Source organism: Lissotriton vulgaris, chromosome 12, assembly GCF_964263255.1.
Source record: "Lissotriton vulgaris chromosome 12, aLisVul1.2, whole genome shotgun sequence".
In the NCBI taxonomy this organism is placed as follows: Eukaryota; Metazoa; Chordata; class Amphibia; order Caudata; family Salamandridae; genus Lissotriton; species Lissotriton vulgaris.
The window spans coordinates 205515782-205587107 of record NC_141700.1 but is presented as its reverse complement, the minus strand read 5'-3'; the positions used below and the strand labels follow the sequence as shown (position 1 = coordinate 205587107).

Here is a 71326-nt window from a genome sequence, read left to right as displayed (position 1 = left end):
CACCTCGCTCAGCCAGAACCCTCCCACCAACACAACGGACCCCAACAAAGCAGCCCGCAACTTCACACGGTGGCTAACCAACTGTACTGATGACCTCGCACCACTGAAGTACCCTCCCAGCAGACCCGGCAGCAAGAAAACCTTGTGGTTCACCAACGAACTCAAAACCTCCAAGAAAAACTGCTGCACCCTCGAGAATGCCTGGCGCCACAACCAGACTACAGAAAACATGACAGCCCTCAAGAATGCCACCCGCATACACCACCAGCTAATACGCACCACCAAAAGGGCAACATTCAAAGAACGACTGAACAACAACACCCACAACTGCAAGGAACTCTTCAGCATTGTCAATGAGCTCTCCAACCCCAGCGCCTGCAACAACGACATCACACCCTCGCAAGACCTCTGCGACTCACTCGCCTCGTTCTTCCACCGCAAGATCGCCGACATACACAACAGCTTCGCCGCACAGACCACGCACCCAACCACCGTACTAGCGCCCGACCACCACCGTCTGGCAACTGGACCCCAGTCAGCACCAAAGACACCACCCGCACGATGAACACCATCCACTCCGGATCACCCTGTCTGCCTGGCTGACCCCACCGACCTCAAAAACTACCGCCCCATCTTGCTGCTCCCGTTTCCTGCAAAAGTCATCGAGAAGACCGTCAACAAGCAGCTGGCCGCCTTCCTCGAGACGAACGGATCCCTCGACCCCTCGCAGTCTGGCTTCCGGGCCAACCACAGCACTGAGACCGCCCTGATCGCAGTCACCGATGACATCCGAGTGCTGCTCGACAACGGAGAAACAGCGGCCCTCATCATCCTCGACCTCTCCGTGGCCTTCGACACTGTCTGCCATCGTACCCTAGTACAACGCCTCAGCAACGTCGGAGTCCAGGAGAAGGCACTGGAATGGATCATCTCCTTCCTCGCCGGAAGGACACAGAGAGTCCGCCTCCCTCCGTTCAGATCTGAAGCCACCGAAGTCATCTGCGGCGTCCCTCAAGGCTCCTCGCTCAGTCCAACCCTCTTCAACATCTACATGAGCCCCCTCGCAGACATCGCACGCCAGCACAACCTCAACATCATCTCCTACGCCGACGACACCCAGCTGATCCTCTCCCTTACCAACGACCCCGCCACCGCCAGAGCCAACCTTCACGAAGGGATGAAAGAGGTAGCCGAATGGATGAAGAACAGCCGCCTGAAACTGAACTCAGATAAGACGGAAGTCCTCATCCTGGGATCCTCACCCGCCGCTTGGGACGACTCCTGGTGGCCCCCCGCCCTAGGCAGCGCACCCAAACCAACAGACCACGCACGCAACCTGGGCTTCATCCTGGACTCCTCCCTCTCCATGACCAGACAAGTCAACGCCGTCTCCTCGTCGTGCTTCAACATCCTGCGCATGCTACGTAAGATCTTCCGGTGGATCCCCACCGAGACTAGGAAGACGGTCACCCAGGCCCTCGTCACCAGCCGTCTGGACTACGGCAACACCCTCTACGCCGGAACCACCGCCAAACTCCAGAAGAGACTCCAGCGGATCCAGAACGCCTCAGCACGACTCATCCTGGACATCCCCCGCCGCAGCCACATCTCCGGACACCTGAGAGACCTGCACTGGCTCCCGGTCAACAAGAGAATCACCTTCCGTCTCCTCACCCACGCACACAAAGCCATGCACAGCCAAGGCCCAGGATACCTCAACAGCCGCCTCAACTTCTACGCTCCCAAACGCCAGCTTCGATCGACCAGCCACGCCCTCGCCGCCGTCCCCCGCATCCGTAGAGCCACCACAGGGGGACGGTCCTTCTCCTACCTCGCCGCCAAGACATGGAACTGGCTCCCCACCCACCTCCGCCTGACCCAGGACCACCTTGCCTTCAGGAAGCAACTCAAGACCTGGTTGTTCAAGCAGTAGCAGATCCCCCTCCCCCAGCGCCTTGAGACCCACTGGGTAAGTAGTGCGATATATAAATGCGATGATTGATTGATTGATTGTCTGTGGTGGGTGAGTCAGTGCTTTGCGTATGGACAGGATACTAATATTGAAGTGTAGGTGTCAGCCTTTCTATTCCTCCCTGTCTATGAACACCCATCAGATTGCAGATTAATGTAGATGAGGGCTCAGAATGCACATGAGCTTCACTTTCTGGTGTTTGTGGTTGTTTAGCAGGAATGATCACTCACGTATTAGAGGGTATTTAGAATATTTAATGTAAAATAGTGTGGTACATAAATATTGTGTTTTTAACATTATTTTTTTTAAATATAGTGGTATGGAATATCAAGGTCAAGAATATCAGATATAGGTGTTGTATTAAATATCAATGTTAACCCCTTAAGTGCTGCTGACGGCCAACGGTCGTCAGCAGCGCTACCTCCCCAGTGCTGCGCACGACCATTGGACGTCCATTCAGCACTGGTTCCAATGGACAGCGCAGCACTGGGGAGGGATGTTTACACGCAGCTAAGGTGTTAATAATATCGATGTAGACAATGTTGTTGTTAAAAATATTGTTATTTTAGTGTAATATAGTTTAATTTGTTTTGTTTTATTTTTTTAGTGTAGTAATTTATCTTACTTTTTTTTACATATTTTAATAATTGAATTAATTATTTTATTTTTTAGGAGCAGATGTTGGGTTTATAGGGGATAAGGGTGGGGAGTGCTTTAACATGTTGTTAAAATGTTTTGGGGAACAAGAAATTAATATTAAATAAAATCTATTTTTACTTAGGGGCCGATTACGATGTCATTCGGACTCTGTTCCAAATGAATCGTTCTTGGAATCGTTTCCATATGAATCGGGTACTGCGAGTCCAAATGACCGATTAAGATGATTCCCTACATCGTTCGGTCAGACTCACATTGACTTCAATGGGAGCCTGTATTTCGAACAAGAACACAGGCTCCCATTGAAAAAATGGGTGGTTGGGGGAAACCTTGCACCCTGTGGTGGGCACCACACTGTGCCTGCCACATTGCGCATGGTTGGGAAGATGAGAAATAAACTTGTGTTACTTATGTTGATATTTATTTTGAAATGTATTTAAAAATTTAAAAAAATATGGGGGGGGTATTTTCTTTGTTTTTTTGTATAGACAAATGTTTATTATAATTTATTTTGTTGCTTTATTTATTGAATATTTTGCAATCTTTAACCGGATTTCAAAATTATGTATGTGTAATATTTATTATTTGTTTTGATTAGTTATATTTGTTGAAAGTATTATTTAACTTGTTTTAACATATTAGTTTGTTGGTGGTTAAGTTCAATGTATATTGGCGTGATGTTATAGATTTGGAATGGTGAAATGTGTAGGAAGGTTTGGATTTATATATAATTTTGAATGGGAATAGCTGATTATATATGTTTAGTGTCCAACATCATCCCTGAATTAATGTAATTTGAAGTGGGAATAGCAAATTATATATGTTTAGCATCCATCACCTTCCCTAATTTAGGGCATGATTACAATGTCGTTCGGAAACTATTTTGACCGAATCGGTTTTGGAATCATTTCCGGTCGAATCTGGTTCTGCGAGTCCGACCAATCGATTATGATGCTTCCGAACATGGTTCTGTTGAACTCGAATTGACTTCAATAGGAGCCTGTGTTCCAAACGAGAACACGGGCTCCCATTGAAAAAAGGGGTGGTTAGGGAAAACGATGCATCGTTGTACAGAGGGGTCCCATGGGAACGCCCACATGCCCTAACTGGAGGCCCACGGTTGAAGGCGGGCCTGCTACGGGCCCACAATGTCAGATTGCGACAGCCCTTTCGTGTCAGGCAGAACGATTCGGAACGACTGTCATAATCGGACATTGTAATTGCTCGGTCAGAAATAGTGTCCATTTTGCTGTACGATTAAGCTCCAAACGACTTGGAACCAAATTGGACAGCTCAAATGGTTTCTTTGCATCGTAATCGGTCAGTAGGGAATGTATTCGATTCGGTCAGAAACATAGGTTCCGAATCGGATTCTCCGAATCTGGATCCCATTCGGTGCCTTTCTGATCGACATCGTAATGGGCCCCTAAGTCTACACCTCTAAAACCACCCATAAACTCTTGCAGTGTGTTAGCTAAGTGCAGAATACCAGAGATGTTCACGAAACCCAGAGCACAGGGCTCTGTATCTTCAACGGAGGCACAGATTATTCGCTGCTCAGCTTCACCTGTTGCCTCTCCAACTGTGTTTCCCCTTGCTGATTCAGGAAATAGAGTGGAGGGTTTTCTTTGCAGTAACCGCTTTGCCCCATTAAGTGACCCATAGACTGTGGAAAGTCAGGCTGGGGGCGCCACAAATGCTGCAAACGATACTCCCCAACACTGCTGGGGTGTTCTTCTACCATTGAATTTGCCTTGATTGCTTTTGTTATATCTTTAAAAGAAGAGGTGGGTGAGCTAAAATCTCTGGTAGCATCTTTGTCCATCTCATTAAAACAGTTCTTAGTCAAGAATAAATCTTCTATATCACCTATACTCCCAACTTTTCAGCTGTCTTTTTTTCAGCCCAAACCTCTTCAGACATTCCAGTCTCCATCTCTGTTCTCCAAGTAGTGCCCCATTGATATCTCTGGATAAAAGAGCCAAGGCAACGTGGGAAAATGTGGTCTCTAATTTCCCAATCGATATCCCAGAGATCAAGCCCCCATACACCAAGGAGAGAGTTTTTCCCGTGGGTCATGCACACCTTTCGTGCTTTAGAGCAAAGATGTGGGTATATTGTCCCCCAGCAGGGCAGAAAGAATGATGCTATTTTTGGACATGTTACAATGACTAACGTCCCACAACTTCAGCCATAGAGACCAAAGAGTCACTATTGAATAAGTCTATTAATTGGATGTGCCATGTTTGGGGCTGTCGGTCAATAATTTGTGACAAAATTGCTGAAGCAGTAAGAGTAGCAAGTAGAAGTATAGGGCTCGACAAGATTGAGCTAACACTGACTTCGCCATTACTGTAAGATAACCTCGTTGCGCTAGATGCAAGACTAACCCCGGCAGGCCGCTTCAACATTCAATTTAAATATATAGAATTCTTAGGATCATAGAGGCATTACTTGTCCAACTTTCTCCCTTAATGGCATCAACTGACTTAAGAAAGCAACACCTATACCACCACAACAGTATAGTACTCAGCTTCTCAAGACAATGGGGGACCATTTGGGGGCAATCTTGTGCAGCTTCTATCAAGCAAGCACTCTAATTCGTATTGATTTACAGCAGAATAGCAATAGCACAGTAAGTGTACGTGAACCCCTGCTTAACAACTTTGATCCTTTGAATATCATCCCTCTTCCCCTTTTTTCACATGTCCTACCACAGCTAATTCCCACGAAGTGCTCTCTATTGACATTCCTTCTAGGCCCACTGTTTTGATGTTGGGTAGTTCCTACACCTAGATAGGATCTGCACATTTATACAACAGGAACTACGGAATTAGTGTCCAGATTGATTCTGGACACCCACAGAGGATATGTTATTCTATAGAAAAGCTAGCTCAAAGTGCAACTATGAGCCCCTCTTACCAAGTACAGTACTTTTTGCTCAGTCACTAGTGCTCAGTTTGTTTCACAATGGGGATGTTTCAATCAGCATTTTTTTAACCAATGCCATTGTAGTACAAAATATGTGTGCTGCAACAATCATTAGACAGAAAGAGATGTATTCAGTTATAAGCACCAGAAGAGTAAAGAAAAGGTAGAAGTCTACCATAGTGCTAAAACAATTAATATATGCAGGCAAATCTATACATGACAATAATACTGTGTACTCCTAAGATGCAAACCCTAACTAGATGTACTTAAATGTACCTAGAATGTATGGAGGTATATAGCCAAGAATCCCCTTAGAATGAATCCAACCCCATTACCTGATGGGGAGAGCGAAGGACCCTGTCTGGGTCTCAAGAAGGACACCCTGCAAGGGATGTCAGACCACTGGGTGCCAAAGTGTCTGTGTGCAAGGACCTTAGCGTCTTGCTTCAACGTGTCAGCTGGGAAGTCTTTATCCTCTGGTTTGCTCAGCAAAGATGTGGTGCATATATACCCAAAAAGGACCCTCAGGGGTTCTGCCTAGATGTGTCATGGTACTGTGGGCATTTCAGCCAAGGATGACAATAGTAATGACCTTTATACAGAGTCATTGTGCAGATGGTAATCCTGCTGTGATACTGAGAAGCCTCATGTATTATAAATGAGGCTACTATTTGGAGAAAACCAGACAACATTTATGCAGCACCTAACTAGGTAAAAGGTCAGCATCAAACCTGTTATGTAGAAGAATGATAGGACAAATGTAGGTAAAAGGTCATGCAACTACCTAGGTCTATATTGGGATACATTGGGGTTCATAACATTGGAAGCAATGGCCCTTGCAGGACCAAGCCAGCATAGTGTGCCCAAAACTACACCCCTTAATCAGTTAGACCCAGTCACACTCAAAAAACCACACTCTTTTATGCTGTGCAGGGCATTTTCCCAAACTCGTTTCATGGAAAATAGCAGAACTGAGGGCTTACTTGGACGACGTTGATTGGGGATTATATATAGCCAATTTTGACATTTGTTTACTGCTGGAGTTTTGGACCACTTCAGATATCCATAGACAAATCTACCTTTAGTAATTCGCCCTCGATACCACAGCTGGAAGGGAAATGGGAGGACTTGTTATATGATTAAGGTTAGCATTGGGTTACACTGCTAAAAGATTTTTTATTGACTTTCTGGATATATTAATTAACCTCTATAATAGAGCCACTTCTTTTTCAAAAGCATCTAACACTGTAAAAATCCTAAGTGTATTTCTTGCAGAGCAGCCCCCTGCCTATTGGATAATCATTGCAGGGATTTCAATGCATGTTTTGAGCCTTATGCACCATATTTAGAGAAAACTGAGAAGAATGACCGTTTGTGGGGCATAAGACCTCTAAACTGCTCCCACCAATAAATTAACCAAAATGGGTGGTACAGGATTTCAGATTGTTCACATTATGGTTACGCTTGGCCTGAGAGCAGGGAACTGGCGACTCGCCTCAGATCAAGCTGCAGTGCCTATTTTCAGTTGAGGAACCTGCTATAGTCATAATGATTATATCTTACTGGATCTAAGAATTTGGCGAGAGGTATCTGACCTTGTTGTTTGTGCACATCGGGAGAGCGACCATTACTCAATTCGATTAGATTGGGAGGAGATGGGTTACTAGAAAAGAGGTCCCTCAGATAAGTTGGCTGTCATCAATCCACTTGTGACCATGAGCAACAAACGAGCAGTTAAATGGGAGTTCTTGATAAACTCAGAGGATTTGTTAATCAAGCTTCACCAGTTTGTAATAAATTAACTTATGGCAACACGCTTAACGCCTAGTCAGATAGTGGAAGCTTGCTCATCCTTCTATTTTAGACTTAGTACAAATTTTGAGAAAACCATTGGGGGGAGAAAGGGACCCAAGATTGAAAGGTTCAATGAATGGTTAAACCACACTTGCGGATATGCTAGGCTCCCTGGCTGTCACGAGTCATGGTGGGCCTGTGCTCACGACTGCCGGGGGACATCCGAATCCCGCCCATTAATTAGAATGCCCACACAGCGCGAAAATTCACCACGCATGCAAGGGGTTAAACCAGAAACATTATCGCTTTGCCTTGAGTTCACATTTCTGATTCTTTTTAAACTGATCCTGTTTGAATGCTAATTGTGAGTTTTGCAAGTTACCTTCATTGGGATAATATTTTTCTTCTGAAAGAAGGCAGTGCATATCACAACAAATTCATGTCTTGGTTACAAAATATTTACTTAAAAATAACAGAAACCCATGTTTTTGTGTCACTTGCATTCCAATTAAAAATATCTTTAGTGTATTTTGTTGATTTCATCCTGAATATTCTAAACTCTTACAAAGAGTGTCCTAATCTGCTCAACCATCTTTAATTCATTTCAGGCTATCGGTGACATTATTTCTTATAAAGTAAAAAACACATCTATCCTTTTACATGTAAACAACATTTCTCTCTAATTTAGGAGACTAATCCAAGTATTTGTAATGAATACATCAATTAAATTCACATCAGATAATTATTGTTTTAATGAGTCAGAGCCTCTTTTTTAGTGTAAAGCAACATGCTACTCTTTGAACACTTTTGTTATAATTCATACTTCTCTGGGGCGATTATGATGTCGGATGGACCCCATTGTTCTGGAACTGGAACCAAATTACTTCCAGTCATTGGTTCCAGCCCAGGAATTAGGATGTGGCTGAACTTTGTTTGTCCATGCACCCCATGGCTGGCACCTGAAAGTGCCTGCCACTGGGTGCGGGGGTCAACGGGAGCACCATTGGTGCCCCCTAGGACACAATTTGGCAGCCTTGCACCCATGGGATCACTGCAGGGCGCCCCAAAGATATTTTCAAAGGCCTTTTTGTGGCAGAAAGGCCACCACAAAAAGGCAGTGGGAAACTGTCATCGTAATCCCTCGGCTGGAAAGAGACGGGAGGGGTATTACTGTGGGCCTTCCGAGTGGCGGATGGGTTCTCCGAGCCAGTCGGAAGCCATTTGGAAGACTCATTTGGATTCCCTTCTGATAGAGCCCATCAAAATGGCTCGGTCAGAAGGGAATACGAATCGATGATTACGATGCAGTCAGGAGGGCTCCGACTGACGGTTGGAGCTCTTCCTGCCCGCATCGTAATCGGGCCCTAAGTGTTTATGGGAGGACAAAAAAATACAAATGAGTGCCAGTATGAATGGTGAGTTAATCTGTTTCTTTTCTTTATATTTGTGCAGTAAATGCTTTTAAGTTGTGTATATCCTTTTACAACACAATGTTATATTATATGGATGTATTAAAGCACGTGTTAGTTGAACGTTTTAGATGCTCAGACAGAGGGTAAAAGTGTATTGAACAATAAACCAGGGACCAGATTTATCCAATAAACCAGGGGCCAGATTTATCAAGGTATTGCATTGCCATTGCACCATGCAGAGATTTGCAATCCCGAAGTCAGATTTATTAAGCAATGCAAGACCACCTTGCATGGCCCTGAGTTGCTTAGTAAATTTGGAGTAACGCAAGGCAGCCCAAATCACTGCCTTGCATTATTGTGCAATGGTAAGGCGTTCCATGGGTGGAGAGTGTGCGTTCCCACACTTCCACCCATGGATTTTGTCACATTCCCAGATTTACAATGACTGGTAAATCTGGGAATGGACCAAATGCTACGTCTTCCTAGGGGAGGCACAACAAAAAGAAATATGTTTATTTCTTCTCATTATTTCCTTTATCTGCAGCATACTTGGAAAGAGGTTAATGCTTCTGATTATTGCTTTTGTGCAGAAAGGTATCCCTGCCTGCAAAAAAACAGTTCTTCCTGCAATACAGGCGCTCTTGAAACCTGCGTTGGTGCTAGACAGCAGATCGTGCACCAGAGCTGGAATGAGCCATATATGAGTAACTATGCCAAATTCCTGTCCATCCCCACACAGTGCGGAGCCGAAAGTTGTATTGCTGCTTTGTATTGCATGACAGTTTAATAAATCTGGCACTAGGACTTTAATAAAATTCTAAAACTCTCAAAATTGAAACAAGGGGCAACATCCCTCTTACTTTTGCAGATTGTGAGTTAAGTTGTATGTGGTGCATTTTTTTATTCTAAAAGTAGAATTGATAATCTCTATGCACATGTTTTTTGGTGGGCTGCTGTGAGTATCCAGGACATATGATTTTGGATGGTAGCCTGCAATATGACTTTGTCAGCAGGTTTTCTAGTTGCTGACCATAACTTAGAAAAGGGTTGGACAGGTAAGTACAGCATGAAATAGCAAAATTGTCATAATCTTAAAGCAATCAAGGTAAATCTCCTCTTGCATCTCAGCGTGGTAACTCGAGGCAGACATAGTTGGGGTTCAATTGGCCGCTCAGACTGCATGGTCCCACATCCATGCTTTAGAAGGATAGCTTCGCCCCTATGAGGAGTGTATGCACTTACCCCTGGTCCCTACTGTCCTCCTCCCATTCCACACAAGTGAGATAACCCTATCTCATCAACAAATAAAAGTATGAAGTAATGCTGGATCCCTACACGACCCCCTCCCACCGGAAATTCCTCAGAGCACTTACCCAGCATTCCCCCTTTTATTTTTTCTGTCCTCTGACAGAATGGGAAGAGTCAGGAGCTGGAGTGCCTGGCAGGACTACATCTCCGCTGCCGGGCGGAGGGCGCGTTCCTAGATGGTCATGTCTCCCTCTCTGCTGGGCTTAGAGGGAGATGTGTGTGGTTGCTCTCCGGGACTTTCTGGGTTACTAGGTGTTTTTCACCCGCTGTAGTTACGCGGGCTGCACCTCCCGTCAGCTGGGTGTGACCGGAGCCATGCTGAATAGATGTCAGGAAGCTGACTCTGTGCACCTGGTGCGTGCAGAACACTTGCGGGTCATCATGCCCGTCTTCCGGTGGGACAGGCGATTGCGGCCAGATCAGGAAGTCAGGCACGTCGATCAGCTGCGCGTTGAGGCAATGGGGGTCAGATGTGCCATCTTTGCCTTTATGAAGCAGCCGGAGGGAGAGTACCGCATAGCGGTTTCTTGAGCATTGAAGTGAGGCATTACCTTTCCAGCAGGGGCTGTTCCTTGGTGGCGTGGAGTGCCCCGTTGCTATGTGGAGTTGTTCTCTTTATTGCGCCTCATAGGTTCCGGTGGGGAGTGGTCATGATGGGCAAACATTTTCGGTAGCACAGACGTGGAGAATTCCTCTACCTATTCACCTGTGTCCTCTTCTTCTCTTTCATTGGAATGATCCAAATTCCTGCAGAGAAGTGGACTATACCAGGATAAAATGCCTGATACAGGAAACTTTGAAGGCGATGGGTGGGGATGCCAGCCCAAGAGCACTGTACCTGTTCAGCCCTCTCATTCCTCAACTTCAGTTGAGGAGTAGATGTGGGGAGGATAACAAATGAAAATATGTTGCTAAAGACATGTTGCCTTAGTTGAGGAGGCATGTTAAATTGAATAAGGGCTTTCCTGAAGAGGAGGCTCCGAGCACGTCTGGAGGCTCTTTGCTATGCCAGTTTCAGAGGGTTGTCACAGTAGATGTGCATGTACATTGAGGTGTTGAAAAGGGAGTGGAAGGACCCAGATAGGATCATGCTGCACCGATTCGTGGCCAAACTTTACCCTCTGTATCACATGTCCAGGGAATTTCCAGACTTGATTGCAATATATTCCTTTGTTGCTAGTCTGGTGGAGAGGACCTCATTGGCCGAGGATGTGGTTATTAAGGACCCTGTCAATAAGAAGGTTGATGCATCCCTCAGGAAAGTTTGTTCAGATTCTCATCTGGCTCTGCATGCTGGTATTTATGGGACTTATGTTGCTCAATTCCTCATTTCTGATATTGAGGCCCTGTATCAGTCTCTGGATGATACCTCAGACTGTTCTGGGCTTTTGTATCATATCAAGTGCCAGGTGGAGTTTCTTTCGGATGTGCCCTTTCATGTGGTGTGGGCCTCCGCACTTTTGTGTGGAGCTTGTGTGGCAGATCGCAGCAATCTGGTTTTGAAGTATTGGAAAACTGAATCTGCTCAAAAAGCCTCTTACCTGTGTTTGCTAATTACATTTAAAAGGGACTATGATATTTGGGAAGAGCTGGAGGGCAAGAGGCACAAACCAATTAAGGAATACAAGCATTCCTCTTCCTTGAAGCAGTCCTCTGCTGATAAAGGGGCTTCAAAACCTAAATCCCCTTTCATCAGCCTTCTAGGAGGCAGTTTTCTAGGGGTCAATTGAGGTTTTCTCATGGCCCGGTTTGGGAAGGGCAGCAGAGTCTCCCCAGACTAAACCTTGTTCTCAACTGTACGATGGATGGACTGGAATTGTTGGTAGGAGGATGGATTCAGGACTTTCTTCTGGCTTGACTGCAGTCTTCTTCACATGTGTGTATGTTGGACTTTGTGCACCAGGGGTAACGCATCAAGTTTGTGGTGCCTCCTCCGGATTCGGGGGTTTTCCAACTCCATGTCCAGTCAAGCAGATGAAGTTGTCCCTGAGGATTGGGTCACTCCTGCGGAAAGGGGCCATTCAGGTAGTGCCTCCTCCGGAGAGGGGAATGGAATTTTAGTCCATAATCTTTATGGTGGCCAAGTTGATAGGGCTCTCTGGTGCTGGACTTGAAGGCTCTGAACCAGTTTGTTGTCCGCCTACCCTTCAAGATGGAGACTCTAAAGGGGGTGATCCCGTTGGTTCTCTCGGGTCATTTCATGTGCAAGCTAGATCTGCAGGACACTTACTATCATGTCCCTATTCATACCGGTTGAAACAGGTTCCTATGGTTTTGCCTTTGTGCACTTCATTTTCAGTTTTGTGTCCTTCCTGTTGGCCTTCGATGTGACCTGAGGATTTTCACCAAAGTCGTGGCACCGTTGGTGGCTTCTTTGCATCTCCGGGGTATCCTCTACCATTACCGTGATGATTGGCTGATTAATGCCTTATCGCGGGATCAGCTTCTGATCAATCAGGGGGCGGTGTGTTCAGCTCTGTGGGATCATGGGTTTCTGCTGAAACTTCTCAAGTGTCAATTGGCACCCTTCCAGGGCTTGACATTTAATGTAGCCAGATTTCCCACAGTTTGGCTCTTGTTATGGCCTCTAGGGTTCATGGCGGCAGCACTGTTAACAGTCCCTTGGGCACGTTTTCCTCTCCAGCCTCTGTGAGTCCACCTGCTGGCCTGTTGGGATCCTTTGTCTTGGACCTCAGCCTTCTGGTTCCTGTATCTCTGTCCCTCCTCCCTTTCATTCGATGGGAGACAGTGTCGGACAATCTTTCCCCGGGGATGTCATTGCACTGCCCCCCTCCTGTGGTCCTGGCAACGGATGCCAGTGCTTTTGGGTGGGGGTGACGTTGGAATCCGGCTCTTTGCTGGGTCGCTGGTCTGTCCAGGAGGGGAGGCATTAATCCAATTGGAGGGAGTTGATGGCTGTATCCAGGGCAGTCCTGGGTTGCTGGCTGTTGTTGTTTGGGAGGCATGTGGTAGTTAGGTTGGACAGCATGGTGACAGTGGCCTACCTGAATCATCAGTGGGGGTCCGGTCCCGGTCTCTGAATGCTGGGCAGAGTTTGTTTTTGCTTGGCAGAGGGACACCTGTTGTCTCTGGTGGCTGTTCACATCCGTGGGGTGTATAATGGAGTGGTTGATACCCTCAGTCATTTTTACTCCCTCCCAGGAGCTGTCTCTAACCCAGGAGGTCTTTCGACAGGTGTGCAGGAGATTTGGTCTTTCCTTCCTCAACCTGTTTGTTCCAGGCATAATGCTCTGCTTCCTCGGTTCTGTTCCCGGGTTCATAAGGTGGGTGTTAGGGGTTGAAAGCTCTGCTCCAACTATTCTTTGGCCTCCATGTCTGTTGTTTGCCTTCCTGACCATTGCTCTGATCTGGCAGTTCCTTGCTCGCCTGCTACAGGACTCTCAGGAGGTGGTGGTTGTAGTGCCCTTTTGGCCTCATCGGTCCTGGTACCCCACTCTGGTGCTCTTGGTGGTTCAGGGGTAATGATTGATCCCTTACTTTCCTTTTTCTTGGAGGTTGAGAGGCAAGGGGGGTGGCATGGAGTTCTCCCAAGCATTTAGCTTTGGATATCCAACAGTCTCAAAGTCCTTCGACCCTCAAGTCATATGGGAGGCATTGGGTGAATTTCCAATGCTGGTGTTGTGCTCTTGCATTGTCTCGGCTGGAGTGTCCTCTGACAGGGTGTTGCAGTTCTTCTTGGATGGGGTTAAAGAAGCATTACCTGTTTCCACTTTGCTGGTTCAGTGGGCTGCGATTAAGGCAATTTGTTCCTCTTGAGGGAATTTGGCAAATGTGGTCAATTTGGTCTCCATGTTGCTGAGGGGTTTTTCTTTGTCCCGTCCTTTACTGCAATCCCTGTTCGCCTTGTGAGACCTTCTGCTTGTTCTGCTTGCTTTGGTTGCACCTCCTTTTGAGTCATTGGAAGAAGTGGGCATCAAGTTTGTCATGCTAAACGTGGGTTTCTTGGTTGCCATCACTTCAGTCAAGCGTCTTGGTGAGTTGGGGTCTCTCATGGCACGGGAACCCTCTCTTTCTTTTTCTGAGGATGGGGTGATCTTGTGTTTAGATTTCTCTTTTGTTCTGAAGTTGCCTTCACAGTTCCATTAGTGTTTTACCCTGCTTTGAGGGTGGGTCAGGTGTCTGGGGATGACCTTTCCTATGGTGTTACTGGATGATAGTCTGGCTTTACGTGTCTAACTGGATTGGACTGTCCTTTCCAGAAGTCAAACTCTCTGTTTGTGTATTTTGGGGTCTCCTCTCAAGGGGGGAAGGCCTCTTCTTCATCCACTGGCTTTTGTTGAAGCAGGTCATTGAGTTAGCTTACTCTCTTTCTGATTCCCCTCCTCCGGCAGGATTGCAGGGCCGTTCTACTCATGAGATGGTTGCCTTATAGGCTGAGGTGCGGGGTTTCCCTTTCTGAGATTTGTAGGACTGCTACTCTGCGTCCTCTAATGCGTTTGTGAGACATTATCAGATCCAGAAATTGATGGTTGATGATGCTAGTTTTGGGTTGGGTGTGCTGCAGGCTGTGGGCTCCTGACTTCTTACTTCTGTGTTACAACAAATCACTGGGTGAAGCTATCTTCCTTGTATTCTGGTGGTTTGTTGTTGATGAATGCCAGTGTGTTGCTTGGGAATTCTCACTTGATTTGAAAGGGACAAGGACAATGGGACCAGGAATAATGAAGATAGTTCACCAGGTAATAGGGCATTACTAAGGCTCGGTTTATGATCTTCCTAAAATGATATTTTAAGAAGAATATTCAAATATATGTAATAAAATGTGTGATATGTTGGTTTTTCAAGCATCTGTAAGTTCCCCAGATTGATTGGTTGGCAGCTGGTGATTCCAAGAGTAGGTGTGATGCTGTGAAATGAGCAATTGTGTGATAGGAGCAGCTGCATATCGCATATGTATGTTAGCATCTATGCATCTTTCAAACACTTCATGTGAATATGGCTTTACATTGTGTGATAGTGTAACTTTTTAGGAGGTTCTGAAGCAGTACATTTATATGTATTTTCTGATACTACAGATCGAAGCAGCTTCTGCAAGTGACAAGTCATTATGGAGATGTACTCGCACGTGGAGTCTGTTGATTTCGAATTTGGCACAAAATATAAATGGTGATATTGTCCAAACTTAGGGGTCTATTACGATGGCACCGCAATGGCCAAAGGGAGTGCCCGCCATAGGTGTGGCAGTCCGGTCATGCCAATCAGGATGCGACCGCAACCATGGCGGTCGCAGTCCGCATTTTTTACATTGTGGCGGTAGTACTGTAAGCAGCACCTGCCGCAATGTAAAAAATGCATGTTGTGCATTTGCATGCACAACGTGACAGGCACTGCGCGGTGCTTGCCACCTTGTACATGCAAATGTAGGGGGATAACATGGGTACGCCCCAAGTGCACCCCCACCGCTCAACACCCTGGGGGACCGCAATGGGCCCCCAACAGCGAGAACCGCATGCCTTTCCATGGCGGAATTGCCGCCATGGAAAGTTGATCTTCCGCCTACATCATAATATGGATGGCAGTGTCTTGCAGACACCTCCACCATATTGTGTCGCTTTTCCACCCGGTCGAGCATTCGACGGCGGAAAAGTGGCCGACGGTCTTTCCGTCTGCCGCGGTGCCCCTCACCATACTAATATGGCAGGGGGAGAACGAGGGACATATGGCGGGTGGATCGCCATCATAATGGGTCCCTTACTTTGTATGATTGAGTTAATACACTTGTTAAAATGGTTAGATAAATACAGAAAATTCTAATCATAATTTTTTTATAAAGCTCTGTGCCAGGAATAATCCTCTGTTATGGATTATTCCTGGTTTAAGACAGACATACAGTTGTCTGAACCCTGGATTGCCTCAACCCAGAAAAGACTTCCTTAAGCCAACAAAGCACATAGCTCGGGCACATTTCCGCTTAAGTCAATAAATATAAAGTCTCAGTCAAAATCAAAATTAATGTATCCTAGGCATTGGGACAAATCCCCCAAATGTGACAACGAGTTTTTCCATTTTCAAAACAAGCTCCCGAATTGGAGAGTTTCTTTGAAAAAGGAAATACATTCATGCAGGTACATCCATCTGAAATACTTTCAGTTTTAATGGCAACAGATTCCACTGGGCTTAACTTATTAACACTCTGCCAAATGCAGTGCTGATTCATTAAACAGCACCAAAGTTGTTAGCAAAATAATTATTTTGGCCCTCTCTATCTTTGTATCATTTCGATGGATCTGTATAAAAAGTGTTATGCCCATGGAATAATAAACACGCTAAATGCAAGCATTTTTCAAACTAGGTCATAGCTAATAGCAAATTAACATTGACCTCCACCCTTTTTAATCGTACTTTCCCTTTACAGATCTGCACACAGTCACACATATATATAGAAGAAACTAAACATGCTAAGAGTTTGACAAGTTGCATGCAGAATTATCAAACCGTTATAAATGTATATTCGCCTAAAAAAGAACTCCTTTTGAACTATCAAGATATCTTTAATGTTTTATTCATCTCGGGCCAGATGTAGGTGGCCATTTACCGATTTCGGCCGTTACCGACCGGTAAATGCAAATTGAGATGTAGGGCCCTGTATTTTACAGAATCGGTAAATTTACCGATCGGTAAATTTACCGATTCTGTAAAATACCGAATCGGTATTTTATCAGATTCGGTAAAATTGATATGTAGGTGGGACTCTTCTGAGTCCCACAAGCATTACAGAATCGGTATTTTACCATCAAATTCTATTTGATGGTAAAATACCGATTCCGGTGTGCATGCACATGTGTGCATGCACACCTGTGCCATATGACAGGCAGACCTGCCCTTAGGGCAGGTATGCCTGCCACATGGCACCCGAACCTTTTTTGGGGGTGCTAGAGGGTGTCAAAGTGACACCCCCTGCACCCTTGTCAAAATCGGTATTTACCGATTCGGTAAATACCGACCGGTAATGCCCCATTCATTCCTATGGGCTTCAAAGCCCATAGGAATGAATGGAGCATTACCGGTCGGTATTTACCGAATCGGTAAATACCGAATTTCACCGATTCGGTAAAAGGGAACATCTGGATTCCCTACATACCCAGCCCTCACATTTACCGATTCTTAATTACCGAATCAGTAAAAATCGGTAATTTTCTGTAATTAACAATCGGTAAATGTTACTTACTTCTTTGAACCAGTTTTTTGTGGACAAAATTGCCAAAATCAAGTCCAGCATCTCCGCTCATGTCTCACCTGTCTCTCCCCCCGCTAGCACTCCATCTCTCCACACTTCCCACACCTTTTCCCAGTTTCCCCTCATCTCTACAGAAACTTTTTTCCCTCTTTTGCTTAAAGTCTCTTCAGGTTCCCCCAGCGATTGTTGCCCCCCCTCTGCCCTGCGAGAAGCTTTCACTTCCTGCCCGGACCCCCCTTTGGCCCTTTTAAACAACTCTCTCACCTCAGGGGTGGTTCCGGCCTCCTTCAAACGGGCAGAAGTGGTCGCCATCCTGAAAAAACCCACGGCTGATCCCTCTATCATGAGCAACTTCCGCCCTATCTCTCTCCTCCCCTTTCTCAGCAAAGTCCTGGAGTCCCACGTCACTCAATCCCTTACCTCTTTTATAGAGGACTCTGGTGCTTTGGACCCCCAGCAGGCTGGGTTCAGACCTGCGCATTCCACAGAAGCAGTCATCCTCTCTGTGATGGACGAACTACGCAGGGGCGCCGACTCTAACACCTGCCAGGCCCTGGTCCTTCTGGACTTGTCGGCCGCCTTTGACACGGTCGACCATGACATTTTGGTCGACCGTGTAGGAGAGGCTGGCATCCAGGGCATTGCTCTGGACTGGGTGCGCTCTTTTCTCACCCATCGCCACCAAGCTGTCAGGTTGTCCCAGTTTTCCGCCCCCCCGTCAAACTGACCTGTGGCGTCCCGCAGGGCTCCTCTTTATCCCCTCTCCTCTTTAATTTGTACCTTGCCCCGTTAATCCGCTCCCTCCGCCGATTCAATGTCTCCGCGTTCAACTACGCGGATGACATTCAACTGGTTTTTACCATTGACTCCAGTGACCACTCCATTTCCACTTTTCAAAACACCCTCTGTTTCATCAGTGATTGGATGGGCACAAATCATCTGAAACTTAACCCCGACAAGACCGAGCTGGTCCTTGTCGGGGGGCCCTCCAACCCCTGGCACTCTTCCTTTCGGCCTGCCAGTCTTGGCAACCCCCCTTGCCCCGCCAACTCAGCAAAAAGTCTGGGAGTTGTCATAAGCACCGATCTATCTATGACACCCCAGATCAGCGCTGTAGTCTCCTCTAGCCATTTCCAGCTCAGGAAAATTCGCAAAATCTCCCGCCTACTGACCACTGATGCCCTCATCTTGGCCTTGCTTGCGTTAGTCATGTCTAGGCTTGACTACGCAAATGCACTATACGTAGGCATTCCTGCATACCAACTTAGGAGACTCCAGCTGATCCACCATCAACCCAGGGATCAGCATGTTCAACCTCTTCTCAAGAGTCTCCATTGGCTTCCAGTCTCTGCTCGCTGCAAATTTAAGCTTGGTTGCATCATCTTTAAATCCCTCACTGGTCAAGGCCCCTCCTTCATTTCCTCTTTGCTCCACCCTTATGTCCCTTCTCGCACCCTTCGGTCATCCCAACTGGCTTTACTTTCTGTCCCTAGATTCAAGCGGAATAAACACGGTGGCCTTAGGTTCTCTTTCCTAGCTCCGTCTTTTTGGAATTCCCTACCTCTCCCTCTTAGGTTATCCTCCCCCTACCCCACGTTCAGATCGTCCCTCAAAACGCACTTGTTCACTATAGCTTACCACTAGTTGTTCTTCCTTAGTTCTGGTTTTCTTTTTGTCTCACTTCCCTGCTCCCTCTGAACAGCGCCAAGAAACCTAATGGTGTTAGCGCGCTCTACAAATTAATTTAACATAACATAACATAACATAACTTACCTACATCTGGCCCCTCAACTCCATGAGACATATTTTTGTACCACTAATGTCTCAAAAAGTACTGACCTCAATAGATTCTGTCGCTACCTTCCCACCTATATTTCTATGGACACAGGGGCATATTATCAACAAACTGCAATAAATATCGCAGAGCGCGATTAGCGCGTTTTATTCTATCGCTGGATTTTCCCGCCGTTAGCGCGTTATTATCAATGCTTATCTGAAAGGCGATAGGAAATCCAGCGATCGCTGCAAAAAGCAGGAATAGCGCGGGAAATGCTGTGATATTTTTGGGCCGATAAGGGAAACCTTGCTAATACGCCCCTGTGGTCTCAGCCTTGCAATCCTCCTCCCATTACTAAGATGGCTAAGTCAACTTTAAAGCAGGCATTAAATTACTGCGATAAAGGGGGCTTAGCGCGATTGTTGACTCGCTTCGCGAGTCTGCTGCCGGCTTGATAATCTCACGAAGCCATGTTAGCGTGCTCTACCATTCTGATTTACCCAGGAACGCCTACTTTTCATGTCATTAGCGATGGCATGCAGGGCGATAAAAAAACGGTATGCATCGCGCAACAACAAGCGCTAATAAGGGTTAGTGTGAGCTTGGTTGTAGTGCGATGAAAATCTTGCAGTTTTTTTGGCTTTCAAAGTCGAAAAAGTGGCTATTTGGCCCTTGATAATATGCCCCTCATTCTGTTGTATATTACATTAGAAAATCTTACTTTTCCCTAAAGAATTTTATTAAAGCAGTTGGCCAACATAAGTGAATTACATATTCGAATAAATCACTCAAATGCTACAACACTCTTCTATTTACCAATAAAATTCTATTGCCAACAAAATATTTGTGACATGGACATAATTATACTTATAACACATGATCTCTTATGCTATTCAGGGATTTTATCTATATTCTTGAAATTGCAGAAAAGGGTGTTGTGCAGGATTTTTCTACCTATACAATGTTTATACATTTTACATTTATTTTGCTTTTTAATTCTGGTTTCCATTTGAATTAATTTGTGTTTGTCTTTTGCGCCAAATGACTAGAAACTATGTAACCTTTAGTAGAACATACACGTCTGTATATATTCAACAGCCTTTTAGGGGGATCTTTGCCTAAGACAGCATAACTTCTCAATAGGTCCAACTGTTTATTCGATGTTTTGATTAAAGTACTGTGCTTTATGCTGTATGTGGTACTCAGTCTCCTGGGAATGCTATATTCACCTTTAGGGTTATCAAGCGAATTTAATCGATAATCTTTTTCCTAATTGATGTAGAAAAAAGAGAGAATTGGTTATGTCATTCACAAATTAAGGTAAAGATTGTACTAATAGTAAATAAAATGATCTTTATGCCTTGATGTTTGTTTTAAGAAAAGGCAGCCTTGAGAAGAAATAATGTTTTTCTTTTGGAGATTGGGCACATATGTGTACACTTTTGCCAATAAATATATAGTGAAATCCTAGGGTGACCACCTTTAAGAAAAGAATACATAACACTTTTTCAACCACTCTTTCAAATCAGAAAAATATTTAAATATTCTGATGTGTTAATATGGAAATACCATTTAGTACGAAGAGCTATTACTGCTGTTCAAACGCAAAATAAGGACAGAAATCATTTTTAGTCCTGGGGGTGAAGTCCCCAGAACCCTAAAGCATGCACCGACCCAGTGGAAGATGGAGTTTACTGGTTGCAAATCTGATCTCTCATGGAGCGGGACCCATGCATGTCACCTCCACATTCAAATTTAAAATAATGGGGATGCACTGACCCCTGGGAGTTGTCCGTCACTAGGGTAGCATCAAGAATTTGTACTAGCCAGGCAGATGGTCATAGGGCTGAATTTCTCAAGGGATTAATCATTTTGTTCCTTGTGGTCACCTTTAGCCATCAGTGGCATCCTCTGAAGACCACCTGGCATCTAATGGTGAATTTCATGTGGAGCTTGGTGTTTAAGTCTCCCTGCATCATTTCTGTCCTCTGCCAGGTTCCTGCTTTTGGGGGCATCTTTCACAGCCTTCCTGTTGCCAAGAAGCAGAACATCCTTCCAGCTGCACTCCTCAGTTACAAGTCTCCTAGGTACTTGTATTGCACCTGTATGTCAGCAGAGACAAGGGCCAGTCCAAAGTAAGTCCAAGGGAAACAACCAGAGTCCCTCTTGAAATCCATTCCACAACAGTTCCTCAGGGAGCATCATGGGGCCACAAGCACGGGCCCTGGAGAGACCTACCCTAGCCCTGGGTGGCAGATGAAGTAAAAGTCCCAATGTTCATTCTTGAAGAGCATCTGGAGGCTTCTTGTTTCAGCTGGTCATTCTATCATCTACATCACTTCCAGGTGCATAGGTATCTCATGTGCCTTTCCCTTGTGATGTCTTTTACCTCCCCATTGAAGCTTTAAAGGCAAGCTCCTCCTTTGTTGGCTCCAGAGGACAGGCCCTCCCCCTTTATCCAATTGCTATGGTCTGCTCCAACACAGGTGCAACGCAACAACCTATTTCAGAGATACAAGTTTCTTCCCCACCCCTTCTTTTCCCAAAAACTAAGCCAAGCACTGATAATGGCTCTATTGTGTGGTTAGGACTTTTTTTCCCTCTGCTGCAGAGCAGAGTAATTAACTTTGCCCAGTAGGGGGAACACAGGCCTGGATTCTGATTCTGGACAGCGGGGGGGAAATATGACAAATGTTAAAATGCCATAACAGGTGTAGATATCGGTTAGCAACTGTAAATCAACAGGCAGAGTGCATTATTACCTACATATCGAAACTTGGAAGGACCCTTTAGGCCAGGGGTCTCCAAACCGGTCCTGGAGGGCCGGATCCATGCCAGATTTTTAAAATAACTACATGTATCTCAATGGGGATATCCCAAAAATCTGGCATGGATCCGGCCCTACAGGACCTTTTTGGAGACCCCTGCTTTAGGCCTAAGTTTAGCGAAACTGTATACCAGTGCTGATTTTAGCTACAATGTATAATGCAGTGTAAACACCAAAGACCTTCTGTAACCACTAGAGACCCACATTATAAATGCCCACTCAGATTATAATGCCTTCCCCATGTCAGTACCAACCCATGAAGAGTCCCATTGCAACACATTACTTGTGTGCAGATACCGGGCTGTGCAAGACGATAGTCTCACATGTGCAGCTCTCCCATGTGTGCGTATGTGTTGATGTGCAATCAGCCCAGAGTCTCTTACCCTATCTGTACAGCAGAGGCCTTATCGTGAAAGGCAGACTCTGGTGGATAGCACCCTCAGTCCAGTTACAGTAAGATTACTGTGATAGAGACTCAGGTAGTAACACTCACTCACAGTAAAATGTTCAAAAACAGGTAGCCAATTACATAATACCCAGGGTAAAACCCATATACTACATTTATAAATACCAACACCCTTAAAAATAGATACCCTACCCAGAACCCTAAAACTCAAGAAGCCAAAGGTTAATCCAACACCAAAAGTCCTAAAAACACCTACATGAATATACTCCCCACAAATAACCATAAAACCCGAACACCCCACTCCTAGAATCTGTCCAGAAAACCATAAAAATCATTAAATTAAATACCCACAAAAAATTGAGACCCACATCTCTAATACAAAATCACTCAAAAGTTAGAACAACCCTCGTCCCCAAAACATCCCAAAATTAAACACTACCCCTACAATCTATTTATAAAACCTATCTCAGAAACCTAAAATAAAATAAATATATGTAACACAAAAATAAATACGCACTCTGAACTCAAAAGCATAATAACACCAAACCTAAACAAAAATACTGAATCCTTTAAAAATAGAACTAAAAATTATAAATTAATCTATAGAAAATAATTGCTTACATGAAAAGTAACAGCTTCACACGTAATGCCTTGCAAGGCGATATAACATTTACTCCGAATGTAAAAACATTGAAGCAAATGACATGCCAGTTAAAATCTGTGATATGCAGGTGGCATGAGTTCAGAATATCTGTCTTTGCAGAACCCTTAGACTGTGCAGCACACAACTGTTTTCCGAATACCAGATCATACAGTTGCTATGATAACTAGAGGTTAAGATACTTGGTAATGAAATGTTTCTGCAATTTGCACATCACATGTTTAAACGCCAATAAAGCAAATGCTTCCTGCCAACTTTTGTAATACTAACATCTGCTGCGTACAGAGCAGAAGCAGCAGATGCACTTCACGCAGAACATTAATGAAAAAAAGCCAATTTTCTAAAAAAAACAAAAAAACTTGAATCTTAATATTTTGTGAATGCAAGATCACTTGTCATGTTCTCAATCTTTTCCGCCAAAGCGAATTTTCACCTTTTTTTGGCAAATATTTTCAATGGTCAGCAGATGAAATTGTGACTGATCAAAATGGTTTCCCTAGGCTTGACACGGTGGGGCAGATTTACAATACCTGGCGTATCCCTGCCTATCAGCAGGGATGCACCAGTTATTGTGCGTCACGGCAGACACCTCTTGCGCCACCATAGATGCGCCGCTTTTACAATGCGGCGCACCATGGGGCAAGAATAGACAGATGCGCGACGCATCTGCTGCCGTAAAGGTGACGCATTGCTGGAATGGCGTCGCAAGCGCGACGCAGCTCCAGCATGGCTCGGAGTGCCCCTATGCCTAACATGCTGCATCAATCCTTACGCCTACTTCAAGAAGGCGCAGGGTTTTAACGCAGCATGGCCGTAAAAGTGGCTGTGTGAAATCTTGTAGATCTCACTTAGCCACTTTTAGGAGGCGCTCCTGCGTTGGAACGCCCCCCCCCCTGCGCTGGAACACCCACATGTGGTGCAGGGCTTTACAACGTGACGCATCTCCCTAGATGCGTCACGTTCTAAATACCCCGCAGCATGGCGCTGGCTTTGCACCGCCGCGGCATCACAAAAGTGACGCAACGGCGTCGCAAATGTGGCATGCGGGGCTTGTAAATCTGCCCCGGTATTTCTTCACATAGGTCACACAAGTTTTTGCCATAAAGCCCTTTGCTGGAGGTGCCACAGATATATCACCAAACACAACAAGTGATGGACAGAATGTGGATCAATGTCACACACTCACCCCAGTCCAAGGATCTGGGCCTAAATCCATCGTTATTTTGCACTCCACACCACCCTGGGTTAGACAATGGCGATATGCAAATCAGCTCTGACCCTGAGCCTCATGGGAACAGTCCAGTCCGAACTACAAAAGCCATGTCCTTCCCAGAACGGAATCAAGCATCCGAGGACCGGACCGGTTTCGAGGTAACACCTCTCATCAGCCCGGCTAGCTTGCGTGTGCGACATTGATCCACATTCGGTCCATCACCTGTTGTTTTTACAGATATATCACCAACAGCCATGTTTTGCAGCTGGCTTGAAGCATCTGACAAATAAATTGTGTGGGGCAAACATAAAAATGGACCTCAGCAAGGATGCCTACATTCCATGAACAGGACCAGGTTACAATTAAACTATTAAGCTACAAAGCAAGCAAACAAATCAGACTAAGCAAAGGACGATAAAAATGATGAGAGTCTAATGGACAGACCCAAATAAAGAATACAGATACTTTATGTGACACCTCAGCCGTTAATGATGAAAATATTATAATTTCCCAAGTCATGTATGAGCGCAGGAAACAAAGCTCTGTTTATGAATGGTGTGGAATGGGCTTACACCTTTTTTACATTAAATCCGTTTTAAAAAATGACAATGTTTTGGTAAAATACGGTCACAATTTTACTGCATCAAGATTTACTGGGAGCAATTTTATTGCACTCAGATTTATCCCGAGCAGTAACATCATACTAGAACTTACCACCTCCTCAAGCAGGTGGTAATTTTTGTAAAGCAAAACCATGTAGAAGTTATAATGTTAAACAAGTATAACAGGTGGAAAAATACTTAAAATGACTAAAAAAAGTCATTTGAATGGGAACACAACACCAAAACCTCTCAGCGAGTATTTCCTCAAAAAGTAATAAAAATGCTTACCTTTATATTTAAAATGTATAACTACATTAATGCAAATGTACAATCCAGCATCTGCATTTCTTTATGCCAGTATTTAGATAATGTAAGGTACATTTATAAAAACTGACAGTAAATGAGCATCAGCCTTCAATGCACACCATTAACAAAAATTAAACAGTCCTGATTACATCCAATCATTAACGTCACATCAAAAAAAAACAAGCATTTACAATGCAACGGTTTCGCCTTGCATTGTAAATGCTTGTTATACGAAGATATGCAGGATCGACAAATAATGCAGATGATGCAATCCCCCCCCCCCCCATTGGCATCACAGGGCTTCAGCCCCCACTCAATCAACTCCCTCCCCCCTCGTGTGTGGCATCCTGGGCCCGCTCATAGCTGCACCCGAGCACTTCACAGGTCGTTAAAGACCTTGTGCATGTTAATGGGGCTTTGTTGTTGTTACGCCCCTTCTAAGAGCCCCTGCAGCTCGACTCTGCCGATTGCCGGCAGAAGGCATCTCATCCCGCGACACCTACGGCTGGGGCGCGACACAGTAATGTGTCGCGCCACACAGTTTGGAAAGCTGTGCTCTAGCATGAATACCAAATTAGCTTGCGCAACTGCCAATTCTAGCTTTACACTCCTAACAGCACTATTAAAATCCAGTGAGTTACACACCATCACTGCAGCTCTTCACCCAGAATTCAAAATTGAAGAGCGTTGTGGCCAGTCAAAGCTGCGTTCCACCTACGGAAAAGCCAAATTGGATAAGTTAAGACTCGAAAGTATTGGTATACACAGCTACATTCTCAATCACAAGTTATTTCCACCCGTTTCTGAGCAGTGTAGTTGGGCTCATAGCAAGAGCTGGAGACAAACATTCACTCTAAAGGGGAGTACCTGGTTTACCACATGGCAACAGTGTCAAAAGTTGAGAACCATTCCAAGAGTCAGTATGGTGGGCGAGACATTCTTTGTATATAAAGAAATACACAATATGCATGGTTGAAGCAGCCATGTTGACAAAGCAGATGTTTCCAAGCACCAATACCCTGAGCCATAGGTTATTCAAGAGTCCCTCCTGCAATGAAGTATATGCACAGGCTTATGTAGCCTCATCACGTATGCAACTGTGGAAGTGTATCCTGCATGGTTTGTCTCCTCAGTCATGGTCCGAGGACTGAGAAGTCGTAGGAATATACAGGATGCAGCTCAGCAACCCAAGAGCTGCGAACAAAGCTCGCTGTCCAACGGCGTGGAAAGGGACTGTACGTCATGGGCCAAGGGCCTACGCTCCCATATGCCACTAGGACAGAGCTGAGGGAGAGCAACCTCCCCCAGGTATCCCTGTTGGGTCACAAATGGCATGAAGCATTACATCCCACCAAAAAAAAAAATACCATTGCTAAAAATTAACATACTTTGAGATTCAACCTAACAAATTTGTATCCAAGTTCACTTGACTGACAGAACCCAAAGACTTGTTAATTCACTATGCAGCAACACTTCCGACACGAACTACATACAACCGCACTTGTAGACTATGCAGCACCGCACTTTAAGTAGATATCTAAATTACACCATGCAATCTTAACACTCATAAGCACAACAGATAGTAAGTTTAGTAGATTTAAGTAATTACTCTAGGACTTTGGGATCTGCCACTTACCCAGAAGCGTGAAGATTGTTAAGCTAAAGAAGAAAAGACAACTATTAGTACAGGCAAGATTCACAAACAAATATTTGCCCCCACCACCCTAACAGCAAAGGACTATATTACAACACATCAACCACATACTGCATTGTGTACCCTGTATGGTTTGTCTTCTCAGTCATGGTCCGAGGACTCTGAGAAGTCGTAGGAATATACAGGATGAAGCTCAACAACCCGAAAATTGCGAGCAAAACTTGTTCTCCAACAGCGTACGTCATGGGCCAAGGGCCTAGGCTCTCATATGCCCCTAGGACAGAGCACAGGGAGAGCAAACTCCCCCAGGTATCCCTGTTGGGTCACCATTACAATTACATGTTACAATCCAAATGAACTAATTACAGCCAGCAAGCCACAGCCAACCCAAACTTGTTGAAACTTCAGTGCATGTGTAGTTTTTCATAGGAAACGTTCTGATTCTGTACAAGTTAAGGATTTCCCCACAGTTGTACCACTATCTTTTTTTAAGTTACTAAAGCGCCTTTTTACTGCAGTTGTGCTATAGTCTATTACATTTTAACTCTTCTCCGGTTTAGCTCAAGTGAAGAGATTAATGACTCGGCACGATGTGCCTGATCTTAAGTACACATTCTGACCTAGCGAATGTATTATACCAGACCGGAGAGCCGTTATGATTCAGACGCAGTACTATGGCAAGCCTTTGTTTGATCATCACTAGGCCATCTAGCCCGTGCAATAAATATTTAGTATATGCTAGGGTCCTTTAATGAAACAGGTTTAAGCTGGTGGGAAACGGACAATCCAGGTACCTGGTGGAAACGAAACACCAACTACCAAAATATATGCCATACAAAAAAAAACACCCGCTTTTTTGTAGAATCCACTGCAGAATTTTTTTTTAACTCCTACAATAAGAGAACACAACTAATGTAAACTCCTTTTCTCATAAGTGGATCGCTAAAGCCAGCGGAAGTCATCCTTAGCTCAAAGAACCACTTATATGCGCAAGGATAAAAGCAGCAAAACATGTTCAAAGCACAACAGAAATGTGTTGGGAGAAGTGCCACTTACCAGATTAGGCTCAGACATAACACCTATGAAAAAGAAAATTTGATTTAAAAGACAAAATGAGGCAACACTACAGAAAGCTACGTGGCGAGTTAAATATATGAATTCTCCTATGCTCCCACACCCCACTAGGACGGAGCCACGAGAGCAACATCACAGGGTATCTCGGTTGGTTCACAGGGCACACAGAATGAAAGAAAAACACTCAAACTATAACATTCCATCTTAATCACCACGTTTACCTACAGCAATCAAGGACACAAACTTGACATGTTGACTTAGGGTGATATTTATATGATGTCAGAATGTTTGTGGCATCGAAGATTTGTACATGCTGAGCTGTTAGTTTTGCTTACACCTGCGTGTAGCCTCATGGATATTTTTATGGAGATATAGTATGGTCACCATGATTTGATGGCGATTCCCGTCAGTCATATGACAAGATTTGAGGTAGTGCGGAAGTAACATGGGGTGAGGGACAGGGAGAGCAATGGAGCGGGAGGTGCAGTCGTAGTGACACGACAGAAAAAAAAAAATATATATATATATATATATATATATATATATATATATATAGTGAGTCAGACAAAACCATAAACAAACAACACGCAAGACAACGTGTAACGGGCAGGCTCTGTGGGAGAGAACCAAACACCTTAAAAGGGACCACAGAAAAGCAAGATGGTACAAGGAGCACTACAAGAAACCAATGAAAAGTGATGGGTGTGCACAAAGCCCACAGGAGAAACAGCAGGTCTCAAATACAGCTCACTACCTAGGCTCGACACAAAGAAAACTAAAGGTTTCCACCATGTGGGACTCTGAACGCAAGTCATCACAGCAGAGAATTAAGCAAGCACTATAGTTTTAATCAATTAAACTGATCTCTGAACAGAATGTTGGCCACAAAGTAGTGATGAACTACAACTGTGTAGTCGTCGTGGAGCGTGGCCTTTACTATACCCCATCAAGAGTCTGCAAAGTTTAAGGAACGTTACAGAAATTAAGGCTTTTAGGGTAGGACCGAGGTGGTCTGATATTTACCTGCAATTGTGCTGTGAAGAAAGTCTCCCTCTAACGACCTGCGAGTTCTTCGGACATCGCAATGCTGTAAAAAAAAACAAAAAAAACCACAGAAATAAGATTAGTGGAAAGCCTTTACTCCACATTTATTTTGAGGGAGAAAATGTCCAAAGTTTGAGAATAAGCGTTCTGCTAAAGGGGAAGAAGCAACAGCAAATGGAAGTGCAGAGGGAAAAATGTGGCTTAAGTGAGGCTGCAGGGCTGCGAGACCTTATGAATTATTAACGCCCAACACAGTATTACTGATTGCACGTATCTCCACAATTGGACACCTGCCTTCTAAACTACCACAGAATTACTAAAAACACGAAGCTCGCATAAAGGACATTCAGAGGTGCTAAAGAGCCAATTATGAATGGTGTTGCTATACACATACGGCATGAAGAGCATGCCAATCTGGGACTGGCCTCAAAAGTCTAGTCGCAGTGAAGGAGCTAGGCTAGCTAGCTAGGAGCTAGACACTGCCCCTTTATTTACTCTAGGGGTAAAAACTATCGATGGGATTCAACTTAATAATCACAGCTTTAATGGCTGCGGCACATCTGGGATCAAGTTAATTTGCACTGGCATCACCAAGCAACTACTCTACTGCTCAGAAAATACAGAATAGGAAAGCCACTGCAGTTGTTCACACTAAAATATTCACTTAGTATGCACTGCTCACGTGAAATGCCCTAGAAATACCTACTTCAACACCCATAATTACCACATGCACAGTATGATGGGTTACCTGGACCCGGGGTGGGGGGGGGCAAAGTGATCAGCGTAAGTTTTATCACCATTTGGTTGTCTGTCCCGAAAGATGTTTAAACCATCATTTCAATTTGCCCCGCTACACACGCGTTGTACCACCCTTCACTGCCCCGGGTCACAGGCCATGTTTTGGCATTAGTGGAACACGTTATACGTTAGGGCGGGCAATCCACACACCTCCATAACAAAGAGCTAATTACCTGAATTTCATCTTTCACTGATCTTGTAACCCACTTTGTCCAAAAGTCTACCCCTGTAGGAAACAAAGCAGCCATTAAATCCATGTTTTACCAGACACAGGAGCAACACAAGTCAGTTTTAAGTGATCAGCGTAAGGTTTTATCATCATTTGGTTGCAGTCCCGAAAGATGTTAAAGGCATCATGTCACTTAGCCCCCCTGGCGGAACAAGGCATTTCTCGATTCAGCGCATAATATTAGGAGAACCAGGTTTACAAGCCCCAATTTAAGGCTGCGTTCAAAAGCAGCATTCTTTAGGGTTTATATTTTCCGCAAGCGAGCTCAGATTCAATAAAACAGCTTTCCCAAAGTTTCGAGACGCTACGGCTACATCGAGTAAACTTTAATTCACATTGCCAAAAAAGGCGTGCTTACCAGAGACTGTGCATGCCGATAGGCTGATCCATGCTCCATACAAATTAATCTGCGACACTCCCTTCAGAAAAACACAAACAAGGAAAAATGTGACCATTTTAAACAGTACCAGAGAATACAGACTCACCAGCTAAGCTACACATTGAGTTAAAAGTCCGACACCATACAAGACATCTGGAGTAGATATGCAAGACCCACTTTACATTGAATGGCGTTTCTAGGTGTGTCAGCCACAATATAGTGATGGATCACAATCGTGTAATCTACTGTGGAGAGCGGTCCTTGATCTGCCCCCTAAGAACGGGCTACAAAGTACCAAGAACTTTACAGCTGTAAAAGTCTCGAGGGAAAAAGACACAACCAGTGCTGCCTCGTGAGTCCGGTCTGCACTTACATTTTGAAGCAACGATGACCAAGGCCTGATTGATTTATTTAATGCATTTTTATATAGCGCGAACTTTACCCAAGAGTACTTTCCAAAAGAACCAGGTACATTTCATAAGGACTTTGAAGTACATGAGTTAATGGCTAATATGGCCATCATGCTTCTCCCCACCCCAGGAGGGCAAGCCCTACCACGGGACAGTGTGTGCATGAGACGAGGCCAACGTGCAATTTATCACACACGTCCATGGATACCTCGACAACCAATGTGAGGTTTGTTACCCCGCAGATTTTAAGTTCTCCATGTAATGTTACCTGCAACTATGAAGAACGGCGGCGCCTGGTTCCGGTTTGCATTCTTCAGTCGCCCCCATGTCAGCAAACTGGAGTATCAAAAGACAATATTTTAGTCTGAGCTCACAATTCGCGTGTGCCAATTCTGCAAAAGGAAAGCGTGGTTGAGACGCAGCTCCGGCGATGATTTATGCGCCTCAGGTGGCAGGAGTGACGCAACAGGTGCCGGGCAATCTGGGAGTTGTAGTCCTAGCCCACCCTCGGTCCACGATTCCTGCGGCGTTCGCCGGGCTTCAAATGTATTGAAAAGCAGGATACACACACCGTAATCTCGTCTGGCTGCCCAGCCACGCTATTGGCATATGGAAGAATTAAGTCGTAGAAAATGGGACCAGTCAAAAATCTTTATTCCGATGTAAAAATCACAAAAGATAGTACATGATACATAGAGGTGAGAATGTGTAAGATACAAACCTATACAATCTAAAAATGAATTAAATATATTTGATTCAAGCCTTCCTAGTAAAATTAATGATTACACAATAAATATCTAAAAACTACTAAAACAAGTCAGGTCCCAGGCCGGCAGCCAATCACAGCGCGGCCCGGGGAATGATGTCACGGGGGTGTCCCGGGCCGGCAGCCAATCATAGCGCGGCCCAGGACAAAGGGGCGGGGCTTGAAAAAAGTCCGAGAAACGCCCCGAATCGCGTTTTCAGGGGAAAGCGTGATTGACAGCCTCTGTCTCCCAATGGCTAGCCTCCATTTATGGAGCTAGCCAATGGGAAACAGAGGCGGTCGGAACATCCATACTGTTGACAAAAGTTTTCGATCTGGGAGGGGCACTGTGTGCCCTCGCCAGGTCGAAACCTAAAAAGATTGAAAATTGGGATATGACGGCAGAAGCCTCCCACATGCGTCCCCATTGTTGTGCTTGCTCAGGCCACGCCCCCGGAAGCGAAACGAAGGCTCATGGCCGAAGGAGATCGTCTGAGGACGTGGAGATCTGGTGTCCTCAATAAGCGCACATGTGAAAGTCAACGTTAAGATGCGATTTTAAAACGTCTAGGCTACGGCGTGAGTAGATGGGAAAACCTTGCTACTGAGGAACTGTATGCACTGGGGATGTTCATCCATTCCTGACCATCTTACACGCCGACAAGCAGCTGCAAGTCCAGGCTTAGGCGGCTCCAGGAGATGTAGGAGAGAGGTGCATGCACGCATGGAGCTTCACTGCCCTGCTGCCCCATTGACTCATTTGAACTACGCTACTCCTCCGCTTTTTTCTATCAGAGGGTATATCAATCCAAAACACGTTGGGCTCACAGAGGGTACAAAATAGTGCTCTTCATCCACTGGGCTATGCAGGCGGGCAACTAGAGCCCAATTTTATTTCGTGGGAGAAAATGTCCAAAGTTTAAGAATAAGCGTTCTGCTAAAGGGGAAGAAGCAACAGCAGATGGAAGTGCAGAGGGAAAAATGTGGCTTAAGTGAGGCTGCAGGGCTGCGAGACCTTATGAATTATTAACGCCCAACACAGTATTACTGATTGCACATATCTCCACAATTGGACACCTGCCTTCTAAACTACCACAGAATTACTAAAAACACGAAGCTCGCTTAAAGGACAGTCAGAGGTGCTAAAGAGCCAATTATAAATGGTGTTGCTATACACACACGGCATGAAGAGCATGCCAATCTGGGACTGGCCTCAAAAGTCTAGTCGCAGTGAAGGAGCTAGGCTAGCTAGCTAGGAGCTAGACACTGCCCCTTTATTTACTCGAGGGGTAAAAACTATCGATGGGATTCAACTTAATAATCAAAGCTTTAATGGCTGCGGCACATCTGGGATCAAGTTAATTTGCACTGGCATCACCAAGCAACTACTCTACTGCTCAGAAAATACAGAATAGGAAAGCCACTGCAGTTGTTCACACTAAAATATTCACTTAGTATGCACTGCTCACGTGAAATGCCCTAGAAATACCTACTTCAACACGCATAATTACGACATGCACAATATGATGGGTTACCTGGACCCGATGTGGGGGGGGGGGGCAAAGTGATCAGCGTAAGTTTTATCACCATTTGGTTGTCTGTCCCGAAAGATGTTTAAACCATCATTTCACTTTGCCCCGCTACACACGCGTTGTACCACCCTTCACTGCCCCGGGTCACAGGCCATGTTTTGGCATTAGTGGAACACGTTATACGTTAGGGCGGGCAATCCACACACCTCCATAACAAAGAGCTAATTACCTGAATTTCATCTTTCACTGATCTTGTAACCCACTTTGTCCAAAAGTCTACCCCTGTAGGAGACAAAGCAGCCATTAAATCCATGTTTTAACAGACACAGGAGCAACACAAGTCAGTTTTAAGTGATCAGCGTAAGGTTTTATCATCATTTGGTTGCAGTCCCGAAAGATGTTAAAGGCATCATGTCACTTAGCCCCCCTGGCGGAACAAGGCATTTCTCGATTCAGCGCATAATATTAGGAGAACCAGGTTTACAAGCCCCAATTTAAGGCTGCGTTCAAAAGCAGCATTCTTTAGGGTTTATATTTTCCGCAAGCGAGCTCGGATTCAATAAAACATCTTTCCCAAAGTTTCGAGACGCTACGGCTACATCGAGTAAACTTTAATTCACACTGCCAAAAAAGGCGTGCTTACCAGAGACTGTGCATGCCGATAGGCTGATCCATGCTCCATACAAATTAATCTGCGACACTCCCTTCAGAAAAACACAAACAAGGAAAAATGTGACCATTTTAAACAGTACCAGAGAATACAGACTCACCAGCTAAGCTACATATTGAGTTAAAAGTCCGACACCATACGAGACATCTGGAGTAGATATGCAAGACCCACTTTACATTGAATGGCGTTTCTAGGTGTGTCAGCCACAATATAGTGATGGATCACAATCGTGTAATCTACTGTGGAGAGCGGTCCTTGATCTGCCCCCTAAGAACGGGCTACAAAGTACCAAGAACTTTACAGCTGTAAAAGTCTCGAGGGAAAAAGACACAACCAGTGCTGCCTCGTGAGTCCGGTCTGCACTTAAATTTTGAAGCAACGATGACCAAGGCCTGATTGATTTATTTAATGCATTTTTATATAGCGCGAACTTTACCCAAGAGTACTTTCCAAAAGAACCAGGTACATTTCATAAGGACTTTGAAGTACATGAGTTAATGGCTAATATGGCCATCATGCTTCTCCCCACCCCAGGAGGGCAAGCCCTACCACGGGACAGTGTGTGCATGAGACGAGGCCAACGTGCAATTTATCACACACGTCCATGGATACCTCGACAACCAATGTGAGGTTTGTTACCACGCAGATTTTAAGTTCTCCATGTAATGTTACCTGCAACTATGAAGAACGGCGGCGCCTGGTTCCGGTTTGCATTCTTCAGTCGCCCCCATGTCAGCAAACTGGAGTATCAAAAGACAATATTTTAGTCTGAGCTCACAATTCGCGTCTGCCAATTCTGCAAAAGGAAAGCGTGGTTGAGACGCAGCTCCGGCGATGATTTATGCACCTCAGGTGGCAGGAGTGACGCAACAGGTGCCGGGCAGTCTGGGAGTTGTAGTCCTAGCCCACCCTCGGTCCACGATTCCTGCGGCGTTCGCCGGGCTTCAAATGTATTGAAAAGCAGGATACACACACCGTAATCTCGTCTGGCTGCCCAGCCACGCTATTGGCATATGGAAGAATTAAGTCGTAGAAAATGGGACCAGTCAAAAATCTTTATTCCGATGTAAAAATCACAAAAGATAGTACATGATACATAGAGGTGAGAATGTGTAAGATACAAACCTATACAACCTAAAAATGAATTAAATATATTTGATTCAAGCCTTCCTAGTAAAATTAATGATTACACAATAAATATCTAAAAACTACTAAAACAAGTCAGGTCCCAGGCCGGCAGCCAATCACAGTGCGGCCCGGGGAATGACGTCACGGGGGTGTCCCGGGCCGGCAGCCAATCATAGCGCGGCCCAGGACAAAGGGGCGGGGCTTGAAAAAAGTCCGAGAAACGCCCCCGAATCGCGTTTTCAGGAGAAAGCGTGATTGACAGCCTCTGTCTCCCAATGGCTAGCCTCCATTTATGGAGCTAGCCAATGGGAAACAGAGGCGGTCCGAACATCCATACTGTTGACAAAAGTTTTCGATCTGGGAGGGGCACTGTGTGCCCTCGCCAGGTCGAAACCTAAAAAGATTGAAAATTGGGATATGACGGCGGAAGCCTCCCACATGCGTCCCCATTGTTGTGCTTGCTCAGGCCACGCCCCCGGAAGCGAAACGAAGGCTCATGGCCGAAGGAGATCGTCTGAGGACGTGGAGATCTGGTGTCCTCAATAAGCGCACACGTGAAAGTCAACGTTAAGATGCGATTTTAAAACGTCTAGGCTACGGCGTGAGTAGATGGGAAAACCTTGCTACTGAGGAACTGTATGCACTGGGGATGTTCATCCATTCCTGACCATCTTACACGCCGACAAGCAGCTGCAAGTCCAGGCTTAGGCGGCTCCAGGAGATGTAGGAGAGAGGTGCATGCACGCATGGAGCTTCACTGCCCTGCTGCCCCATTGACTCATTTGAACTACGCTACTCCTCCGCTTTTTTCTATCAGTGGGTATATCAATCCAAAACACGTTGGGCTCACAGAGGGTACAAAATAGTGCTCTTCATCCACTGGGCTATGCAGGCGGGCAACTAGAGCCCAATTTTATTTCGTGGGAGAAAATGTCCAAAGTTTGAGAATAAGCGTTCTGCTAAAGGGGAAGAAGCAACAGCAGATGGAAGTGCAGAGGGAAAAATGTGGCTTAAGTGAGGCTGCAGGGCTGCGAGACCTTATGAATTATTAACGCCCAACACAGTATTACTGATTGCACATATCTCCACAATTGGACACCTGCCTTCTAAACTACCACAGAATTACTAAAAACACGAAGCTCGCTTAAAGGACATTCAGAGGTGCTAAAGAGCCAATTATAAATGGTGTTGCTATACACACACGGCATGAAGAGCATGCCAATCTGGGACTGGCCTCAAAAGTCTAGTCGCAGTGAAGGAGCTAGGCTAGCTAGCTAGGAGCTAGACACTGCCCCTTTATTTACTCGAGGGGTAAAAACTATCGATGGGATTCAACTTAATAATCAAAGCTTTAATGGCTGCGGCACATCTGGGATCAAGTTAATTTGCACTGGCATCACCAAGCAACTACTCTACTGCTCAGAAAATACAGAATAGGAAAGCCACTGCAGTTGTTCACACTAAAATATTCACTTAGTATGCACTGCTCACGTGAAATGCCCTAGAAATACCTACTTCAACACCCATAATTACGACATGCACAGTATGATGGGTTACCTGGACCCGGGGTGGGGGGGGGGGGGGGGGAAGGGATCAGCGTAAGTTTTCTCACCATTTGGTTGTCTGTCCCGAAAGATGTTTAAACCATCATTTCACTTTGCCCCGCTACACACGCGTTGTACCACCCTTCACTGCCCCGGGTCACAGGCCATGTTTTGGCATTAGTGGAACACGTTATACGTTAGGGCGGGCAATCCACACACCTCCATAACAAAGAGCCAATTACCTGAATTTCATCTTTCACTGATCTTGTAACCCACTTTGTCCAAAAGTCTACCCCTGTAGGAGACAAAGCAGCCATTAAATCCATGTTTTAACAGACACAGGAGCAACACAAGTCAGTTTTAAGTGATCAGCGTAAGGTTTTATCATCATTTGGTTGCAGTCCCGAAAGATGTTAAAGGCATCATGTCACTTAGCCCCCCTGGCGGAACAAGGCATTTCTCGATTCAGCGCATAATATTAGGAGAACCAGGTTTACAAGCCCCAATTTAAGGCTGCGTTCAAAAGCAGCATTCTTTAGCGTTTATATTTTCCACAAGCGAGCTCGGATTCAATAAAACAGCTTTCCCAAAGTTTCGAGACGCTACGGCTACATCGAGTAAACTTTAATTCACATTGCCAAAAAAGGCGTGCTTACCAGAGACTGTGCATGCCGATAGGCTCATCCATGCTCCATACAAAATAATCTGCGACACTCCCTTCAGAAAAACACAAACAAGGAAAAATGTGACCATTTTAAACAGTACCAGAGAATACAGACTCACCAGCTAAGCTACACATTGAGTTAAAAGTCCGACACCATACGAGACATCTGGAGTAGATGTGCAAGACCCACTTTACATTGAATGGCGTTTCTAGGTGTGTCAGCCACAATATAGTGATGGATCACAACCGTGTAATCTACTGTGGAGAGCGGTCCTTGATCTGCCCCCTAAGAACGGGCTGCAAAGTACCAAGAACTTTACAGCTGTAAAAGTCTCGAGGGAAAAAGACACAACCAGTGCTGCCTCGTGAGTCCGGTCTGCACTTACATTTTGAAGCAACGATGACCAAGGCCTGATTGATTTATTTAATGCATTTTTATATAGCGCAAACTTTACCCAAGAGTACTTTCCAAAAGAACCAGGTACATTTCATAAGGACTTCGAAGTACATGAGTTAATGGCTAATATGGCCATCATGCTTCTCCCCACCCCAGGAGGGCAAGCCCTACCACGGGACAGTGTGTGCATGAGACGAGGCCAACGTGCAATTTATCACACACGTCCATGGATACCTCGACAACCAATGTGAGGTTTGTTATCCCGCAGATTTTAAGTTCTCCATGTAATGTTACCTGCAACTATGAAGAACGGCGGCGCCTGGTTCCGGTTTGCATTCTTCAGTCGCCCCGATGTCAGCAAACTGGAGTATCAAAAGACAATATTTTAGTCTGAGCTCACAATTCGCGTCAGCCAATTCTGCAAAAGGAAAGCGTGGTTGAGACGCAGCTCCGGCGATGATTTATGCGCCTCAGGTGGCAGGAGTGACGCAACAGGTGCCGGGCAGTCTGGGAGTTGTAGTCCTAGCCCCCCCTCGGTCCACGATTCCTGCGGCGTTCGCCGGGCTTCAAATGTATTGAAAAGCAGGATACACACACCGTAATCTCGTCTGGCTGCCCAGCCACGCTATTGGCATATGGAAGAATTAAGTCGTACAAAATGGGACCAGTCATAAATCTTTATTCCGATGTAAAAATCACAAAAGATAGTACATGATACATAGAGGTGAGAATGTGTAAGATACAAACATATACAACCTAAAAATGAATTAAATATATTTGATTCAAGCCTTCCTAGTAAAATTAATGATTACACAATAAATATCTAAAAACTACTAAAACAAGTCAGGTGCCAGGCCGGCAGCCAATCACAGCGCGGCCCGGGGAATGACGTCACGGGGGTGTCCCGGGCCGGCAGCCAATCACAGCGCGGCCCAGGACAAAGGGGCGGGGCTTGAAAAAAGTCCGAGAAACGCCCCCGAATCGCGTTTTCAGGGGAAAGCGTGATTGACAGCCTCTGTCTCCCAATGGCTAGCCTCCATTTATGGAGCTAGCCAATGGGAAACAGAGGCGGTCCGAACATCCATACTGTTGACAAAAGTTTTCGATCTGGGAGGGGCACTGTGTGCCCTCGCCAGGTCGAAACCTAAAAAGATTGAAAATTGGGATATGACGGCGGAAGCCTCCCACATGCGTCCCCATTGTTGTGCTTGCTCAGGCCACGCCCCCGGAAGCGAAACGAAGGCTCATGGCCGAAGGAGATCGTCTGAGGACGTGGAGATCTGGTGTCCTCAATAAGCGCACACGTGAAAGTCAACGTTAAGATGCGATTTTAAAACGTCTAGGCTACGGCGTGAGTAGATGGGAAAACCTTGCTACTGAGGAACTGTATGCACTGGGGATGTTCATCCATTCCTGACCATCTTACACGCCGACAAGCAGCTGCAAGTCCAGGCTTAGGCGGCTCCAGGAGATGTAGGAGAGAGGTGCATGCAAGCATGGAGCTTCACTGCCCTGCTGCCCCATTGACTCATTTGAACTACGCTACTCCTCCGCTTTTTTCTATCAGAGGGTATATCAATCCAAAACACGTTGGGCTCACCGAGGGTACAAAATAGGGCTCTTCATCCACTGGGCTATGCAGGCGGGCAACTAGAGCCCAATTTTATTTTGTGGGAGAAAATGTCCAAAGTTTGAGAATAAGCGTTCTGCTAAAGGGGAAGAAGCAACAGCAGATGGAAGTGCAGAGCGAAAAATGTGGCTTAAGTGAGGCTGCAGGGCTGCGAGACCTTATGAATTATTAACGCCCAACACAGTATTACTGATTGCACATATCTCCACAATTGGACACCTGCCTTCTAAACTACCACAGAATTACTAAAAACACGAAGCTCGCTTAAAGGACATTCAGAGGTGCTAAAGAGCCAATTATAAATGGTGTTGCTATACACACACGGCATGAAGAGCATGCCAATCTGGGACTTGCCTCAAAAGTCTAGTCGCAGTGAAGGAGCTAGGCTAGCTAGCTAGGAGCTAGACACTGCCCCTTTATTTACTCGAGGGGTAAAAACTATTGATGGGATTCAACTTAATAATCAAAACTTTAATGGCTGCAGCACATCTGGGATCAAGTTAATTTGCACTGGCATCACCAAGCAACTACTCTACTGCTCAGAAAATACAGAATAGGAAAGCCACTGCAGTTGTTCACACTAAAATATTCACTTAGTATGCACTGCTCACGTGAAATGCCCTAGAAATACCTACTTCAACACCCATAATTACCACATGCACAGTATGATGGGTTACCTGGACCCGGGGTGGGGGGGGGGCAAAGTGATCAGCGTAAGTTTTATCACCATTTGGTTGTCTGTCCCGAAAGATGTTTAAACCATCATTTCAATTTGCCCCGCTACACACGCGTTGTACCACCCTTCACTGCCCCGGGTCACAGGCCATGTTTTGGCATTAGTGGAACACGTTATACGTTAGGGCGGGCAATCCACACACCTCCATAACAAAGAGCTAATTACCTGAATTTCATCTTTCACTGATCTTGTAACCCACTTTGTCCAAAAGTCTACCCCTGTAGGAGACAAAGCAGCCATTAAATCCATGTTTTAACAGACACAGGAGCAACACAAGTCAGTTTTAAGTGATCAGCGTAAGGTTTTATCATCATTTGGTTGCAGTCCCGAAAGATGTTAAAGGCATCATGTCACTTAGCCCCCCTGGCGGAACAAGGCATTTCTCGATTCAGCGCATAATATTAGGAGAACCAGGTTTACAAGCCCCAATTTAAGGCTGCGTTCAAAAGCAGCATTCTTTAGGGTTTATATTTTCCGCAAGCGAGCTCGGATTCAATAAAACAGCTTTCCCAAAGTTTCGAGACGCTACGGCTACATCGAGTAAACTTTAATTCACATTCCCAAAAAAGGCGTGCTTACCAGAGACTGTGCATGCCGATAGGCTGATCCATGCTCCATACAAATTAATCTGCGACACTCCCTTCAGAAAAACACAAACAAGGAAAAATGTGCCCATTTTAAACAGTACCAGAGAATACAGACTCACCAGCTAAGCTACACATTGAGTTAAAAGTCCGACACCATACGAGACATCTGGAGTAGATATGCAAGACCCACTTTACATTGAATGGCGTTTCTAGGTGTGTCAGCCACAATATAGTGATGGATCACAATCGTGTAATCTACTGTGGAGAGCGGTCCTTGATATGCCCCCTAAGAACGGGCTACAAAGTACCAAGAACTTTACAGCTGTAAAAGTCTCGAGGGAAAAAGACACAACCAGTGCTGCCTCGTGAGTCCGGTCTGCACTTACATTTTGAAGCAACGATGACCAAGGCCTGATTGATTTATTTAATGCATTTTTATATAGCGCGAACTTTACCCAAGAGTACTTTCCAAAAGAACCAGGTACATTTCATAAGGACTTCGAAGTACATGAGTTAATGGCTAATATGGCCATCATGCTTCTCCCCACCCCAGGAGGGCAAGCCCTACCACGGGACAGTGTGTGCATGAGACGAGGCCAACGTGCAATTTATCACACACGTCCATGGATACCTCGACAACCAATGTGAGGTTTGTTACCCCGCAGATTTTAAGTTCTCCATGTAATGTTACCTGCAACTATGAAGAACGGCGGCGCCTGGTTCCGGTTTGCATTCTTCAGTCGCCCCCATGTCAGCAAACTGGAGTATCAAAGGACAATATTTTAGTCTGAGCTCACAATTCGCGTCTGCCAATTCTGCAAAAGGAAAGCGTGGTTGAGACGCAGCTCCGGCGATGATTTATGCGCCTCAGGTAGCAGGAGTGACGCAACAGGTGCCAGGCAGTCTGGGAGTTGTAGTCCTAGCCCACCCTCGGTCCACGATTCCTGCGGCGTTCGCCGGGCTTCAAATGTATTGAAAAGCAGGATACACACACCGTAATCTCGTCTGGCTGCCCAGCCAAGCTATTGGCATATGGAAGAATTAAGTCGTACAAAATGGGATCAGTCAAAAATCTTTATTCCGATGTAAAAATCACAAAAGATAGTACATGATACATAGAGGTGAGAATGTGTAAGACACAAACCTATACAACCTAAAAATGAATTAAATATATTTGATTCAAGCCTTCCTAGTAAAATTAATGATTACACAATAAATATCTAAAAACTACTAAAACAAGTCAGGTCCCAGGCCGGCAGCCAATCACAGCGCGGCCCGGGGAATGACGTCACGGGGGTGTCCAGGGCCGGCAGCCAATCACGGCGCGGCCCAGGACAAAGGGGCGGGGCTTGAAAAAAGTCAGAGAAACGCCCCCGAATCGCGTTTTCAGGGGAAAGCGTGATTGACAGCCTCTGTCTCCCAATGGCTAGCCTCCATTTATGGAGCTAGCCAATGGGAAACAGAGGCGGTCCGAACATCCATACTGTTGACAAAAGTTTTCGATCTGGGAGGGGCACTGTGTGCCCTCGCCAGGTCGAAACCTAAAAAGATTGAAAATTGGGATATGACGGCGGAAGCCTCCCACATGCGTCCCCATTGTTGTGCTTGCTCAGGCCACGCCCCCGGAAGCGAAACGAAGGCTCATGGCCGAAAGAGATCGTCTGAGGACGTGGAGATCTGGTGTCCTCAATAAGCGCACACGTGAAAGTCAACGTTAAGATGCGATTTTAAAACGTCTAGGCTACGGCGTGAGTAGATGGGAAAACCTTGCTACTGAGGAACCGTTATGCACTGGGGATGTTCATCCATTCCTGACCATCTTACACGCCGACAAGCAGCTGCAAGTCCAGGCTTAGGCGGCTCCAGGAGATGTAGGAGAGAGGTGCATGCAAGCATGGAGCTTCACTGCCCTGCTGCCCCATTGACTCATTTGAACTACGCTACTCTTCCGCTTTTTTCTATCAGAGGGTATATCAATCCAAAACACGTTGGGCTCACCGAGGGTACAAAATAGTGCTCTTCATCCACTGGGCTATGCAGGCGGGCAACTAGAGCCCAATTTTATTTCGTGGGAGAAAATGTCCAAAGTTTAAGAATAAGCGTTCTGCTAAAGGGGAAGAAGCAACAGCAGATGGAAGTGCAGAGGGAAAAATGTGGCTTAAGTGAGGCTGCAGGGCTGCGAGACCTTATGAATTATTAACGCCCAACACAGTATTACTGATTGCACATATCTCCACAATTGGACACCTGCCTTCTAAACTACCACAGAATTACTAAAAACACGAAGCTCGCTTAAAGGACATTCAGAGGTGCTAAAGAGCCAATTATAAATGGTGTTGCTATACACACACGGCATGAAGAGCATGCCAATCTCGGACTGGCCTCAAAAGTCTAGTCGCAGTGAAGGAGCTAGGCTAGCTAGCTAGGAGCTAGACACTGCCCCTTTATTTACTCGAGGGGTAAAAACTATTGATGGGATTCAACTTAATAATCAAACTTTAATGGCTGCAGCACATCTGGGATCAAGTTAATTTGCACTGGCATCACCAAGCAACTACTCTACTGCTCAGAAAATACAGAATAGGAAAGCCACTGCAGTTGTTCACACTAAAATATTCACTTAGTATGCACTGCTCACGTGAAATGCCCTAGAAATACCTACTTCAACACCCATAATTACCACATGCACAGTATGATGGGTTACCTGGACCCGGGGTGGGGGGGGGGCAAAGTGATCAGCGTAAGTTTTATCACCATTTGGTTGTCTGTCCCGAAAGATGTTTAAACCATCATTTCAATTTGCCCCGCTACACACGCGTTGTACCACCCTTCACTGCCCCGGGTCACAGGCCATGTTTTGGCATTAGTGGAACACGTTATACGTTAGGGCGGGCAATCCACACACCTCCATAACAAAGAGCTAATTACCTGAATTTCATCTTTCACTGATCTTGTAACCCACTTTGTCCAAAAGTCTACCCCTGTAGGAGACAAAGCAGCCATTAAATCCATGTTTTAACAGACACAGGAGCAACACAAGTCAGTTTTAAGTGATCAGCGTAAGGTTTTATCATCATTTGGTTGCAGTCCCGAAAGATGTTAAAGGCATCATGTCACTTAGCCCCCCTGGCGGAACAAGGCATTTCTCGATTCAGCGCATAATATTAGGAGAACCAGGTTTACAAGCCCCAATTTAAGGCTGCGTTCAAAAGCAGCATTCTTTAGGGTTTATATTTTCCGCAAGCGAGCTCGGATTCAATAAAACAGCTTTCCCAAAGTTTCGAGACGCTACGGCTACATCAAGTAAACTTTAATTCACATTGCCAAAAAAGGCGTGCTTACCAGAGACTGTGCATGCCGATAGGCTGATCCATGCTCCATACAAATTAATCTGCGACACTCCCTTCAGAAAAACACAAACAAGGAAAAATGTGCCCATTTTAAACAGTACCAGAGAATACAGACTCACCAGCTAAGCTACACATTGAGTTAAAAGTCCGACACCATACGAGACATCTGGAGTAGATATGCAAGACCCACTTTACATTGAATGGCGTTTCTAGGTGTGTCAGCCACAATATAGTGATGGATCAAAATCGTGTAATCTACTGTGGAGAGCGGTCCTTGATCTGCCCCCTAAGAACGGGCTACAAAGTACCAAGAACTTTACAGCTGTAAAAGTCTCGAGGGAAAAAGACACAACCAGTGCTGCCTCGTGAGTCCGGTCTGCACTTACATTTTGAAGCAACGATGACCAAGGCCTGATTGATTTATTTAATGCATTTTTATATAGCGCGAACTTTACCCAAGAGTACTTTCCAAAAGAACCAGGTACATTTCATAAGGACTTCGAAGTACATGAGTTAATGGCTAATATGGCCATCATGCTTCTCCCCACCCCAGGAGGGCAAGCCCTACCACGGGACAGTGTGTGCATGAGACGAGGCCAACGTGCAATTTATCACACACGTCCATGGATACCTCGACAACCAATGTGAGGTTTGTTACCCCGCAGATTTTAAGTTCTCCATGTAATGTTACCTGCAACTATGAAGAACGGCGGCGCCTGGTTCCGGTTTGCATTCTTCAGTCGCCCCCATGTCAGCAAACTGGAGTATCAAAGGACAATATTTTAGTCTGAGCTCACAATACGCGTCTGCCAATTCTGCAAAAGGAAAGCGTGGTTGAGACGCAGCTCCGGCGATGATTTATGCGCCTCAGGTGGCAGGAGTGACGCAACAGGTGCCAGGCAGTCTGGGAGTTGTAGTCCTAGCCCACCCTCGGTCCACGATTCCTGCGGCGTTCGCCGGGCTTCAAATGTATTGAAAAGCAGGATACACACACCGTAATCTCGTCTGGCTGCCCAGCCACGCTATTGGCATATGGAAGAATTAAGTTGTACAAAATGGGATCAGTCAAAAATCTTTATTCCGATGTAAAAATCACAAAAGATAGTACATGATACATAGAGGTGAGAATGTGTAAGATACAAACCTATACAACCTAAAAATGAATTAAATATATTTGATTCAAGCCTTCCTAGTAAAATTAATGATTACACAATAAATATCTAAAAACTACTAAAACAAGTCAGGTCCCAGGCCGGCAGCCAATCACAGCGCGGCCCGGGGAATGACGTCACGGGGGTGTCCAGGGCCGGCAGCCAATCACGGCGCGGCCCAGGACAAAGGGGCGGGGCTTGAAAAAAGTCCGAGAAACGCCCCCGAATCGCGTTTTCAGGGGAAAGCGTGATTGACAGCCTCTGTCTCCCAATGGCTAGCCTCCATTTATGGAGCTAGCCAATGGGAAACAGAGGCGGTCCGAACATCCATACTGTTGACAAAAGTTTTCGATCTGGGAGGGGCACTGTGTGCCCTCGCCAGGTCGAAACCTAAAAAGATTGAAAATTGGGATATGACGGCGGAAGCCTCCCACATGCGTCCCCATTGTTGTGCTTGCTCAGGCCACGCCCCCGGAAGCGAAACGAAGGCTCATGGCCGAAGGAGATCGTCTGAGGACGTGGAGATCTGGTGTCCTCAATAAGCGCACACGTGAAAGTCAACGTTAAGATGCGATTTTAAAACGTCTAGGCTACGGCGTGAGTAGATGGGAAAACCTTGCTACTGAGGAACTGTATGCACTGGGGATGTTCATCCATTCCTGACCATCTTACACGCCGACAAGCAGCTGCAAGTCCAGGCTTAGGCGGCTCCAGGAGATGTAGGAGAGAGGTGCATGCAAGCATGGAGCTTCACTGCCCTGCTGCCCCATTGACTCATTTGAACTACGCTACTCCTCCGCTTTTTTCTATCAGAGGGTATATCAATCCAAAACACGTTGGGCTCACCGAGGGTACAAAATAGGGCTCTTCATCCACTGGGCTATGCAGGCGGGCAACTAGAGCCCAATTTTATTTTGTGGGAGAAAATGTCCAAAGTTTGAGAATAAGCGTTCTGCTAAAGGGGAAGAAGCAACAGCAGATGGAAGTGCAGAGCGAAAAATGTGGCTTAAGTGAGGCTGCAGGGCTGCGAGACCTTATGAATTATTAACGCCCAACACAGTATTACTGATTGCACATATCTCCACAATTGGACACCTGCCTTCTAAACTACCACAGAATTACTAAAAACACGAAGCTCGCTTAAAGGACATTCAGAGGTGCTAAAGAGCCAATTATAAATGGTGTTGCTATACACACACGGCATGAAGAGCATGCCAATCTGGGACTTGCCTCAAAAGTCTAGTCGCAGTGAAGGAGCTAGGCTAGCTAGCTAGGAGCTAGACACTGCCCCTTTATTTACTCGAGGGGTAAAAACTATTGATGGGATTCAACTTAATAATCAAAACTTTAATGGCTGCAGCACATCTGGGATCAAGTTAATTTGCACTGGCATCACCAAGCAACTACTCTACTGCTCAGAAAATACAGAATAGGAAAGCCACTGCAGTTGTTCACACTAAAATATTCACTTAGTATGCACTGCTCACGTGAAATGCCCTAGAAATACCTACTTCAACACCCATAATTACCACATGCACAGTATGATGGGTTACCTGGACCCGGGGTGGGGGGGGGGCAAAGTGATCAGCGTAAGTTTTATCACCATTTGGTTGTCTGTCCCGAAAGATGTTTAAACCATCATTTCAATTTGCCCCGCTACACACGCGTTGTACCACCCTTCACTGCCCCGGGTCACAGGCCATGTTTTGGCATTAGTGGAACACGTTATACGTTAGGGCGGGCAATCCACACACCTCCATAACAAAGAGCTAATTACCTGAATTTCATCTTTCACTGATCTTGTAACCCACTTTGTCCAAAAGTCTACCCCTGTAGGAGACAAAGCAGCCATTAAATCCATGTTTTAACAGACACAGGAGCAACACAAGTCAGTTTTAAGTGATCAGCGTAAGGTTTTATCATCATTTGGTTGCAGTCCCGAAAGATGTTAAAGGCATCATGTCACTTAGCCCCCCTGGCGGAACAAGGCATTTCTCGATTCAGCGCATAATATTAGGAGAACCAGGTTTACAAGCCCCAATTTAAGGCTGCGTTCAAAAGCAGCATTCTTTAGGGTTTATATTTTCCGCAAGCGAGCTCGGATTCAATAAAACAGCTTTCCCAAAGTTTCGAGACGCTACGGCTACATCGAGTAAACTTTAATTCACATTGCCAAAAAAGGCGTGCTTACCAGAGACTGTGCATGCCGATAGGCTGATCCATGCTCCATACAAATTAATCTGCGACACTCCCTTCAGAAAAACACAAACAAGGAAAAATGTGCCCATTTTAAACAGTACCAGAGAATACAGACTCACCAGCTAAGCTACACATTGAGTTAAAAGTCCGACACCATACGAGACATCTGGAGTAGATATGCAAGACCCACTTTACATTGAATGGCGTTTCTAGGTGTGTCAGCCACAATATAGTGATGGATCACAATCGTGTAATCTACTGTGGAGAGCGGTCCTTGATATGCCCCCTAAGAACGGGCTACAAAGTACCAAGAACTTTACAGCTGTAAAAGTCTCGAGGGAAAAAGACACAACCAGTGCTGCCTCGTGAGTCCGGTCTGCACTTACATTTTGAAGCAACGATGACCAAGGCCTGATTGATTTATTTAATGCATTTTTATATAGCGCGAACTTTACCCAAGAGTACTTTCCAAAAGAACCAGGTACATTTCATAAGGACTTCGAAGTACATGAGTTAATGGCTAATATGGCCATCATGCTTCTCCCCACCCCAGGAGGGCAAGCCCTACCACGGGACAGTGTGTGCATGAGACGAGGCCAACGTGCAATTTATCACACACGTCCATGGATACCTCGACAACCAATGTGAGGTTTGTTACCCCGCAGATTTTAAGTTCTCCATGTAATGTTACCTGCAACTATGAAGAACGGCGGCGCCTGGTTCCGGTTTGCATTCTTCAGTCGCCCCCATGTCAGCAAACTGGAGTATCAAAGGACAATATTTTAGTCTGAGCTCACAATTCGCGTCTGCCAATTCTGCAAAAGGAAAGCGCGGTTGAGACGCAGCTCCGGCGATGATTTATGCGCCTCAGGTAGCAGGAGTGACGCAACAGGTGCCAGGCAGTCTGGGAGTTGTAGTCCTAGCCCACCCTCGGTCCACGATTCCTGCGGCGTTCGCCGGGCTTCAAATGTATTGAAAAGCAGGATACACACACCGTAATCTCGTCTGGCTGCCCAGCCAAGCTATTGGCATATGGAAGAATTAAGTCGTACAAAATGGGATCAGTCAAAAATCTTTATTCCGATGTAAAAATCACAAAAGATAGTACATGATACATAGAGGTGAGAATGTGTAAGATACAAACCTATACAACCTAAAAATGAATTAAATATATTTGATTCAAGCCTTCCTAGTAAAATTAATGATTACACAATAAATATCTAAAAACTACTAAAACAAGTCAGGTCCCAGGCCGGCAGCCAATCACAGCGGGCCCGGGGAATGACGTCACGGGGGTGTCCAGGGCCGGCAGCCAATCACGGCGCGGCCCAGGACAAAGGGGCGGGGCTTGAAAAAAGTCAGAGAAACGCCCCCGAATCGCGTTTTCAGGGGAAAGCGTGATTGACAGCCTCTGTCTCCCAATGGCTAGCCTCCATTTATGGAGCTAGCCAATGGGAAACAGAGGCGGTCCGAACATCCATACTGTTGACAAAAGTTTTCGATCTGGGAGGGGCACTGTGTGCCCTCGCCAGGTCGAAACCTAAAAAGATTGAAAATTGGGATATGACGGCGGAAGCCTCCCACATGCGTCCCCATTGTTGTGCTTGCTCAGGCCACGCCCCCGGAAGCGAAACGAAGGCTCATGGCCGAAGGAGATCGTCTGAGGACGTGGAGATCTGGTGTCCTCAATAAGCGCACACGTGAAAGTCAACGTTAAGATGCGATTTTAAAACGTCTAGGCTACGGCGTGAGTAGATGGGAAAACCTTGCTACTGAGGAACCGTTATGCACTGGGGATGTTCATCCATTCCTGACCATCTTACACGCCGACAAGCAGCTGCAAGTCCAGGCTTAGGCGGCTCCAGGAGATGTAGGAGAGAGGTGCATGCAAGCATGGAGCTTCACTGCCCTGCTGCCCCATTGACTCATTTGAACTACGCTACTCTTCCGCTTTTTTCTATCAGAGGGTATATCAATCCAAAACACGTTGGGCTCACCGAGGGTACAAAATAGTGCTCTTCATCCACTGGGCTATGCAGGCGGGCAACTAGAGCCCAATTTTATTTCGTGGGAGAAAATGTCCAAAGTTTAAGAATAAGCGTTCTGCTAAAGGGGAAGAAGCAACAGCAGATGGAAGTGCAGAGGGAAAAATGTGGCTTAAGTGAGGCTGCAGGGCTGCGAGACCTTATGAATTATTAACGCCCAACACAGTATTACTGATTGCACATATCTCCACAATTGGACACCTGCCTTCTAAACTACCACAGAATTACTAAAAACACGAAGCTCGCTTAAAGGACATTCAGAGGTGCTAAAGAGCCAATTATAAATGGTGTTGCTATACACACACGGCATGAAGAGCATGCCAATCTCGGACTGGCCTCAAAAGTCTAGTCGCAGTGAAGGAGCTAGGCTAGCTAGCTAGGAGCTAGACACTGCCCCTTTATTTACTCGAGGGGTAAAAACTATTGATGGGATTCAACTTAATAATCAAACTTTAATGGCTGCAGCACATCTGGGATCAAGTTAATTTGCACTGGCATCACCAAGCAACTACTCTACTGCTCAGAAAATACAGAATAGGAAAGCCACTGCAGTTGTTCACACTAAAATATTCACTTAGTATGCACTGCTCACGTGAAATGCCCTAGAAATACCTACTTCAACACCCATAATTACCACATGCACAGTATGATGGGTTACCTGGACCCGGGGTGGGGGGGGGGCAAAGTGATCAGCGTAAGTTTTATCACCATTTGGTTGTCTGTCCCGAAAGATGTTTAAACCATCATTTCAATTTGCCCCGCTACACACGCGTTGTACCACCCTTCACTGCCCCGGGTCACAGGCCATGTTTTGGCATTAGTGGAACACGTTATACGTTAGGGCGGGCAATCCACACACCTCCATAACAAAGAGCTAATTACCTGAATTTCATCTTTCACTGATCTTGTAACCCACTTTGTCCAAAAGTCTACCCCTGTAGGAGACAAAGCAGCCATTAAATCCATGTTTTAACAGACACAGGAGCAACACAAGTCAGTTTTAAGTGATCAGCGTAAGGTTTTATCATCATTTGGTTGCAGTCCCGAAAGATGTTAAAGGCATCATGTCACTTAGCCCCCCTGGCGGAACAAGGCATTTCTCGATTCAGCGCATAATATTAGGAGAACCAGGTTTACAAGCCCCAATTTAAGGCTGCGTTCAAAAGCAGCATTCTTTAGGGTTTATATTTTCCGCAAGCGAGCTCGGATTCAATAAAACAGCTTTCCCAAAGTTTCGAGACGCTACGGCTACATCAAGTAAACTTTAATTCACATTGCCAAAAAAGGCGTGCTTACCAGAGACTGTGCATGCCGATAGGCTGATCCATGCTCCATACAAATTAATCTGCGACACTCCCTTCAGAAAAACACAAACAAGGAAAAATGTGCCCATTTTAAACAGTACCAGAGAATACAGACTCACCAGCTAAGCTACACATTGAGTTAAAAGTCCGACACCATACGAGACATCTGGAGTAGATATGCAAGACCCACTTTACATTGAATGGCGTTTCTAGGTGTGTCAGCCACAATATAGTGATGGATCACAATCGTGTAATCTACTGTGGAGAGCGGTCCTTGATCTGCCCCCTAAGAACGGGCTACAAAGTACCAAGAACTTTACAGCTGTAAAAGTCTCGAGGGAAAAAGACACAACCAGTGCTGCCTCGTGAGTCCGGTCTGCACTTACATTTTGAAGCAACGATGACCAAGGCCTGATTGATTTATTTAATGCATTTTTATATAGCGCGAACTTTACCCAAGAGTACTTTCCAAAAGAACCAGGTACATTTCATAAGGACTTCGAAGTACATGAGTTAATGGCTAATATGGCCATCATGCTTCTCCCCACCCCAGGAGGGCAAGCCCTACCACGGGACAGTGTGTGCATGAGACGAGGCCAACGTGCAATTTATCACACACGTCCATGGATACCTCGACAACCAATGTGAGGTTTGTTACCCCGCAGATTTTAAGTTCTCCATGTAATGTTACCTGCAACTATGAAGAACGGCGGCGCCTGGTTCCGGTTTGCATTCTTCAGTCGCCCCCATGTCAGCAAACTGGAGTATCAAAGGACAATATTTTAGTCTGAGCTCACAATACGCGTCTGCCAATTCTGCAAAAGGAAAGCGTGGTTGAGACGCAGCTCTGGCGATGATTTATGCGCCTCAGGTGGCAGGAGTGACGCAACAGGTGCCAGGCAGTCTGGGAGTTGTAGTCCTAGCCCACCCTCGGTCCACGATTCCTGCGGCGTTCGCCGGGCTTCAAATGTATTGAAAAGCAGGATACACACACCGTAATCTCGTCTGGCTGCCCAGCCACGCTATTGGCATATGGAAGAATTAAGTTGTACAAAATGGGATCAGTCAAAAATCTTTATTCCGATGTAAAAATCACAAAAGATAGTACATGATACATAGAGGTGAGAATGTGTAAGATACAAACCTATACAACCTAAAAATGAATTAAATATATTTGATTCAAGCCTTCCTAGTAAAATTAATGATTACACAATAAATATCTAAAAACTACTAAAACAAGTCAGGTCCCAGGCCGGCAGCCAATCACAGCGCGGCCCGGGGAATGACGTCACGGGGGTGTCCAGGGCCGGCAGCCAATCACGGCGCGGCCCAGGACAAAGGGGCGGGGCTTGAAAAAAGTCCGAGAAACGCCCCCGAATCGCGTTTTCAGGGGAAAGCGTGATTGACAGCCTCTGTCTCCCAATGGCTAGCCTCCATTTATGGAGCTAGCCAATGGGAAACAGAGGCGGTCCGAACATCCATACTGTTGACAAAAGTTTTCGATCTGGGAGGGGCACTGTGTGCCCTCGCCAGGTCGAAACCTAAAAAGATTGAAAATTGGGATATGACGGCGGAAGCCTCCCACATGCGTCCCCATTGTTGTGCTTGCTCAGGCCACGCCCCCGGAAGCGAAACGAAGGCTCATGGCCGAAGGAGATCGTCTGAGGACGTGGAGATCTGGTGTCCTCAATAAGCGCACACGTGAAAGTCAACGTTAAGATGCGATTTTAAAACGTCTAGGCTACGGCGTGAGTAGATGGGAAAACCTTGCTACTGAGGAACTGTATGCACTGGGGATGTTCATCCATTCCTGACCATCTTACACGCCGACAAGCAGCTGCAAGTCCAGGCTTAGGCGGCTCCAGGAGATGTAGGAGAGAGGTGCATGCAAGCATGGAGCTTCACTGCCCTGCTGCCCCATTGACTCATTTGAACTACGCTACTCCTCCGCTTTTTTCTATCAGAGGGTATATCAATCCAAAACACGTTGGGCTCACCGAGGGTACAAAATAGTGCTCTTCATCCACTGGGCTATGCAGGCAGGCAACTAGAGCCCAATTTTATTTTGTGGGAGAAAATGTCCAAAGTTTGAGAATAAGCGTTCTGCTAAAGGGGAAGAAGCAACAGCAGATGGAAGTGCAGAGGGAAAAATGTGGCTTAAGTGAGGCTGCAGGGCTGCGAGACCTTATGAATTATTAACGCCCAACACAGTATTACTGATTGCACATATCTCCACAATTGGACACCTGCCTTCTAAACTACCACAGAATTACTAAAAACACGAAGCTCGCTTAAAGGACATTCAGAGGTGCTAAAGAGCCAATTATAAATGGTGTTGCTATACACACACGGCATGAGGAGCATGCCAATCTGGGACTGGCCTCAAAAGTCTAGTCGCAGTGAAGGAGCTAGGCTAGCTAGCTAGGAGCTAGACACTGCCCCTTTATTTACTCGAGGGGTAAAAACTATCGATGGGATTCAACTTAATAATCAAAGCTTTAATGGCTGCGGCACATCTGGGATCAAGTTAATTTGCACTGGCATCACCAAGCAACTACTCTACTGCTCAGAAAATACAGAATAGGAAAGCCACTGCAGTTGTTCACACTAAAATATTCACTTAGTATGCACTGCTCACGTGAAATGCCCTAGAAATACCTACTTCAACACCCATAATTACGACATGCACAGTATGATGGGTTACCTGGACCCGGGGTGGGGGGGGGGCAAAGTGATCAGCGTAAGTTTTATCACCATTTGGTTGTCTGTCCCGAAAGATGTTTAAACCATCATTTCACTTTGCCCCGCAACACACGCGTTGTACCACCCTTCACTGCCCCGGGTCACAGGCCATGTTTTGGCATTAGTGGAACACGTTATACGTTAGGGCGGGCAATCCACAAACCTCCATAACAAAGAGCTAATTACCTGAATTTCATCTTTCACTGATCTTGTAACCCACTTTGTCCAAAAGTCTACCCCTGTAGGAGACAAAGCAGCCATTAAATCCATGTTTTAACAGACACAGGAGCAACATAAGTCAGTTTTAAGTGATCAGCGTAAGGTTTTATCATCATTTGGTTGCAGTCCCGAAAGATGTTAAAGGCATCATGTCACTTAGCCCCCCTGGCGGAACAAGGCATTTCTCGATTCAGCGCATAATATTAGGAGAACCAGGTTTACAAGCCCCAATTTAAGGCTGCGTTCAAAAGCAGCATTCTTTAGCGTTTATATTTTCCGCAAGCGAGCTCGGATTCAATAAAACAGCTTTCCCAAAGTTTTGAGACGCTACGGCTACATCGAGTAAACTTTAATTCACATTGCCAAAAAAGGCGTGCTTACCAGAGACTGTGCATGCCGATAGGCTGATCCATGCTCCATACAAATTAATCTGCGACACTCCCTTCAGAAAAACACAAACAAGGAAAAATGTGACCATTTTAAACAGTACCAGAGAATACAGACTCACCAGCTAAGCTACACATTGAGTTAAAAGTCCGACACCATACGAGACATCTGGAGTAGATATGCAAGACCCACTTTACATTGAATGGCGTTTCTAGGTTTGTCAGCCACAATATAGTGATGGATCACAACCGTGTAATCTACTGTGGAGAGCGGTCCTTGATCTGCCCCCTAAGAACGGGCTGCAAAGTACCAAGAACTTTACAGCTGTAAAAGTCTCGAGGGAAAAAGACACAACCAGTGCTGCCTCGTGAGTCCGGTCTGCACTTACATTTTGAAGCAACGATGACCAAGGTCTGATTGATTTATTTAATGCATTTTTATATAGCGCGAACTTTACCCAAGAGTACTTTCCAAAAGAACCAGGTACATTTCATAAGGACTTCGAAGTACATGAGTTAATGGCTAATATGGCCATCATGCTTCTCCCCACCCCAGGAGGGCAAGCCCTACCACGGGACAGTGTGTGCATGAGACGAGGCCAACGTGCAATTTATCACACACGTCCATGGATACCTCGACAACCAATGTGAGGTTTGTTACCCCGCAGATTTTAAGTTCTCCATGTAATGTTACCTGCAACTATGAAGAACGGCGGCGCCTGGTTCCGGTTTGCATTCTTCAGTCGCCCCCATGTCAGCAAACTGGAGTATCAAAAGACAATATTTTAGTCTGAGCTCACAATTCGCGTCGGCCAATTCTGCAAAAGGAAAGCGTGGTTGAGACGCAGCTCCGGCGATGATTTATGCGCCTCAGGTGGCAGGAGTGACGCAACAGGTGCCGGGCAGTCTGGGAGTTGTAGTCCTAGCCCACCCTCGGTCCACGATTCCTGCGGCGTTCGCCGGGCTTCAAATGTATTGAAAAGCAGGATACACACACCGTAATCTCGTCTGGCTGCCCAGCCACGCTATTGGCATATGGAAGAATTAAGTCGTACAAAATAGGACCAGTCATAAATCTTTATTCCGATGTAAAAATCACAAAAGATAGTACATGATACATAGAGGTGAGAATGTGTAAGATACAAACATATACAACCTAAAAATGAATTAAATATATTTGATTCAAGCCTTCCTAGTAAAATTAATGATTACACAATAAATATCTAAAAACTACTAAAACAAGTCAGGTCCCAGGCCGGCAGCCAATCACAGCGCGGCCCGGGGAATGACGTCACTGGGGTGTCCCGGGCCGGCAGCCAATCACAGCACGATCCAGGACAAAGGGGCGGGGATTGAAAAAAGTCAGAGAAACGCCCCCGAATCGCGTTTTCAGGGGAAAGCGTGATTGACAGCCTCTGTCTCCCAATGGCTAGCCTCCATTTATGGAGCTAGCCAATGGGAAACAGAGGCGGTCCGAACATCCATACTGTTGACAAAAGTTTTCGATCTGGGAGGGGCACTGTGTGCCCTCGCCAGGTCGAAACCTAAAAAGATTGAAAATTGGGATATGACGGCGGAAGCCTCCCACATGCGTCCCCATTGTTGTGCTTGCTCAGGCCACGCCCCCGGAAGCGAAACGAAGGCTCATGGCCGAAGGAGATCGTCTGAGGACGTGGAGATCTGGTGTCCTCAATAAGCGCACACGTGAAAGTCAACATTAAGATGCGATTTTAAAACGTCTAGGCTACGGCGTGAGTAGATGGGAAAACCTTGCTACTGAGGAACTGTATGCACTGGGGATGTTCATCCATTCCTGACCATCTTACACGCCGACAAGCAGCTGCAAGTCCAGGCTTAGGCGGCTCCAGGAGATGTAGGAGAGAGGTGCATGCACGCATAGAGCTTCACTGCCCTGCTGCCCCATTGACTCATTTGAACTACGCTACTCCTCCGCTTTTTTCTATCAGAGGGTATATCAATCCAAAACACGTTGGGCTCACCGAGGGTACAAAATAGTGCTCTTCATCCACTGGGCTATGCAGGCGGGCAACTAGAGCCCAATTTCGGGGGGGGAGGGTGAAAAATATTTCGCGGGGCTAATTCTTCCAACCACAGACAGAGTGGCTGTAAGAATGGGTGAACATACAATAAAAGCCTTATTTACAATTAATGGTCTTTTAAAGACCTGTTAAGTACTCGGGTGCGGCCGCAATTAGATGCTCGCCAGCCCGCGAAGACGTGTCAGCCCAGGCTGACACACACGACGGGGGGGGGGCTGAAGCCCCGTGAGCCCAATGGGTGTTGTGCGCCTGGGGCTATGGTTGGAATTGAACTTGCTGTTTGTTTCCGCAGGAGGTGCAAAAATTAAAAGTGAGGTCAGCGAAGAGGGGGGAAAAAGCAGAAGGTAGGAACCACCTATTGGTTGTTGCTCTAATTACAGTATGCTCACACTCAAGATCCGGTACTCGGACAGACAGTGAAAAATATGTTTTAACTCATTCTCGCTGAGATAAAGGAGCTACGTTTAACGCAATCAAAGGAAATTGCTTCTCTCCTCGCTAGACTATCAAACATCGAGGAAACAATGGGCAAACTCCCAGAGATGATTTCAGAATCTGAGAAGTGGGTCTCTACCTTAGAGGATAAAGTGGTCACCTTCCAACAGGTAAACACAGATAAAGCACAGTAGATTTGCTCTGGAGTCCAAGCTTCAAGACTTGGAGAACTACAACAGACACTCGAATCTACACTTGGTTGGGATTCCAGAATCGCTTGAAGGGCGACAAGTACAAATCTGGGTCGAATCCCTTTTGAAAGAAGCTAACCCAGAAATGACAGAAGATTTAACAATTACAGGGGCACACAGGGTACCCTCTCAACGTCTAATTAATGCAAAATGTCCTCGAACAATTTTCGGTAAAAAGAGAAAAGATTGACTAGAGCTATAGAAAAAAAAACCTTCAAGACAAACATTTTCCCAATGTAAGTTTTTTTCAGGTATGACTGCATTCGCTGGACAAAGGAGAAGGGATTTTGTGTGGATCATCAACTCTTTCAAATCAAAGGAGGTGGCAAGCAACCATTGTGCAGCAATCCAAGCTCAAAGTTCTTGCAAATGGCAAAATGCATATATTTAAGATGTAGGGAAAGCTCCGGGGCTCCTGCAGCAGATGTCAAGTTCACTGTAAAATCGACATGGGCTGTATTGATGACTGCTGGGCACAGCGCCAATGTATGAGGGTGTTTGGTGGTGGGTATTATTGTAGGGGGGGTGGCCAGGGGCCAAAGGATAGAGTGTCTCTTTGGTTGCCAGGGGCGCACAACAATAGGTGCAAAGTCATGACACCTAGCGTATTTAGTGGGATTTGGGAGACGCTATGGGCTATTCTCCAAAGGGGCACATGGCGGGGCGACAGGGTGGGTGAGGTAGGCAGGGAAAAGCTGGTGCACTGGGTGTGTATATGGGGCAAAAAGGGAGAGTTCATCTTTTTGTTTTGACAAAGTTAATTGGATCTGTGAAAACAATGGCCAATGCTAAAAACAGTTAAACATCAGGAGAGGCCACTTCCTTTTAAATGTTTATTCATAGGAATAGGTGTCCATGCACTTTTATTTGCACAGGCACTTTAGGTAATCATTCTATTTTTAAATTGGCATGGCTGATTACAGAAGTACGCGGAAAGGGGTAATATTCAATGCAGGGGGTGATATTATCAAATTTGGCTTCCCTCTATATGTATTAAGCATGATTTCAGTCTGCCTACCCCTTGCTTAAAATGCAATATGCACTTTATTATTCTGTGCTAGAGTGTGCAATACTGTTTTGCACCTTGCACTTTATCTTACATAGGCAACTTGCACTGTGTGATAATTTCACCCAAGCACTGAAAAACAAAGGCCAAAGGAAATATGCAGACTACATTAGGGGGAATCTATATTTTATCAGGCTGTTATGCCATAGTTCATTTTTTTTAAAGTATAAAACAATTATTTATGATATGACTTTTGATGAAGGGTACACACTTTACTTTTTATCGGCACTTTTATGTGTTTAGTATGGGGTGTGCTTTAGGGAATGGCTATTTGGAAATGGAAATAAGATCGACTTGCAGTCAAGAATAATTTATAGTGAGCATTATATTATGGACACACACTCCACTTTAAAAATGTTTGTTTGAATGGGGATGTGTAGCAGTGACCTTAATTTATAAATGCATAAAGATTATATATGCATTGTCTCCTTAAATCCCAATGGCCTCAATAATAAAATCAAAGCACTTGCTATCGATGATTGAGTGCGAGGCCATACTCCCAATATTGTGTTAAATCAGGAGACGCATTATACTGGGAAAAAAGGAAGACACACCCAATATGTTCAGACACTGAGCAGCTGATTAATATTTTTCGTCAAAATCTGCCTCCCACAGGGGGATTGCAGTTTTTAATGATAAATTATTCCACTTTCAAATTACCTCATCCCAGACAGATAGAGAAGGGAGATGGGGTCTGATCAGTGGAATAATTAATAGGTGCAGATTAACGATAGCCACAATATATTGGGAGCCAATGGTCGAGTTTTTACTTCAAACCTTCCCGGTTACCAAGTCACAGAGGTCTTTAAACACAGCCAAAAGGGACCCATGGTTCAATCACGATCTCAAAACGCGCAAAAGAGAGATCGCAAGAGAAGTGCGACGTCTATCCCGAGAGGGAGAAAAGGACCTAAAACAAGGAAAAATAAAGTTGCAGACACTAAGGAGTGCTTACAGAAAGAAGTTGGGGAAAGCAAAATTAGTGTATAAAGAATCAATCTGGCAGCAACTACTAATAGCTAGCAAAAAAGCCAACAGCAGCGATTTCTGGGGGATTATTAACACGTTAACAACGGGTCCAACACTTCAGCAACAGGCAGGAATCGGTGCAGAAATCTGGACAGACCATGTAAAGACCTTGTTCAACCAAGCCAGGAGGGATCTAGAACAACAACCCCAGGGGCCACACCATGACCAAAAGGAGGCACAAGCCGGACCGAGTCATGCAACGCCAACAGCTAATTCAGCCCATCTAAACTCTTCTTTCGAAGAGCGAAATCCTTTGACAAATGAGAAAGAACTAAAAATCCTCATAAAGAAATTAAAGTCCGAGGGAGCGGCTGGGCCAAACGGCATTCCAAACGCAATCTTCAAGAATAAGCCAGAGCTATGGTCGGAAATCCTAACACCAGTCTTCAACGAGATCTATGTAAATTCTAATATCCCAGCTTCTTGGAGGGGGACTGTCATTCACCCCATATATAAAAAGGGAGATCACAGTAAGCCAGGGAATTACAGATTAATCTCCTTGATTGATGTGGAAGCCAAACTATACGCCTCGTGCCTATTGAACCATCTACAATGTTGGATGGAGGAACAAAACATCATCCCCAACTTCCAAACAGGATTCAGGCAAGGCATGGGCACTCAATCGAACCTTGCAACCCTAGCTCTCTTGACAGAACAGGCGCAAAGTAGGAAAGTCCGCCTCTTAGCCTGTTTCGTGGATATCAAATCAGCATTTGATAGAGTGAGCAGGAATCATTTATGGAGCAAACTTAAAAGATGGGGCATACCAAACGCACTCCTCACCGCCATCGTAACGTTGCACACTGACACCTGGACAAGAGTCAAGCTGGGAAACGGGTCGAGTACCACCGGAAGTATTCCTACACAGAGTGGCCTGAAGCAAGGCTGTGTCTTGGCCCCAAGCCTTTTTAATCTGTATTTATCGGACATTGCCCGACATTTTGAAAACCCAGACTGCCACCCCCCAAAACTGGCCAACAAGCCAGTCGCAATCCTCCAATATGCAGACGACATAGTCTTCTTAAGCCAAACCCCAGTGGGACTACAAAGATCAATAAACAACCTGGCATCCTACCTGGATTCGGAACAGCTAGAGATAAACAAAGACAAAACAAAAATCGTTCGTCTGGTTGACAGTAGGAAATTAAAGTTCAAATGGAGGGTAAAGGGGGCCCATGTGGAAGAAAAAAGTTCATACAAATATCTGGGCGTAATAATCGGGCAGGGCACAAGTCACAAAGAACACAAAATCTCCCTCAAAGCAAAGACCCAGTCCCTGATCTATGCCTACAGATCCTTGCGCAGAAAATTGGACTGCCCTAACCATTCGCATTTGTTAAAAGTTATGGCTGCTCAAATCCAACCAAGTTTGTCATACGGTCTTGTCCCCTGGTGTGGCAAAGATTCACATTTCCAGAACGAATTGCAGTCAAAAATCTATAAAGCAGTTTTTGATTTGCCAAAATGTGCCTCGCCCGCCCAGGTAAGACTTGAATTTGGGCTTCAGGATCTTAAATACAGGGCAATGAGCAACTTTATAAAATTCTGCCACACCCTCCGGTTATCCGAAGTGGACACTCTAAACAGACTCTGCTGGGACGAAGTAAGGTCACAGTACGAGCAAGAAACCCCAAACTCTTGGGGGAGTTACCTCAGTACATCTTTGGCCACTTTGGAACTCCAACCAGGATGGGACAACAAGATGGATCGAGCGTCCTTTAACAAAATTGTGAATGTCGCAAGCAGAAAGAAATCTTTCTTGGAAGATAAATTTGCGCTCACAAAGAGACGGCATGGATGGACAGTCATGAATTCATACATGTCTTCAAAGCCACAAGCCTACTTATCTGCCCATTTTAGTTCCTTTTTAAAGATGTGCTTTCTAAAGTTCAGGATGGGGGTGCATGTCTCCAAGGATTTATCCCCTTCTTGGTTGACAGATTTTAACTCAGAACGTTGTCGCTTATGCGGATTCCAAAAGGAAACCTTGGCCCATTTGCTGTGCGCATGTCCAGCCATGTTAACCCAAAGGAGACAATACCTAAAGGCGATTTTTATCAACCTGAACATTCGATCTAGCAGACAAGCAGTAATAAGCTGGCTGGAGGGCTCGTCATGCATCTTGTCTTGCCGAGGAGTCAAGTTTATGAGACTAGTCAACAGCTGCTTATTGCAAGCGGATGATCTTTAATCATAATTGCATGTAACACATCCCCATACTTTTAATTTGGTTGGTACATAATTTAAATTTTTTGCTGTAACTTGATCTAAACATAATCTTAGAATGATTTTATAATAACAGAATTTTACACATTTGAAATGTATGGGAGACAGAGAACAGATGTACATTTGCATATATGACACTTTTAGTTGTTTGAGTAGATGAAACTCACTTATTTTATGTAGGGGGGTATTGTGATGATTTTAATTAATCAAGCAATAAACATTAAACTGAAACTGAAACTGATAGCCACAATATATGCACCAATAGAAGATAATCCAGCCCCTCTATTAGATCTCTATCACACACTCATACATATTCCAGGGACAGTTATAATTGGTGGTGACTTTAACTTTTTGCAAAACCTAGATTTGGATTCATCCTTTGAGATATGTAAAAAAATAAGCCTCGAATGGCTAGAGCATTGTTCGAGTGAATGAAGAAACTAGATTTTATTGATATCCGGCGGGTAAGGTTTCCAAAAAAGAAAGAATATTCATGCTTTTCTGCTAAATATAGTACTCTGGATCAATTGGATTACTTTCTTACCTCTCTTTATTAAAGATGGAACAACTACATGCATATTCCAAATGGTTTCTCTGACCATGCTCTGATAAAAATGGAAATATCAGGGATCTCTAGAAGTAAACTATGTTTCTAGATGGGTCTTTCACAAAATGTATCTCGAGGATGAAGACTGGTGCACTGAGGTTCATAATGAAATGAGATGTTTTTTCAAGCAAACAGAGCCACAGTCAAAGAGAAAGTGTCTGGGCAGCCTTTTGGTAATTATTCGTGACTGTATAACCTCCAAAGATATTGCAATAAAAAGCTTGCAAAAGATCGAGAGGTGCCAATTAGAATTAGTGGTGCATCAGACAAATGACCAGTATAATAGAAAAAATAATGTTAAACATAAATCGGCTCTTACGCATGAACGTAAAAAGATGCAAGAGTATTATTATACCAGAAGCTATTTGGCTTAGCTCCGCATATCTCTAAAACGTATATGAAGAAAGCGAATTGGCTTCCAAATTTTCAGCTTGGCAAATAAAAGAGTGGCAAGCATCCAATAGATAGCATCTTTGGTGGAAAAAGATACAAGAACTTGCATCACAGAAGAAAACGTACATTTATGAGTATTTTTTTAATCATTAGAAAGCTATTTTTTCCACGAAACTGGAGGTCAAAACTTAAGGAATTTCTCAGTAAGCTTGCAGGCCCCAAATTACAGGTAAGCCATGCAAGGCATTTGCTGGCTTACACACACTTAAAGAAATAGAGGAAGTAGTGCAATCTTCAGCTAATGGAAAAGCAAGCGGAAAATATGGACTGCCAGCCGAACTATATAAAACAAATTCTACAGTGTTAAATCTGGAATTGGTAACATTAGTCAATTGCATTCTGCAGGCGGGTGGCTTACCGCCCTCCTTCAAAATGGCAGTGGTCGTTAGGTTTTTAAAGAAGAATAAAAATAGGGGGGACGTGACTTAGTATAGACCAATCAGTTATTAGCTAATAGAATGAGTAACTGTATAGGGCCAGTTATACATCCAGATCAGTGAGGATTTGTGTCAGAAAGGCAGTTATCTTTTAATACTACTTTTTTAGTTGAGGCCTTAGAGTTTTTAAGTCAAAATAAAATTCCGGCCCAGTTCATGGTGTTAAATGCCGAGAAGGCTTTGATTTGCCTTGTTGGGAAAGCCTTTTTTTAATTTTGGTAGAATTTGGATTCCCCGCCAAATTCATCAACATGATTTCTGATTTTTATAAAGGGGCCTCGGCGCAAATACATATTAATTCAAATAATATTGGTGTGTGCAGCATTCACAGTTGAGCAAGACAAGGCTAACCTATGTATCCTAAATACTTCTTGCTCTTTTTATAGAGAGATTAGCAATTGCTGTTCGATTCAACAGGAATTTAACCTCTCCATTTCCTGGGATGACAAATATACAGTTGTATGTTGATGATATATCCCTGTTTCTTAAACATGATTTAGGGATTCAAAAAAGTATATTTGAAATCTTTCAGAAGTATCAACTGATGGGAGAATACAAGATAAATATGTCCAAAACAGAGATCTTGCTGGGTAATACTGCACTAGACGCTTTAATAACAGAACTTCGTCCCGCAGTTGATACCAGACCCAAGAGATATTTAGGAATATACGGCTCAGAAGATAGTAATGATTTATACATTTAAAATGTTGTTACTCTGTTGAATACAATTTAAAGCTTGCTCCTAAAATGGAAAAATTTACAGCTGTCAATAAGTGGCCGTGTGCATTTTCATGTCAATTTTACCCCTATGTTATTTTTTAATTTAGGCTATTCCAAATGCAATACAGATTACATTTTTTAAGGAAGTTCAGAGTATGTTATAACTTTTTGTATGTGCAAATAAAGCACCTAGATTATTTAAATATACACCATAGACCATTGACCAAAGGTTGTTTAGCCCTCCCGGGTGTGAAAGAATAATGTTTTATGAATTTTGCAAATACCACATAAGGATCAAATAACACTTTAAATGTTAACCCTTTCCATGCGTCGGAAGGCCCCTGGCCATCCGACGTCACTGTGGACGTGTGCGTTGGACGACCGGGGGCCGTCCGAATCACGCACGCTTGGAATTTACCCGCACCGTGGGGAATTCCACACGCGCTCAAGGAGTTAATAGGTACAATCATTTATTTTTAGATTCAATTGATCAAGAATACAATATTACTGACTTTATGCGATTAACAAAAGAGAAGTCTGAAAGAAGACTTTACTGAAGAATATAAAAGACAGACAGCAATTTTGTTTGCCATTATGATACCCCTATACTTAATACGGCAACCCTTCTAGCTGATATATATATTGGGGAGGATCACCTGGTAGATACGATTGCTGTGTCAAAGTGGCTCAGTAATGGGTATAATAGGATACAGGATTTTTTGGATCAGAGCTGGAAAAAGTGGAGCGACATAAAACATAACATCCAATACAATAAAGCATCATTACAATGGCCCTTTATTAGAATAAGGCATCTCCTACTCTACCTAAACCCCACACAGATTATGGCAAAGGCAGAAATTGTTGAAGATCTGAAAGAATCCAATACCCATAGGTCACTGGGTTTCCCTCTTGCACAATTACGGGGTGTCTAAGATATACAGGAAAGCGTTCGCAAAATGGCAATTCAAAGAAAATCTCCAGATACCAATGTCAGCTTGGGATAAGATTAAAGAGTTACATTTGTCACTGTTGAAGGGTGCTCATCTGCAACATATGCAATTCTACACTAAGTGTCTCTCCTTTATTAGAATAATAAGCAGATTCGGGCAAATTGCTTTAGATGCACTGCAGAGGAAGGGGGCAGTTGGACACATATTGAATCGACTCGTCCATAGTTTGGTAAATTCTGGGATGAGATTAGCCAGTTTTACAGTCACACATTGCAATCGCAACAACCACTAGATAGCTAGACAGCCATTTTTGGATATTCACCTGATCTAAAAGCTGATTTGATATTGAAAAAACAATTGTACATTGTTACTTTAAAAGCTAGATTGTTAATTCTCTAAAAATGGAGGTCTGAGAAAATTCCTACATCTCAACATTTAACCCCTTGCGTGCGGCGGGAATTCCCCGCCCATTCTGACTCCGCCTTGCGCGGGCGGAGTCATGACGGAACGGTTCCGTCATCAGCACAGCTCAGCCGTCGCTGATGATGGAACCGTTATGTCATCAGCATGCAAGGGGTTAAGGCCCAAAATAAATAGGATTAAGGAGTTGGAAAAAAGATATGCATTAAGATCTGGGTCGTATAGGAAATTTCTGAAATTGTGCCAAATATTTAGCTAAGGTGTGGATTCATGATGTAGTGTATAGGTACATTTAAAGAATCTAAAAGTTTTAAAGACGATTATGCAATTGATTAAAATGATTGCTTTCTTGGTATGTCTGGGATTTGTAAGGCAAATGTTAGTGATCAAATTGCTTGAAATGTTCCTAACTTTGTGATATTTCAGTGAATTGTGTACACAGATGAACTTTTCCAATAAAACTATATTTAAAAAAATAATGAAAATGGAGAATTCGAATAAATTAAGTTTTTACATTTGTATTTAGTAATATGTAACATGTGCATGGGGATAGCCATTTGATATTCCTTTCCTATGGTAATACTTTGGTGAACAAACTAAAATCACCTTGCCCTTTACTACCCTAGTTACTACATAAGTTACTTTTTTAACTTTATTTCACGTATTTGTAACATAACAAAAGGGTAAAATTGTAAAGGAACACAACAATCACATTTGGTAGAAAATTACCGTTCCATTTGTTTACTGGATGCAGACCTACTGGGGGATGTGAGGAGGAAAGCTATTGTGAGGATTTTGAGGTTGATGAGGTGGAACAGGGAAGTGAATGAATGCTTGTATTGCTTTTTTATACAAAAGGCATCTGCATGTTTGTCATTGTAGTTCGCTCCAAAGCAAGGGTGTTTGAATCAATTGCAGCCTAACTTGATACAAGGCCCTTGCAATCCGTCTTGTGAATTCTCTTATGTCATGGATACCTAGTACGTCCGGTGATTGCACATCTTTATGGGTGGAGAGGGGGCGGGTGGGCGTGGCCTGAGAGTGGGCGTGGCCTCAGTTCCTCGCCGTGAATGGCGTCCAAATGTTTGTTTTTCTTCTTGAATCGGTGCAGCGAAGGGGTCGCTGTTTGGCGTGTCTCAAGCCCGCTGTAGAGGTGCCAGCCGGGTGAGTGCGCAGTTAAAAGTACAAGTTATTTTACGAGTGACACAGAAATTACAATTTAAAATTCGGTCGTCTCCCGGCTTCCGCCTCAGGAGATTTAGCAGTTCTAATTACTTAGCGCTGTTGATCGTGCTTTTATACTGTGGCGGGTGGGCGTGGCCTGAGAGTGGGCGTGGCCTCAGTTCCTCGCCGTGAATGGCGTCCAAATGTTTGTTTTTCTTCTTGAATCGTTGCAGCGAAGGGGTCGCTGTTTGGCGTGTCTCAAGCCCGCTGTAGAGGTGCCAGCCGGGTGAGTGCGCAGTTAAAAGTACAAGTTATTTTACGAGTGACACAGAAATTACAATTTAAAATTCGGTCGTCTCCCGGCTTCCGCCTCAGGAGATTTAGCAGTTCTAATTACTTAGCGCTGTTGATCGCGCTTTTATACTGTGGTGGGTGGGCGTGGCCTGAGAGTGGGCGTGGCCTCAGTTCCTCGCCGTGAATGGCGTCCAAATGTTTGTTTTTCTTCTTGAATCGGTGCAGCGAAGGGGTCGCTGTTTGGCGTGTCTCAAGCCCGCTGTAGAGGTGCCAGCCGGGTGAGTGCGCAGTTAAAAGTACAAGTTATTTTACGAGTGACACAGAAATTACAATTTAAAATTCGGTCGTCTCCCGGCTTCCGCCTCAGGAGATTTAGCAGTTCTAATTACTTAGCGCTGTTGATCGTGCTTTTATACTGTGGCGGGTGGGCGTGGCCTGAGAGTGGGCGTGGCCTCAGTTCCTCGCCGTGAATGGCGTCCAAATGTTTGTTTTTGTTCTTGAATCGGTGCAGCGAAGGGGTCGCTGTTTGGCGTGTCTCAAGCCCGCTGTAGAGGTGCCAGCCGGGTGAGTGCGCAGTTAAAAGTACAAGTTATTTTACGAGTGACACAGAAATTACAATTTAAAATTCGGTCGTCTCCCGGCTTCCGCCTCAGGAGATTTAGCAGTTCTAATTACTTAGCGCTGTTGATCGCGCTTTTATACTGTGGCGGGTGGGCGTGGCCTGAGAGTGGGCGTGGCCTCAGTTCCTCACCGTGAATGGCGTCCAAATGTTTGTTTTTCTTCTTGAATCGGTGTAGCGAAGGGGTCGCTGTTTGGCGTGTCTCAAGCCCGCTGTAGAGGTGCCAGCCGGGTGAGTGCGCAGTTAAAAGTACAAGTTATTTTACGAGTGACACAGAAATTACAATTTAAAATTCGGTCGTCTCCCGGCTTCCGCCTCAGGAGATTTAGCAGTTCTAATTACTTAGCGCTGTTGATCGCGCTTTTATACTGTGGCGGGTGGGCGTGGCCTGAGAGTGGGCGTGGCCTCAGTTCCTCGCCGTGAATGGCGTCCAAATGTTTGTTTTTGTTCTTGAATCGGTGCAGCGAAGGGGTCGCTGTTTGGCGTGTCTCAAGCCCGCTGTAGAGGTGCCAGCCGGGTGAGTGCGCAGTTAAAAGTACAAGTTATTTTACGAGTGACACAGAAATTACAATTTAAAATTCGGTCGTCTCCCGGCTTCCGCCTCAGGAGATTTAGCAGTTCTAATTACTTAGCGCTGTTGATCGCGCTTTTATACTGTGGCGGGTGGGCGTGGCCTGAGAGTGGGCGTGGCCTCAGTTCCTCGCCGTGAATGGCGTCCAAATGTTTGTTTTTCTTCTTGAATCGGTGCAGCGAAGGGGTCGCTGTTTGGCGTGTCTCAAGCCCGCTGTAGAGGTGCCAGCCGGGTGAGTGCGCAGTTAAAAGTACAAGTTATTTTACGAGTGACACAGAAATTACAATTTAAAATTCGGTCGTCTCCCGGCTTCCGCCTCAGGAGATTTAGCAGTTCTAATTACTTAGCGCTGTTGATCGCGCTTTTATACTGTGGCGGGTGGGCGTGGCCTGAGAGTGGGCGTGGCCTCAGTTCCCCGCCGTGAATGGCGTCCAAATGTTTGTTTTTCTTCTTGAATCGGTACAGCGAAGGGGTCGCTTAGAGGGGGGAATTCCTCCTTGTTGATGAAGTGCCCTCACACACCCAAGTGGGTTTCATGCTTTACCATTGGGCATTGCTCCTTGTGGGGGTAGCGCTGCTGTCCCCCATGGGCTCTGCAAGAGGCCCAAGGGATCAACCCTTGGTTGGAGATCTTTTGGAGGAATCCTCTTGCTCATGAGATACCTGAACTTAAAATCATTTAAAAAGTATGACACAGGTACCTACTAAATAAAAAAGACCTAATTTATTAAAAGGGAACTCAGTATACTTTATGAGGAGGTGATGAAGGAGAAGCCATACATTTTTGGAAAAGCACAAAATAAAACAAGCTCAATAGCAAGTTCATAAATATGGCAAGACATTGCAAAGAAGGTATATGGAGTTTCTCTTTTCAATGTACAGTTGAAGACTGTGAATGTGGTGTCAAGACCTGAGAATATGTGTTTGAGAGCTAATATGTAAGCATATGTTAGAATCACAAGCTCCTGGTGGTGGGGCAGCACCTGAGCTTCAGGTGCAACCCTGAAAGTGTATAACAGGACTTATTATTCAAAAGCACTTATTAAGGGCACTAAAGGAGGTCCTTTTTCAGATCAAATGAAAGAAAATGCTTAGCCCTTTATATTTTTTTAATTACAGTTGTAGGATAATGTGGTTTTATTTTTTACAATAGAGAGTTTACATATTTGAAGCTTTGTGTTTGCCATATGTACATATCAACTACACATAGCTAACTAATGCTGATGCTTCTCTACTACTATTTGTTGCAGCCTGCACCAGTAAACAGGCTTTAGTTAAATGGAAAAACAGATGAAGTAAATACACAACAAGGGATGTAAATCCAAAAAAATACAGTAACTTACAATGCTAATACCTATGCAAGTAGCATTCAACCCTCCTCCACTGTGGCCAAAATAACAAGTAACTTGGCCACAACAGACATCTCACATAGGTGTGCGCCAAGAACTAATGTTACCCTATCTGAGCCCATCAAGTGCCTGTCGATGCCACTCAGTCAGAAACAATGTCAACAATAAACTGGAGCACACCCTTACCGAACGGGAAGATTTTTAATGTCGACATAGAGGGTTGGACCTTATGTGATGGAGGGGACCAAGACCTATATTCACCAGCTTCATCAAAGGCTCCAGATTTAAACATTAACTCTGACTCTGTGGTACAAATTAGTCAAGGAGTTGCAGCGTTTGAGAAGGTACTTTAATAAATACAGGTTCAATCAACTTTATTGATTGTCGAAAAAATGTAAAGTAACAACAGCTTTGCGGAAACTGTGAAACTTCAGTGGACTCAGGGTCGTTCTTACCTTAGATACCGTATGCAGGTGTGCTGTCACTTCTATTCAGAACAGCAGCATTTTATCTTGTGGCTGGTAGAAAATAGGGTCAACAGAGCTACTAGGTATCCATGACATAAGAGAATTCACAGTGATATTATCAAATTTGGCTTCCCTCTATATGTATTAAGCATGATTTCAGTCTGCCTACCCCTTGCTTAAAATGCAATATGCACTTTATTATTCTGTGCTAGAGTGTGCAATACTGTTTTGCACCTTGCACTTTATCTTACATAGGCAACTTGCACTGTGTGATAATTTCACCCAAGCACTGAAAAACAAAGGCCAAAGGAAATATGCAGACTACATTAGGGGGAATCTATATTTTATCAGGCTGTTATGCCATAGTTCATTTTTTTTAAAGTATAAAACAATTATTTATGATATGACTTTTGATGAAGGGTACACACTTTACTTTTTATCGGCACTTTTATGTGTTTAGTATGGGGTGTGCTTTAGGGAATGGCTATTTGGAAATGGAAATAAGATCGACTTGCAGTCAAGAATAATTTATAGTGAGCATTATATTATGGACACACACTCCACTTTAAAAATGTTTGTTTGAATGGGGATGTGTAGCAGTGACCTTAATTTATAAATGCATAAAGATTATATATGCATTGTCTCCTTAAATCCCAATGGCCTCAATAATAAAATCAAAGCACTTGCTATCGATGATTGAGTGCGAGGCCATACTCCCAATATTGTGTTAAATCAGGAGACGCATTATACTGGGAAAAAAGGAAGACACACCCAATATGTTCAGACACTGAGCAGCTGATTAATATTTTTCGTCAAAATCTGCCTCCCACAGGGGGATTGCAGTTTTTAATGATAAATTATTCCACTTTCAAATTACCTCATCCCAGACAGATAGAGAAGGGAGATGGGGTCTGATCAGTGGAATAATTAATAGGTGCAGATTAACGATAGCCACAATATATGCACCAATAGAAGATAATCCAGCCCCTCTATTAGATCTCTATCACACACTCATACATATTCCAGGGACAGTTATAATTGGTGGTGACTTTAACTTTTTGCAAAACCTAGATTTGGATTCATCCTTTGAGATATGTAAAAAAATAAGCCTCGAATGGCTAGAGCATTGTTCGAGTGAATGAAGAAACTAGATTTTATTGATATCCGGCGGGTAAGGTTTCCAAAAAAGAAAGAATATTCATGCTTTTCTGCTAAATATAGTACTCTGGATCAATTGGATTACTTTCTTACCTCTCTTTATTAAAGATGGAACAACTACATGCATATTCCAAATGGTTTCTCTGACCATGCTCTGATAAAAATGGAAATATCAGGGATCTCTAGAAGTAAACTATGTTTCTAGATGGGTCTTTCACAAAATGTATCTCGAGGATGAAGACTGGTGCACTGAGGTTCATAATGAAATGAGATGTTTTTTCAAGCAAACAGAGCCACAGTCAAAGAGAAAGTGTCTGGGCAGCCTTTTGGTAATTATTCGTGACTGTATAACCTCCAAAGATATTGCAATAAAAAGCTTGCAAAAGATCGAGAGGTGCCAATTAGAATTAGTGGTGCATCAGACAAATGACCAGTATAATAGAAAAAATAATGTTAAACATAAATCGGCTCTTACGCATGAATGTAAAAAGATGCAAGAGTATTATTATACCAGAAGCTATTTGGCTTAGCTCCGCATATCTCTAAAACGTATATGAAGAAAGCGAATTGGCTTCCAAATTTTCAGCTTGGCAAATAAAAGAGTGGCAAGCATCCAATAGATAGCATCTTTGGTGGAAAAAGATACAAGAACTTGCATCACAGAAGAAAACGTACATTTATGAGTATTTTTTTAATCATTAGAAAGCTATTTTTTCCACGAAACTGGAGGTCAAAACTTAAGGAATTTCTCAGTAAGCTTGCAGGCCCCAAATTACAGGTAAGCCATGCAAGGCATTTGCTGGCTTACACACACTTAAAGAAATAGAGGAAGTAGTGCAATCTTCAGCTAATGGAAAAGCAAGCGGAAAATATGGACTGCCAGCCGAACTATATAAAACAAATTCTACAGTGTTAAATCTGGAATTGGTAACATTAGTCAATTGCATTCTGCAGGCGGGTGGCTTACCGCCCTCCTTCAAAATGGCAGTGGTCGTTAGGTTTTTAAAGAAGAATAAAAATAGGGGGGACGTGACTTAGTATAGACCAATCAGTTATTAGCTAATAGAATGAGTAACTGTATAGGGCCAGTTATACATCCAGATCAGTGAGGATTTGTGTCAGAAAGGCAGTTATCTTTTAATACTACTTTTTTAGTTGAGGCCTTAGAGTTTTTAAGTCAAAATAAAATTCCGGCCCAGTTCATGGTGTTAAATGCCGAGAAGGCTTTGATTTGCCTTGTTGGGAAAGCCTTTTTTTAATTTTGGTAGAATTTGGATTCCCCGCCAAATTCATCAACATGATTTCTGATTTTTATAAAGGGGCCTCGGCGCAAATACATATTAATTCAAATAATATTGGTGTGTGCAGC

At 44.7% G+C, this 71326-nt stretch overlaps 17 non-coding genes and 1 pseudogene across 17 annotated transcripts; all 18 read right to left on the bottom strand.

Annotated features, from left to right (window-relative positions):
* Positions 1–26167: 26167 nt before the first annotated feature.
* Positions 26168–26385, bottom strand: LOC147673826 (small nucleolar RNA SNORA73 family). Its single transcript, XR_015302975.1, has one exon. It is a non-coding gene; the product is annotated as a small nucleolar RNA SNORA73 family (small nucleolar RNA).
* Positions 26386–26833: 448 nt separating this feature from the next.
* LOC147673825 (small nucleolar RNA SNORA73 family) lies at positions 26834–27040 on the bottom strand (annotated as a pseudogene).
* Positions 27041–29608: 2568 nt separating this feature from the next.
* Positions 29609–29679, bottom strand: LOC147673824 (small nucleolar RNA SNORD2). The gene has a single exon (XR_015303027.1). It is a non-coding gene; the product is annotated as a small nucleolar RNA SNORD2 (small nucleolar RNA).
* Positions 29680–29927: 248 nt separating this feature from the next.
* Positions 29928–29998, bottom strand: LOC147673823 (small nucleolar RNA SNORD2). The gene has a single exon (XR_015303018.1). It is a non-coding gene; the product is annotated as a small nucleolar RNA SNORD2 (small nucleolar RNA).
* A 2961-nt stretch (positions 29999–32959) lies between these two features.
* On the bottom strand, positions 32960–33030 carry LOC147673822 (small nucleolar RNA SNORD2). Its single transcript, XR_015303020.1, has one exon. It is a non-coding gene; the product is annotated as a small nucleolar RNA SNORD2 (small nucleolar RNA).
* A 248-nt stretch (positions 33031–33278) lies between these two features.
* Positions 33279–33349, bottom strand: LOC147673821 (small nucleolar RNA SNORD2). Its single transcript, XR_015303017.1, has one exon. It is a non-coding gene; the product is annotated as a small nucleolar RNA SNORD2 (small nucleolar RNA).
* Positions 33350–36314: 2965 nt separating this feature from the next.
* Positions 36315–36385, bottom strand: LOC147673820 (small nucleolar RNA SNORD2). The gene has a single exon (XR_015303021.1). It is a non-coding gene; the product is annotated as a small nucleolar RNA SNORD2 (small nucleolar RNA).
* Positions 36386–36633: 248 nt separating this feature from the next.
* On the bottom strand, positions 36634–36704 carry LOC147673819 (small nucleolar RNA SNORD2). Its single transcript, XR_015303016.1, has one exon. It is a non-coding gene; the product is annotated as a small nucleolar RNA SNORD2 (small nucleolar RNA).
* A 2960-nt stretch (positions 36705–39664) lies between these two features.
* Positions 39665–39735, bottom strand: LOC147673818 (small nucleolar RNA SNORD2). Its single transcript, XR_015303026.1, has one exon. It is a non-coding gene; the product is annotated as a small nucleolar RNA SNORD2 (small nucleolar RNA).
* Positions 39736–39983: 248 nt separating this feature from the next.
* LOC147673817 (small nucleolar RNA SNORD2) lies at positions 39984–40054 on the bottom strand. The gene has a single exon (XR_015303015.1). It is a non-coding gene; the product is annotated as a small nucleolar RNA SNORD2 (small nucleolar RNA).
* Positions 40055–43014: 2960 nt separating this feature from the next.
* On the bottom strand, positions 43015–43085 carry LOC147673816 (small nucleolar RNA SNORD2). Its single transcript, XR_015303024.1, has one exon. It is a non-coding gene; the product is annotated as a small nucleolar RNA SNORD2 (small nucleolar RNA).
* Positions 43086–43333: 248 nt separating this feature from the next.
* Positions 43334–43404, bottom strand: LOC147673815 (small nucleolar RNA SNORD2). Its single transcript, XR_015303013.1, has one exon. It is a non-coding gene; the product is annotated as a small nucleolar RNA SNORD2 (small nucleolar RNA).
* Positions 43405–46364: 2960 nt separating this feature from the next.
* LOC147673814 (small nucleolar RNA SNORD2) lies at positions 46365–46435 on the bottom strand. Its single transcript, XR_015303023.1, has one exon. It is a non-coding gene; the product is annotated as a small nucleolar RNA SNORD2 (small nucleolar RNA).
* Positions 46436–46683: 248 nt separating this feature from the next.
* Positions 46684–46754, bottom strand: LOC147673813 (small nucleolar RNA SNORD2). The gene has a single exon (XR_015303012.1). It is a non-coding gene; the product is annotated as a small nucleolar RNA SNORD2 (small nucleolar RNA).
* Positions 46755–49713: 2959 nt separating this feature from the next.
* LOC147673812 (small nucleolar RNA SNORD2) lies at positions 49714–49784 on the bottom strand. Its single transcript, XR_015303022.1, has one exon. It is a non-coding gene; the product is annotated as a small nucleolar RNA SNORD2 (small nucleolar RNA).
* A 248-nt stretch (positions 49785–50032) lies between these two features.
* Positions 50033–50103, bottom strand: LOC147673811 (small nucleolar RNA SNORD2). The gene has a single exon (XR_015303011.1). It is a non-coding gene; the product is annotated as a small nucleolar RNA SNORD2 (small nucleolar RNA).
* Positions 50104–53063: 2960 nt separating this feature from the next.
* Positions 53064–53134, bottom strand: LOC147673810 (small nucleolar RNA SNORD2). The gene has a single exon (XR_015303019.1). It is a non-coding gene; the product is annotated as a small nucleolar RNA SNORD2 (small nucleolar RNA).
* Positions 53135–53382: 248 nt separating this feature from the next.
* LOC147673809 (small nucleolar RNA SNORD2) lies at positions 53383–53453 on the bottom strand. The gene has a single exon (XR_015303010.1). It is a non-coding gene; the product is annotated as a small nucleolar RNA SNORD2 (small nucleolar RNA).
* Between the last annotated feature and the right edge of the window lie 17873 nt (positions 53454–71326).